At 38.9% G+C, this 72,089-nt stretch overlaps 1 protein-coding gene across 8 annotated transcripts; it reads right to left on the bottom strand.

Moving 5' to 3' along the window:
• Positions 1 to 17,258: 17,258 nt before the first annotated feature.
• On the bottom strand, positions 17,259 to 55,472 carry ANKRD10 (ankyrin repeat domain 10). 8 transcript variants are annotated; one of them, XM_074859261.1, is made up of 6 exons: positions 55,113 to 55,472; positions 49,090 to 49,242; positions 40,799 to 40,890; positions 25,574 to 25,809; positions 21,838 to 21,930; positions 17,259 to 18,946 (listed from the first exon to the last, which is right to left on the bottom strand). In XM_074859261.1, exons 1-6 carry the CDS (start codon positions 55,311 to 55,313, stop codon positions 18,462 to 18,464), a joined length of 1,260 nt encoding a protein of 419 aa, XP_074715362.1. In that variant the 5' UTR covers positions 55,314 to 55,472; the 3' UTR covers positions 17,259 to 18,461. The 8 variants fall into 8 exon arrangements, with proteins under 8 accessions (XP_074715362.1, XP_074715363.1, XP_074715364.1 ...); XM_074859262.1 differs by having other exon boundaries at positions 17,259 to 18,928; positions 55,113 to 55,469; XM_074859263.1 differs by lacking the exon at positions 55,113 to 55,472 and having other exon boundaries at positions 40,799 to 46,619; positions 47,788 to 49,231.
• Between the last annotated feature and the right edge of the window lie 16,617 nt (positions 55,473 to 72,089).

Below are 72,089 nucleotides of genomic sequence, written 5' to 3'. Positions count from 1 at the left end.
TGATAAAGAGTCCCTCACCATCTTTCCTGTGGGCCCTCTTTAAGTCCTGGAAGGCCGCTATAAGGTCTCCCCAGAGTCTTCTCTTCTCCAGGCTGAACAATCCCAACTCTCTCAGCCTGTCCTCATAAGGGAGGTGCTCCAGCCCCCTGATCATGCTCGTGGCCCTCCTCTGGACCCACTTGAGCAGGTCCATGTCCTTCTTGTACTGGGGGCCTCAGAGCTGGACACTGTACTCCAGGTGGGGTCTCATGAGAGCAGAGTAGAGGGGGAGAATCACCTCCCTTGACCTGCTGGCCACACTTTGATGCAACCCAGGATACGGTTGGCTTTCTGGGCTGCGAGTGCACATTGTCTGGTCCTGTTGAGCTTATCATCAACCAACACACCCAAGTCCTTCTCCTCAGGGCTGCTCTCAATCCACCCATCACCCAGCCTGTATCTGTGCATGGGATTGCCTCAAGCCATGTGCAGGACCTTGCACTTGGCCTTGTTGAACTTCATGAGGTTTGCACAGGCCCACCTCTTAAGTTTGTCAAGATCCCTCTGGATGTATTTTAAAGGACTCTAAAAGGAATCCCAAAAAGCTACACTTCCATGTTTTTAAACAGTAAAGAGCGCTACTAGAAGTTAAGTAAATAAATAAATTCCTTCAGAAAATGGAAGACATCTCCCAATGAGGGTGATCCAAAACAGGATAAGCTCTGACAGACTAAATGGAAAACCACAGCATGTCAGGCCTAAAAAACTTTCCTCTTTCGGGAAAAAAAAAATACAAAGGCACTTAGGGGAGTTCAAACCCTTTCTTTGCCTATGGATTTGTCTCAGATTAATGTGCCAGTAGAAGAAAATCTAGACTAAAGTTATAGCTGGGACTCTGGCAGGGAAAGTGGAGGATTTCAGAGATGGAGGTGCCAGATCCCTGCAGCATGTCACCTGCTTGTGAGGTGAGACCTCCTTGGGCAGGGATGGAGTAGGCTGATGTGGTGCCTCCTTTTAAAATAACCAGTCAGGAGATCACAGAGGTGAGTTGACTTTCTGGAAGACTGATTGTCAGGCTACTGAGAGACAGAAGCAGGAGACACATGGATGAACAGGACATGCAGGAAAGAATCAATGTGGATTTTGTAGGGGGAGTAATCCTGTTTCATCAGGTGTATTTAATCAAGCCAATTCTTTCAAAGCTTATTGATAAGGCCCTTTATTCAAGATCTTTGAAGAAATGAGGATAGAGGGAAGTTTTAAGAGCAGCTTCAGATTAAGGAGTAAAATAGGGATAAATAAGCAGCTGGAAAGAGAATATGGGTGAAGTCTGAGAGAAATGTATGTTGTGAGCTACATTATTCAAAATACTTATAAGTGATGTAGGAAGAAAAGCATCCATCGTGAGGTGAGAGGGTTTGTTGGTCATACAAAATTATCAAGAGTTATCCAAACTAAAATCAGCTGCAGAGAGTTGCTGAAGGATTTCATGGTACCGATTAACTAGAAATAAAGTCAGAGATGAAAGTTGGCATTATTACATTCGTGGTAATTCATGCAGGGAAAACAATCTTAGCTACATACACATATGTAAAGATGGGCTCTCCGTTTCCTCTAACCACATAAGAAAGATCTGGTATTGCTTTGAGAACATCAGTTCAGTGTTAAGTAGTAAAGAGACTCTTGGTAATTACTAGGGAAAGAAGGGAGCACAAAATGGGGTGCATCATTACACTATAAATTTATGGTGCATCCTCTTTTCATATACTGTCATCTCATCTCAAAATGTTATAGTCAAAATGAAAAAGAGGTACAGAGAATAACTAAAATTTGATGCATAGATCCGCTTCATAAAAAGTACTGAACAGGGTATGATTCCTCTACTTGGAAAACAGGTGATTGAGGAGAAATATGATACAGCTCTATAAAATTGTGTGCTGCATAAGTAAATTTATTCACTCACAGAACCAAGGGTCACCAGATGAAACAGTCAGAGCCAGCAAACAAAAAGGAGTACTTTTTCACATGGTGTGTATTGAATTTGTGGAGCTCGCTGGCAAAAGATGTTATAGAAGTCAAAATTATAAACAGCTTAAAAAATAATTAAATAAACTAATGGAGGGGAGGCAATCAAGGGCTATGGAAAACTACACACTTTGGCTGGGGCAGCAAGCTGGGCAGGAGCCAGCAGCAAGCCCTGGCAGCAGAGACAGCCAGCAGCATCGGGGGCTGCATCGGCAGGAGCAAAACGAGGAGGTTGGGGCAGGGGTTGTCCCCTCTGCCCAGCACTCGTTGTTAGACCACATCGGGATACTGTCACCAGTTTGGTGCCTCCCAATGCAGAAAGACGCTGATAACCTGGAGTGACACTCAGGGCTGGAGGGTGTCCCCATGAGCACAGGCTGGGGCATCGGGGCTTGTCCAGCCTGGGGCAGAGGCGGCTTCAGGGGCAGCTCACAGCCACCCCAGTGCCTACGGGGAGGGGATGGAGAGAGGACAGCTGGGCCCTTCTCAGCCCTGTGTGGCAGGACAACGAGGTACGGCAGGCGTGAGCTGAAACGAGAGGGGTTGAGGCCGGGTACTGAAACCTCTCCCGGTGAGGACAGACAGGCCAGGGGGCAGGCAGAGGGACAGGCTGCCCAGGGACGTTGGGCAGGCTCCATCTTTGGGGGTTTCAAGACCGGGTGGGCAAATACCTGAGCAACTTGTGTCTAACCTCACAGCTGGCCCCGCTTGGAGCAGGGGTGCACAAGGAACCTCCTGAGGTCCCTTCCAACCTGAATTTTCCAGTGATCCCATCCCCTGATCCTTTGATCCTAATTCCTTTAAGTAGAAATTGTCAGAGGTCAGAAAGCTGTAGTGGGGGAAATAGGGTATTGGATAAGACTGTCCTTGAGTCAGAATCAGTGCATCTGTTTATTTTTTTCTGTGTTATTACAAAGAAATAAATGTAGACAGTAAAAAAAAAAAGTAAGTTTAATGAAAAATGGAATTCTAGAGCACATTTCCATGAGAAGAATCCCTGAAGCCTGAGAGTGACCTGAACCTTATGAAAAAATGAAACTGTAACTGCATTTTACTCATGGCTACCTTACAGAGCTATTGCAAGGAAGAGAAAAAAGTTTTAAGACATCCACTCCATCTTGTGCATCCTCAGCTGGTTCCTTTCGCAAGTTCCTATTACATGGCCAATCAGTCACACCTGCCCTGTGGCTGCAGAGGTGTCAATGAAAGTCTTCAGTGCCCTGCATGGTCCTGAATGAACTTGGTGATGTGTGAGGCAGAAAAAAAACAAGCTCAGACCTGTACTCCTAGGCTGGTTGTAGGGTTTGCAGCTGAGAAGACATAGCACAGATGTTTTCTAGAGTGACCCAAGCTACTGGATCTGTAGCACAGCAAGCACAGATCTGGCAAGGCCATTTTTCACCTGTTTTCAGCCTGGAACCATGTTCTGGTACTGAGTGAAATCCCAAAAGAGGCCACAAGTGGCAACTACAGTGGAAGAGCTGTTGGTCATTTTGAAGTCCCATGGTGACACTTCATAAAGGTCCATGGGGCTAGCTGCAGCACACCTTCTGGTGCAGGGCAGTCGCTATTTGGACTGTATGTTGGGAAGGGTGTGAGAGACATTCCCAACTACAGAGAAGTCTTTATGGTGCTCAGCAACACCCTTCTTTTTATCTTTTTCTGGTGTAAGGACAAACCAGCTCCTCCATCAGGTACTAGCCAGATGCTGGCGAACAGTGTTGTTTTGCTCATGCAATAGGGCTTTCTGAGTTAGTTCTGTTTTCATGAGCCATTTCAGGATGATGCATATTCAGTTTTACCCCCAGGCAGATTTTAGGCACACAACTGGGCTTTCACATGCAGAGAAGAAAACCTTTTTGACATTGCACCTGAAATTTAGACCTAGCACTGCCATCGGTTATATCTTAGTCAATGCCTTGTTCCACTTTGTGTAAGAGATGAGGAACAAGCTTAAAGCATCTTATTTTTCTATCCCTACATGGCAATGCCTGGATCCCTAGGGCAAAACATTACACTTTCAAGTTAATTGATATAGATATTTCCAAAGTTTGGTACTACAAATCAAGCAAGAAATTCATTTCAGAGTGCAGGAGCCCCATACTTTCTCTCCCTCTCAAGTCAATTCCAAATGCTCCGCTCTACAAGTTTCTCTTCTTTTCAATTACAGTTCTCCCATGGTAGTAAATAAATTTGTTTCAAGCACACACGTTTCTCTTCTTTTCAATTACAGTACCCTCTCAAGTAATTTAATTTCTTTCAAGTCTTCAATTCACATCCAACTTTCTCTCCAACAAATGTATACATCAGGTAGCAGAAATACATTCACAGGTTCTACCTTTATATTGAGGTTTTAGAAGGTGGGTTTTGTCTCCATTACCTCTGCATTGATTAAAGCCTCTTTACAGGTTCAGCAATAGTTACACAGACCAAGTAACACGTGTGAAAGCTGCACAAGTGGGCTTTCATTCGGGCCATCTCCTTTGGTTCCACCAGCTGCCCTAATCCAGTCACAGGAGCAAGAGGAGCACCAACTGTCTGGGCCTCAGCCTTATTTAGCTAGAAATGTGTTTATTTTAATTTGCAGCAATAGCTGACATGATAGTGAAACCCTATGAAGGCTCCATCATTAGCTGTTGCAGGCTGATACTTTTCTCCCTCTTGTTTTCACAGAGTATTAGAAGATGTGCAGAAGAACAGGGCTTCAGATACACATGAGGGATGGATGGAGGGCTGGAGGAACTGGAGGTCAAGGACTGCCTTGGGGTCGAGACTGGGACTATCTGTAGAGCCTCTTGTTGCTCTAGGACCCACCAGAGGTGTATCATGAAAGACTGGAGGGCAAACAATCTGCCAGTATTCACTCCTGCAAATAAACACAGGACTGAGGTGACCATTTGGATACTTTCCACATGTGCAATACTAAATATTCAAAGAGTGAAACGTGGGGAAAAATGCACATAAATTCATTACAATAGGGGCTGACCTAACCTGCTCACATAACAATAAAGGCTTCAGACTGTGAGGCAATGCGTGGTCCTCACTTAGCATAGCAAAGAGATACGTGGTTGAACTCTCGCAGATGTGTATATACAGCCAGTTGAGCTGGCTGAACAAGCAAAAATATTTCTCTGATGCTTTACTACAGCCACCTGTCAGAAGATGGGTAGAGCAGTCAGTAGCCCACAAGATCCCCAAGGAGCTTTCTTCTGTCTTTGCTCTTTTAATCACAGCAGCAATAAAAGAGGATTCAGCCTTTCATGCAAGTTGTGTAAGGGTTATGAAAGTGAGAGAGACATCCTCAGCCAGCTGTCCTGAGCTGGTATGAGCCGATCTCTACAGCTTGCACCTGGGGACTGAGGCGCTGCGCTGTGTTTGCTATTCCTGCCCAGCCCCAAGCCCCTGGCAGATCACCAAGTGTGCAGGGTCTCTCCTCCCTCATGGCACTAGGCAGATCGACTTCAGCGCCTGGGATGGAGAGCCCTTACCGATTCCTGACGGCCGTGGGAAATAGGTGTTCACACTTGCTCTCGTTTTGGGCATTAAAATGGAAAGCATATTTCTATCTTCAGTTTCCTCAGTTAATTGCAGTTCATTTCTCTTTGGATTTGGCTTTTATGTGCACCCCAACTGACACCCATTGTTTTTATTTATTGAGACAGTATTTGATGAGATTCTGCATATTTCTTTTTTTTCCTCCCTGTTTCACTATAGTTGCAGTTCATTCAGTAGCTCCCTAACTCAGTAGTTCTGTTCTGGGACCTGTGCTCGGTCTGTCGCTTTGCCAGTGCAATACTATTTCTTTCCTTACAAAGACTTGTTTTCCTAACATCCAAATTGTGCAGAGAGACCCATATGTTCCCATAGTCCATGCGCTCTAAAGCATAGCAGAGTACTATTTAGAAAAAGCAGTGTGTAGTCCCCTGTGCCAGCCCAAACGCACTCCTTGGCATGATGCCATTCCCATTTACAGTACAAAGTAGTCTCAGGGAGAAGGTTCTCAAGAGGGCACTAGAGCTGATGTGCACAGCGGAAATGTAGGTGCAACCAGAGACCACTCAACCAGTACGCTCCGCATGCAGCATTCTGCAAGACAAAAACTTCCCACATTTTAAATACTACACAAGGACATGCTGAGTTCCCCTTCCCATGATCTGTGATGATTAAAATCCTTCAAAGATTCCTAAGTACACTGAAACCCACCTCTAGCTATTTGGAGCAGGCAAGGCATTGTGTGGGAGTGCACAGACCTTTCTGCTCAGTGTTTGCTGGGGCCTCATTAAATGCCTTCCCCACTTTGCTTTTGTCCTTTCCCATTTTTCTTCTGTGCCAAACATCCATTCCTGCATCCCAGTTCACTCCCCTCACCATCTGAGGAGGCACTGTACCAGCACACTTCCAGTGTACCAGCACAGCTCTCTGAAAGCCTCAGTACTGGAAATTAATGGAGTGACTGGAACTCACTTCTGACCTGCTACAAAAAAACCCACCTACTCTCCCCTGACAGCCCCTGGCTCTGCTGAGCAGGGGAACTGTTCCTTGTTAGCAGCCCAAGGCAGGGCTGGGGAACATGTTTGCCACAGACAACTGTGAAGAAGCAGCTGTGCTGCATCTTGCTAGGAAGAGCCACATGGCCCAGCTCGCCTTTGGGCTCGGACACTGAGAAGGGACAGAGGGACAAAGTAGCTGCTGAAAGGGTTCTTTCAATGTCTTAGATGGTTACCCTCTACTTCAGTCCTATTTGATCCAGATAATCCTTTCTGGGTGGAAATTGGATGTGGATTCTGCTTCTTGTTCCAGAGTCTTCCTGCAGAGTTTAGACTCCCACATAGAAGTGAACATTGTCCTGGTTTCAGCTGGTATAGAGCTAATTTTTCTTCTTAGTGGCTAGAAATAGTGCTGTGTTTTGGATTTGGTATGAGAAGAATGTTGATAATACTGATGTTTTTAGCTGTTGCTAAGAAATCAAGGACTTTTCAACTTCCCACCTCCTGCCTGTGTACAGGTGCACAAGAAGCTGGGAGGGACCACAGCCAGAGCACTGGACCCAAACTGGCCAATGGAATATTCAATATCATACAATGTCATGCTCAGTAGATAGATGGGGGTGTGCCAGGAAGGCGGGGCCTCTTTTTCTTTCGGCATTGAGGCTTCAGGATGTTTTCTCCTCTGGGATTGTTAGCTGGGATTGGGCTGGGCATCGATCAGTGGGTGGTGAACAATAACGTTGTGCATTACTTGTTTGTATTTTCTATTATTACTATTATTATTATAATAATTATAACTTTAATTTTACTATATTTCAATTATTAAATTGTTTTTATCTCAACCTATGAGTCTCCTTACCTTCACCCCTCCAATTCTTTCCCCCATTTCCTGGGGCCAGTGGAGGGTGAGCAAGCAGCTGCATGGTGTTTGACTGCTGGCTGGGTTTAAACCACGACAACGTCCAGCACTTGCTGGGACTTAGGCCTCCTTCCCATCAGCTGGGCTCCTGTGAGCCCTGCACTTCCATAGCTGCAAAATTTGTGGTTTATTTCCTAAGTATAATTTTTCCTTGTTTTATTTTGGGGTGTTGTTCTCATTTCTTTCTTCCAACAGGTTTGGAATAATCAGGTTTGATTTTTATCTGTCTTTGGCAGTGCCTCTTCACCTTCAGTTTTAGGGTATTGCGCATGGTCTGCACACCCTCATGGAGTGGCAGAATAGAGTCCGGAGGAGGGTGAGAGCAGCAGAGCTGGCTGCAGACAAGAAATAGTGTAACAATGGATGGGGAACCTTACACATTTGTCTTGACTGAGAAGCCAGAAGGGAGTCTGAAAATGAGACCTGAGATAAGGTAAATAAAGGAGATTTTTCAGCCTGACATACTACAGGAGCAGGATGTGGAGGAAGGCTGTTCTTAAATGTATAATAAATCAACTTTTCTTGCAAATAATCACAATGGGACACAAGCCACAACATTCATATTAATTGATATTTTCAAATATGTTTCTATGGAGAGCTTGTAGAAGAGGAGGAGAAAAGACTACATCTCAGTGCTATTGCCACCAGATGTTGGAGCTTCTGCAGTGTGCTGTGGCTTTTGGTCCCATCATACCATGGAGTATGTAAATCCCGGTTTATATTCTTAATTTATGAACGTTGTTGTTGCTGTTGTCATTATTACTATCATTCCTGGGAGCCCTACCACTAGACTAGAATTTCACTGTGCTAGATACCATCTAAACACACAATTAAAAAAATTGGTCTTTGTCTCAAAGTATATGTAAACTGGATCTAGGAGAAGAGAAGCCTGGTGGATACAGGCAGGCAGTCCAAGAAATCAGAGAGTCAGTACTGGTCCACATGGTAGGTTTTAGGATCAACTCATCAGTGGCCCAAAAGATAGGGAAAGGTGGGGGGTTTTAGGTTCTAAAGGCAGGTTTTCGAGGGAACATCTGAAGGAGCACAATGAAGTAGCTTAGTGTACATGAAAGGGGAGTTTCCCCAAGCATGGCAGCTTGCACAGAAAAAGCATGAAGATGTTTGCTTAAAAATTCAGTGAGAGGGTGAAGGAGCTGGCAGGATGGTCCTTGCAAGAGTCAGGAAGTTCAGACTGCTCTGAGTGATAGGTGGTAGGGGCTGGTAATAAATGAAAGGCCTTAAAAGTGATAGGAAATTTCATGTGTTGGACATGTAAGTGAAGGAGCCCAAGGAGGAGATAGACAAAGGGGTGATACAATCAAACCAATAGGGTGGGAAATGGTCTTTCAGCAGCAACTCATATGGAGCTCAGCTAGGTTACATTTCATTTACCACCATCACAGATACCAAAGTTGGTGAAAAATAACTGAATAATAAGGAGATGAGAGAAACATTTTAGTCATGTGGGTTGGTAGGAGAGAGCAGAGGTGTTTCCACAGGAGGGTCAGCAGGACTAATGTGCAGTGTGGATGGGAGAGGCTGAGGGGAAAGGAGACCTGAAGAAGCCAGGCAGGCTGCGTGGGGATGACCAAGAGGCATGCAGAACACATAAACTTTCAATTCACAAATTTTGCTGGGCTGACCTGTGGGCCCACCCATGAGGAGGGGCCAGGCAGCTCTCACCCTTATGGGAGGATGCCCTCAGTGTTGTACCAATGGTGTCAAAGAAGATGCTGCAATGCTGGAAGGCAATGTCTGATGGACATTCGGGCAGCAGCAAGTATCCAACTGTGTAACACACTGAGTATCCTCCTCACACTGCTAGCAGCAGGCACGTAGGGTAGGACGTGTACACAAATGAAGAGGTGGGAATGCAGGAGAGCACCTAAGTGAAGCCCAACCTGTCCTGATGCCCCTTGAGCCAGTGCATGGCACCCCCAGTACAAAGGCCAGGCCATGTGGTGAGGGCCCCAACATCCCGTTACCTTTTCCAGGTAATTTGCCTGGGCCCAGAGGGCACTGAGGACCTTCCTGTCCTGATCTCCTGATCTCCTCACAAAATTTGGACTTACTGTATATACAGTATTTTGTGTATCTTTCAGGCACTTCAGTGGTGCACCAGACATGGTGGCAGCTCACTTGGTGGTTTGGAGACCTTCTGATACCCATCAGTCCCCCATGGACCTCTGCTCCTGGCTATCGGGAACCAACATTTGCAGTTCCTCAAGCCAACGTTGTGCTTAGATTGGGCAAATTTATTTGCTGCTTAAGCAAAAGGGAAACCCAACATCTTTAACAGGTAAAATGGACACTGTGTGTCGCTTGCACCAGGTGTGGACTTTGGCCTTTTGAAAGCGAATGTCTGTGAAATATGTAACTCTGCTGTTGTATCTTGACAGGTTGTATCTTGCTGGTCACAGCAGACTTTGGTCTTTGCATTTTCCTTTTCCTTTTTTTTTTTTTTTCTCCTTGCTACTCCTTCTACTGTTCCCAGAAGTAATATACCTGAAGATACAGGTTTGAGAACATGTGCATAAACTGGTGTCAAGCATTGTCCTGGAATGCTATTAAATTAAATACCATTTCTGGGAGCATTTATCTTTGTTCAAAAATAGTTTTGCTTTATGCATATTTCAGCCTTTGCAATTTTAAGTGGTTTTCCTGTCAGAACCAGGGTGATGGTATAATATATCTGAATTTATCCAGTGCCTCGATAAATTGCTCAAATTCAGTATAAATTTTGAGTCCAGCATCTGAATTTACACAGCTTGGGAGCACATCTATACTGAAATCCTTCAACACTTTGCATAGTAAGGTCTCTACAGGACAGCTATAGGATGGCTCACTTTATTCATAATAATTTAAAACCTCACTAACAATAAAATTGTTGGTGCCATCCGTGGCAAAGAGGTTACTACTTTGTTCTCGGTCTGAGTATTTTCATCACCTCATTTTGCTGCTTGGCCTGTGTTCCTCTTCTGGTTCCTGAAATCTCTGGCTTTCTCATCACTGGATCTCATCTCATCTCATCTCATCACTGGATTTTTGGATGTATCTTTCTATACGGGAAAAGCTCTGGTGAGTCCTTGAGAATCTCCATCTCAAAGAGCCACCCGTACTGAGGATGCCACCTTTCTGCTCCTTTTGCCTTATAGTGTGGCTTGTTTGTTGGTTGTTTTCTGAACTTCTTTCAGGATGAGGCAATCGTGTTTGTGTTTGCTCTCTTTAGTCTCACACTACCCAGGTGTCCTTTGCAAGAGGTCACCTGTGCATATCTCAGTTTTTTCACTCTGTAAATTGAGTCCAAGGGCTGATCTTATTCTCCTGTCTTTGGGTTCAGCAGGATTATTCCCTCAGTTGTTCTGCCTTTTATTATCGAGGTCATGGCAGGCTTAACCTCAGGCAGAGTACCAAAGACCTAATAAATAGGGCTCATTATTTTGGGCTTGGTGCCACACTAACCTGGTTTACAGAGCTTCCAGCTGGCACACATCTGGCTGGGGGATGTGAAACGCTGATCTGAGCAGCATCTCAACACCGTGAGGAATATGAGGCCGTTGCAGCCAATGTGCCCACTGAGACTGCATCGTTCCCAGCAAGCAAGGCATGGCAGCAGGGACTGGGAGGGGCTGCTGGTCCCAGGGTGGAGAGGGGTCTGCTGGGGACAATGGTCATTCTGCCACTGCCCCTTTCCTTGCATCCGATATTGAACAGTGCAGGATGTGACCTCTAGTTGGGAATTAGTCTTTCAGAGAAAACCTAATCCTGCACAGTGGCTTCCAGGAGTGTTTCTTAGCTCCTTGGTCTTGACATATATCATGGTAGTGTTCTGACTGCAGACCACAGTGCTGGACCAGAGCCACAATGTGCTCCAGCAAGACCCTGGCTAAGAGACCAGGAAACCAGGACTGCTGGTTGAAACAGAGAGCATGTGTTGAGCATGAAATGAAAAGACTGAATTCTACTTAAAGCAATGCTGTAGTAGCCATTTTGTAGATGCAGGTATACAGAATTACGTGCAGTAGTTGAAGCAATGTAAGAAACTCAAGTAGGGCATGCTGCACACCTAAACATTCACGGAGGTAGCCTGTCCTGCCCAGAAGCTGTGGCAATCTCTAGTAGACCCATCTGACATATTGTTTTGGCAGATCACCATTATTAGGTTGCCTTAGCTCACATCCCAAAGGCTGCTTTTAAGCCAGGGTAACAAGATTTGTCTTGGTCCTAAGCTTGTAAGTTCTGAAAATATTTAGCAGATAAAGCCCTCTATCAATCATTACATGAACTCCTCTAGCCTGCTCCTCCTACAGACTGCATGGCAAGTCCAGCGTACCAACTGTGCCCTGTTGATAGGCAGAAATTGCCCATGTTAGGAAAAGGTGGCTTTGCTGACCCCCTGAAAGTGTTAAGGTGGGTGCTGCCACTGTAGATCACATCCTTGTTGCTTTTCAGATTGGCATGGGTGATGGTGATGCTTTAGCTCTGGTACAGTGGTTGGAGTATTTCTGCCTCTTCTAAAAGTGCCATTTACCAGAGCCTGCAGGACAGCTGCCCTTATCAATGGACACAGCACTGCTCACGTACACAACAAAAGAACAGCTACGCATTAGAAAAAGCAACAATCCCCTCTGCTCATGTGACAATTATTTCTTTACACAGGTGTCGTGCTTGGTTACTGTCAGAAATGCCAACCTGTATCTGCAGGATGATGCTCCAAGATGAAGACTGAAAAACTATCTGGCAAATGGTGACAGTTTCTAGTATGACAATGTCCAACCCATCAGCTAATGGAAGACACACCCGTGATTTATCCATACTAGAATTTCAGCTGAAAATGCAGACTTGAAGCATTAATTACAAATATGGTCAAATAAATAAATCTCTAGACATTTTATCAGCTATGCTATATATTAAAAAATTCTAAGGGTTTTATACTTCCTAGAATTTACAGGATTTTCTGGTTGGACATCTTACTGTTGGGAGAGTTGCTTGATCCCAGGACCTACCATTTAAGTGCTTCTCTGCATCACGCATATACTTTTTCCTTGGTTCTTCTTACATTGTGTACCTACCTAATTCTTACTATTTGTCTTCTTGGTACTGATTTTTATAAAATATGCTGTGTTATACACCATGTCAAATATAAAACAGAATAAACTGCGATTCCAAGCTATGTGCCCAATGTTATTGAGACTGATCCAACTCACAACACCTTTTAGAAACAGTGAGAATAAAACAAAAGCAAACAAACCCCAACTTCTCCGCCAGACAAAACCTGGCAAAAACCACAGACAATATTAACTTGTGGTTATCACAGGAAAGCACACGTGTCTTTGGTGAGATCGAGCTGCTAGCTAGCACCAACAAACAATGCTTGACCTTTCGGTAACATCAAGAGCAGAGCTCTATTAATACATGGTATTTCCTCTGTAGTAAGATTACATCCTGCCTTTGCAGGAAGAGAAACTCAGACTGACTTATTTTAGTTCTTTAACTTACAATTCTAGCCCAGCAAGAAGAAATGCGATTAATACTATGCAGCTTGGTATCGTGTTCAGCTTTAGGTATTCAGTTATTTTCCTTGTGGAACACTGCTCAGATTAATAACTGAGGCAGGGGACTTGTCCTCGGTGTCCAATGCATGCCTCCCCTGCTTGCACTTCAGCCAATTGAGGCTAATTCCTACTGATTTGGAAAAGGTTGTCAAGTCCTGTATGTGCAGCTGAGTCACACAGAAGCAAAGAGAAGTTACTCATTAAAACTTGTGCTTTTTGGAGGGACAGAGGATGCCTAACTTTTATTCTCATACCACAGGTAACATTCATTATGCTTTTTGGGGAGGAGGCCGATTCTGAGTGTGGCTAAGCTTTTAATTTGGATACATACTCCAAGCATATGGTACTGTTATGAACTATTGTAGTGTATTTTTTTAAAAAGATATTACAGCCAGATATGCTTTTAAAATAAACCATCTGCTTCAAACTAGAGTTCTTTTGATCCTTGTCTGTGAACAGCCAGTCACCACTTTGAGACAGGAAACTCTGGGAACGGAAGGAGAGGTGTGAAATAGCTGGGAGTCATTAAGCAGTGTAGCAGAAATGTAGTTACCAGCTGCCAGGAATAGTAAACCCTGCTTACACAAGACTCTTTTTTATTTTTCCTTGGTTTGTCTGGGTCTCAAAGATTTCCTGCCCTGTGGATCTGCGTCCCCCAGGCCAGTGACAGCAGCAAAGTGGGATGCTCCCAGGCTGCCATCTTCCCCACGACTCTCCTGCTGCAGCAGGCTTGCTGCAGCTCTCAGCACTGCCCAGCGTGGCAAGCTTCCCCTGCCCTTCCTCTCTTTTTATCCCTGTAGGAAATTTGCAACACTGCTCCAGCCCTGGCTCACCTGTGCTCGTACCAAGGCATCCAGAACTTCCTCCCTGGAGCATCAAGAAATTCATTAGCTCTAGCTTTACATGAAGCCATACTTCAGAGACAGAGGCAAAGAACAAGAAAATTCACGTATTAGAATGCCAGAGAAGGTGATTTTTTTTTGTCACAAAGACCCCTAGAAAGCACAATTAAGGAGAATTTCATCAGGGTAGTAACGACCCTGAAGAAAGTGTCTCAGGACTTGAAGGTGCCAGTGGGAAGGTGCAGCTTGTGTCACATCTAGTGGCACCGAGGGAGGAGTGGTCCAGCTGCCTTCCTCTCTGCTGCTAATGCCCCACACGCCTAGCCAATCAAGGGGTGTACAGGATGTGCTGCACTGGCTATGCCAGCATGGGTCGTCAAGGTGGGCAGTACTGTGCTGGTGAAAGAGTGCTTTTGTTTGGGTTTTTTTGTTGTGCTTCCCCCCCTCCTCAAAGTGTGCAGTCTTTCACTGACTGGAAGAAACTGGTTGGACACAAAATAAGTGGAGTTGTGTGCAAACTCATACTTCAGAACATGTGCATTACTGGTAAAAGGTTGTACCATGGGTTGGCTCTAGCATATGGGGCAGCAAGGATTTCTTTTTTATCCCAGGTTTGTTTTGTGCTCAGGACTTTGATGCTTTGTGAGGCAGCTCTTTTGGCTGCATTACATTTGTAATTGGAATGGCAAAAGCTCCTTAGTGATTTATAACCTGGCTATAAATATTAAGCTGGAGTTCAATTTCAGACTGCAGAAGGATGATAGTTAAAGAAGTTTTATTAAAATAGACTTACAGAGAGCCTTTTGCAAGATTACGGAATGTGAGTCTGAACAAGGATCAGGATTTGATCACAGTCAGGTGCAAGACCAATGTTCAGAAAAGTTCACTGGGTCTGAAAGCATTTGCAAGGGGTCTTGAAGCCGAGCAGCATCTCATCTTAATCTAACACCTCAAATGATAGCCTTCTTTCACAACTGTTAGAAGTTAAGACTAATATTTCATCTGGAATCAGGGGATCAATTGTTAAAAATATTAAAGAAGTATGTATAAAGTTGTGTAACATTTCCCTTTTCCCTCTTCCAACATTGCCAAACTTCAACTACTTGGTCAGAAATACTTCATATCAAAACACTGTCTGAATCTGTACTTATTTGTATTTCTGCCAAAACTTTGCAGATGGTTTTGAAAAACAAAATAGGAAGGAACCTACATTTGGGGGAATTTGGGCTAAGATATCTACATAAGCCAGCAAGAAATCTACTGAAATTTCACACAAAATTGAGTCTCAACCAAAGACATAACCAGGAGGAAGATGAGAATAACTGGCTAGTGCATTCCATATGAAATTCATGATGGTGCTATTGAGTTAAATCTAGGCAGATGGAAATCAAACATTAGTTTCGGAGAACCATTCCCAGAACCAAGATAACGGTAAGACAAAGTATCACCTAAAGTAACATTCAGCTGATAAAAGCCTAGAAAATTCTAGACTTGGACAAAAGGCCAGAGCAGGAACAGTCCTACAATACTACTGCCCTTGCTAAACAAAGAACCTGTGAGAATTTAACTCCAGGCAATTAAAATCCAGCAATCTTTTCAGGAATTGCAGAGCACAGCATAATTAAAATGGCTCAGCACTGCTGCCTGTTAGCAGATTTGTCACTCAGGCCTGAAGAGGGCTTGTGAGCCTTACCAGGCTTCTTAAACCACATCAGCTGGTCTAACACAGCAAAACCAGGAAAGTCCTTTGTATTTTAACAGCAAGATATTTAAAAACAAGGCCTCTGTGTAGTTACATATGAAGACATGGCTATACCTGGTAGAACTCATTCCACACTTGACAATGTAAGTTCTTCACCTACTAACTCAGCACCTTCCCTACCAGAGGTGCAGTTGGATCTGTTAATTACTTTTATAGTTTTATTGCTCACATGTATCTGAAATTACAAGACAAACTGAAAAATGGGAAATTCCAAATAAACATAAGAAAACTTTTTTCCCTGTGAGAGTGCTATGGGATCATACCAGCACCATACACTTGGGTGTGTATCCACCAACTCAACCATGCTGTGATTCTGTGACTCTGTTTCATGTTCTATAGAAGATTTATGGAATAATTTAAAAACAAGACTTTAGATGGCTTTTGTTGTAAGTACATGTGTTGTCTCAAAAAGCACCTGCAGAAAGGCAGTCTCAGAATTCTAATAAAATAATTATTTGATGCTTTAACTTCTATCTGTTGCAACATTAGCTGTAAAGGAAACTACCCAGCAAACCCACACGGCCTGTCTACATCATATGGCCTTCACTGGTCTTCTACCTATAATTAGAATTTAATAATTAGCTTTCATGGGGCCTGACAACCGATACAACCTTGAAATCTGTCTCTCTGTTAGCGTGTGGCTGAACACACACACGTGGAAGTGCTTTTTAAAATAAAGCAGTAAGTTCTCTCTTTGAATTTGAAACAGTGTCTTCCAAGGTAATTTTAGGTGAAAAGATGTGAAAAGCAAGTGAATGAAAATCAGAGGTACACAAATTTTAAAAACCTTATGAACACAGTATAAAGCTTGTCATGCTAAAATTATGCACCTAAAATTTTACCACTGGAACAGACACATGCAAATGTAGGCATTACCTGAAGAAAATCCTCTAGGAATCCATTTATAGCCACATATGTAAGATGGCAGTGCTGATTATGAGTTGCTTTGATTTATTTGAAGAAGCACAAGAAACTGTATGCAGCCAGCTCGGCAAAATACTAAAGATCCTCAAGCCAAATGCTACAACAAATCAAAGTTAATATCTCATGTTAGTATGACGGCAATAGCACACGTGCCTCTGGGCACTGCATCAGCAAATTAAATCGTCTAAGAACAGGGCCCGGCTGCAGCTGTTCAAGCACAAGCAAGTGGTTACATGCATGCCAGGAACAGCTTGTCTCAGGTGAGATTCAGCTTTCATTGGTGGCCTTGTTTGTCTCCAGAAGGCACAGAAGACTTTTGCCAGTCTGGCCAACTATTTGCAAAAGGACGGGTCAATTTTCCTATCAGTGCTACTCTCAGTTTGAATACACTGTGAGAATCTTATATGTAGATAGTGAACCACGCAGAGTGTAAAGTCTATTTAAAACACTGACTTCTGTATAGTCCACCGCATTTTGTTTAAAAATGTTCGAAGGAGACTATAATTTTCATGAAAATCAGCCAGCCAGTATTTTAACCCATTTCTGGAGTTCAAGGCCGATACAACCTTCATACACATAATATTCAGTACGTGCTTCTGTAACTCAATCAAGCACAACTTACTGCGCTGTTCCCATTTGCTTCCATATACTGACAAAATCAAGAAATTCACAGTTGCACTGAGAAAGATTATGGAGACGTGCGATTTCAAAACTATTAAAGACTTGCACAAATTGCCCATAAAATAATAATGTCTAAACAAAATATTCAGATACAATGTAATATGTTTGTTTATTTTCTTCAAATCCAATTTGTAAAGGTCCCTTTTTAAACAAAACAAGAACCAAAAAATCAACACAATTCATAAGGTTTATCCCATTTACCATATTCCTCCCCACTCTTCACTTATCGTAACACAAAGCAGCAACTTATATTATTAGTGCTCATATAGTGCACTTATATGAATTTTGATTTGTGTATTAAGCTTTAAATACAATGTATTTTCCGTGAGCATAGCCCAAAGAGTACACAACATTACATTTTCAAAGCATATGTTAAAAAAAAAGGACAATAAATGTATATTCAAGACAGTCAAACTCAAATATTTTGACTTGGCAAATTCTATAACAAGTAACAGCAATTTTAAACCGTGTACAAAGCAGAACAGTGCCAACATGCCTCCGGTCTGTGAGCTATGGTAAAATATCAAGCGTACATATAAAGGAGAGAAGCCAAAGAAAACCGCCACAAATTCAGAGCTAACCTGAGGCACACCCAACTGCGACTGAACAAAGGCAGCCCACTTCCCACTCTATAATGCAAAGAGCCCAACAACAATGAAAAGCACTTCTACGCTACAGAAAGTGAAACAGTAACTTCTTCCAATTTTGTCTCTGCATTTTTAAACAACTTGTTCAAAAAATTTAAAGATGAACATCTAATTATACCAAAGAAATGTACAAACTAGAAAGTCAGAGAAGCTCCAGAAGATTGCCACTTTCAACCTTGCATAGTGATAGCTGGCATTGATATTGCTACCATAGCTTCAGCAGAAGATATGGAAAAGAAAAATCTTTACTTCTAAGTGATGCACATACGTTAACATTTTCTTCACAGAATTCAGTTAAACATGGTTTTAATAAAAGGGAAAACAGCTCTAAAAAGGGAAAGATAGTGTTCACAAGCTTAGAAATAAAAAAATACAAAACCAGAACATTCCATAATAAAAAAATGAAAATAATAAACATTCCATCATAACAGCACCTATTTTATCACTAAATAAGCCCCATACATGCAACAAACTACAACTATTGTATAAGGCTGTCAAATTAAAGGTTTACTTTTCATATAAACAAAGTGTAAAAATAGCAATAAGTTGCAATCTTCAAATTTAATGCTATGTGAGGATTTTGTCCCCCAGTTTCATTTGGTAGCAATTTCAATATGCGTTTGATATAAAGATCATTCATCTAGGAACCATGATACAAATACATTGTGCCTAGGACAGTATTGTCATATCTCTGTTCAACCTTGACAGAGTTGGAATGCTCAACAACACTACTAAGTTCGGGGATGCTTTCAGCAGTATCCCCAAAACCATGATAGTGTCCATAGTGCAAAGTATCCCCCGGGTCTTCCACCCACGAGGGCCGGTTAGAAACACAGCTACTTGGGCTTCCGTTCAGATGCAGAGATCCACACATATCGGTGGAATTATTCATGGCTTTTTCGGGTTCCTCGGCGCTGTTAGTGGTATGAATTCGATGCCTACTGGGAGAAGTTATTCCAGGAATTATTCCGTTAGGTGTTAATGTTAAACACTCCTCATGCCTGGTATCCATCCCACTGAGCTGTTGTGCGGCGGTGAAATCCAAATGTCCATTGATGGCACATCCATTTGTCAGTGCATTCAATATGGAGCTACTGCTATTCATATCTGCATTAAGAAATACACCTGTCATCAACAATTAAGAGTAAATCGAAATACATCAAAATGTCTCCACTATACTTCACTTATTTAAAAAATGCTTCCATACACAGCTTTGAAAATAAATCTACCCCTTCTTTATTTATAACAATATAGGTAGTTCAAAGTAATGAGAGCTGACTAGTAAGCTTGTAGCTTGGATTCTTACGTTGAAAATGCAACTATCTATCTACATTCAATGTGTAAATATGCCTATATTAATCTTTGCAAAGACAATGTGAACTTCTCCAAATTTTTTTCATTTAACTGTACGAAGTAAGTGTGGCAGACAACATTCTGGGCAGTGTTTTGAAAGGTGGAATAAAAGGCATCTTTCCACCTTAACCGTAATGCCCTCTTGGGACGAAAGATTATGTACATAAAAGAACTGAGTATCTGTGAGAGGGCGAAGGTTTTTTTTTATTTTTCAGCTGTAATTTATCTGTTGCTTTTTTGTTTTTCTTTTTAGTAAGAACTCTCACGGTACAGTAGACACCGAAATAGGTCAAATAAAGAAATGTTATGTTGGGATGCTAATATAAAATGTTTCAAAGTTCCTTTATTCAGAAAGTACTTCAATTTATCAGCTTGCTAGATAACATACTAGGCAGGTTTGTATTTAATGATATGTTTATAATAACATCTGTACAATCCACATGCAAAATGCCATACAATAGCAACAGCAGAGTGCACAGAAGACTAAAAAAATTAGTAGTAGGAAACAAAATTCTAAAAATGTGCATGCAAAAACCACTGACAACTGTTTTAAAGCAATTTCTTCTTTGAATTTAGTAATTAGTACAATAGTTTTTATTTCCATAAACAGATTTCATCAGTATGTCTGAAATGTATGTTTTTGCAGTGGTACTCAAAGTACTAGCACAAAAAATGGGTAATATATTCTGCCTTAAAAATGCCTACCAATAAAGGACATCTAAAATGTACATCTATATTGGTAAAGATGAGCAAGGCAAATGCAGAAACTACAGACCTATATGGTGACATTTAAAGGTTTTACATTCTGTTATTATCCTTGGATACATGCACATATGTTTACGTATACATGAATGCATAAACCTACGTGCAAAACAGGATTGCATTTACTGTGTATTACCAATTCGAAGTCAGTAAGTCTGTTGGTAACCTCCCACATTTGTAAAACATGGGGTTCCTGTTGAAGTGACGCATAATGAGTACCACTGTTTGACAAGGAAGTATCTGAAGTTTTGGTTCTCTATTAGTCTTTCGCATGAATATTACTTGAAATACGGTTGACGATACTGATACTTCACATACAGCAATACATAATGCCAAGAAACGTGTTCGATTTGTTACTCACTGGATGTACTAACTGGAGTTTCCTGTTTAGTCCCTACATGAGTTAAAATAATCACATCAGCTGAGCTCACTACCCACAAATTGTTATTGAAAGCGGAAAAAAAAAAACCCAAACCCATCAAGACATCAAAGCTAATATCCGAGTGATGAAAACGCAGAGAAGGAATTTCATATAGTGTTTATTAACTGAAAAGTGCAAAATTTTAACTGTTTAAAAATAAATCCTTATAGGCTGACTTTGCCAAATCAAATTTAATAGAAATGGCACTACTATTAGTTAATATGCAAAAGTAGGTAATGAATAGTTCTAGTGATAATTATAGAATGTTTTTATTTGTTAAAAATTAGCACCTATAGTAATAGAGTATATTTATGAAAGACAATAATTTTTTCCTAAATAAGAACACTTGGTAATTATCACTGGAAAATATCAGTCTACTTTTAAAGTACTGATTATATATTTATTTATTCCTAATATATTAAAATATCTATTAATTATCATTCCCTTTGGTGAATCTGATCTGTGGTATAACCCATAAACATATTTATCACAGAAGAAATGAAAGTAAGAAATTAATTTCTGAATGTAATAATGCACTATCATAGTAATTCCATGCCTGTACCTACGAACTGCATGGAAAAATCCGACCCAAGATTGAAACTCTATACACATCTTGGGGTTACCAAAAGCATCTTGATTAAGCAGCACTTAAAAAACTTGAGCATTAATATTCACTAATACTAGTAACATTTTGAGTGTTTCGTGAAGATCGGTACAAAACACAAAAAACTGTTTTCCAACGTACGTTAGCTCCAAATACTAGTTTAAGTTCTGTGATGTCCAGTCTTTCATTTACATAAAGAAAACCCCATAGCAGTATCCGGCACTTAGACCACTGTGTCTGAACAAATTCTGAACACATGGTATATGTCTGGACTATTCTTTATAGTATTTGTTGAACTATTTTGAATATAGTTTAATTGTAACGTACGTTAATTTTCAAAGCTATATAAGCACTACAATATGTTTCTCTATCAGCTCTTATTAGCAATTAAATCTATTCAATGGAAATGAAATGAATAATTTAAATTATTTCTGAATTTCCTTTAACCTGAAATTATAGCAACTAAAAGCAAGGCACAGCGTAATACAAGCCTCAGGTTAAAAGTGAAACAGCCATTATGGATTTCTGTTTATCTGAAATAATAATAAACTACTAATAAATCTATTCTTTCACCATTACAATATATTGCATGAAACAGCTGATTTTAGATACCTACTAAACCCCCAATATAATGGGTGTTACAGCAATACAATAGTTTTCAAGACTCCAGACAACAATGTGCAAAAATAAAGGACTAAGTTTTATACTTAAATTAAAAGTAAAATGCATATTGATTCTTGCAACGACAAGGAGTTTGCATTGCAGAAACAGTGTATATTTCAATTTCTTTTGGTCCAACAGAAGTACTCTCCTGTTGTTTGGTGTCTTCAACCATTTGAATGTTGTTGTAGTTAACAGGAAACTGTCCACTCCCACCTGATACAACAGCAAACTCTCTATCAACGTGCATATTGTCAGCATCGTCCTCAACTCCATTCATCATTGGTATTAAGCCATCAAAGCTGTAAGCTGATAAAAAAAGAGTCACGTTTAGTCACCGGTGCACACTTGAAAACTCAGCCAACAAACAGATGAGTACTTTGATTATCAAAACAAAAGCTTTATACAACGAAATGTAGATTTTTCACATCTGAAAGCTTCTGACATGTTTGAGATTCCAAATGCAGAATAAGCAAATGCTAAGTACTTGCACATTCATTTTAATCCCTCAAAATGAAGAATTACCAGTGTATCTATCAGACTTTGCACCTACATACCAAACTACTATTAGTCTGATGTACTAACAGATTGAATAAAGAGCAATTTAAGTTAGTCATATTTAGGCTTTACAGCTAGTGTGCCCAACAGAGAAAAAAGCAGTCTCTACCCCACATTTGTCTACTGTCAGTCTGGACTGTTCCCTCTTTCACTCCCAAGGGCCAGTTCCCAGCAACCCACCCCCTATTCATACCACACTGCTCGAGGGATCTGTTTAAGAGCTGAACAAACGGATCTGTCTTCTGAGAAAAGGTGGCAAGTGGTTAGACTGCTGTGGGAAATGCTTTCGTAAGCAAGACGGGCTTGACTTCACTACCTCTTATACCTGCCACCCAAAGTGCTGCTCCAGTACTATCCCAGCAGACCCCGCACTGCTCTCACACAGCATTAACACACCTTCCTATATACACTGCACACACCTTTAATATTATAAAGGATTACTTTAGTAGACTAGCTCTCATTACCTTGGGCCCAACCAAAATTTTTGTAAACTACTTGTTTTTAAAGAACTTTAAGCAATAGCTATAGTGTTTCAGGGCCAGAGATCACACAGGGCTTAAAGGAGAGCAGGGTCCTTGTATCAGTGGGTTTCAAACTACCCTAAACCAGGAAGGGAAAGGCATTTTTTCCAGTTACCTAGAGGAATATGTAAGTGCACTTTCATGCTGGCCAATTCGAGGGTACACCTGGCAACACCCTCCATTCCCACCTCACAATGATCACCTAAGAGCAGCCGTCCTGAGGCTTGTGATACTGATATAGTCACCCACCAGTTGTGTACAGCAAGACAATACCGTGTGTAGCCTGTACAGCACTGTGCAAAAGCCAACATGCCAAGCACCGTGAACCAGAAGGGCTAGGATTAGGGCTGCTGCAAACAAACCTGTGTGTCCAGTTAACCTGGTGTGCACCATCATCATTATATTTGACCCTGTGCACCACCCTCTATCAAGCAGCCTGGGAAACAGGGTGAAACTTCTGGAATTGATTTCAGAAAAATGGACATAAAGCTCAGCTCATGTTTCTAAGTCAAAAACTATTTGGTTTCTATTCTGAAAGTGGCCGCTGATTTACTTTTGTTAAGTTCAGCTTCAGCCTTTGGAAGATATTTTTGCATTGCATTTGAGAGGGTAATTAGTTTGTATCACAGTGTATGACATATCAGTGTTGCCTAATTTTGAGGCTGAAGGTTTTTTTAATACTATGCACCCCATAGCAGATACATGTGTGTGCATACAAACAAAATTAACTGTAAGTAACGCCCACCCACTGCCCTGTTTAGCTATTCCAGGACAAAGGGCGAAGCACAGCTTAAGTATTTCTCTTCTTTCACCTCTACTGCTTACAGGTTCTTATAAGGGGCATATACTGTGCCTGATCACAAGAAGTAGGTTTTTTTAAAAGCAGTGATTGTTCTAATTTGGGGTATGGCCATCAAAACCTGACTCATCCCTGCAAATACAGGTTGTCCAGTCTCTGACATCTAGAATATGCTGTACAAACAGTCTTTAAAGGACAACAGACCAGTGTGGTTTTGGTAAGGGCAAAATTACCACAAAATTTGGCTTGTTTTGTAAAAAGGCTAGCTAAGCACAAAGATGTACTGGAGACTTCTCATTACTCAGTTCTGTTGCTTACAAAGTACCTCAAGAACAGTGATTCATTCTCACTCCAACAGACTTCTTATATTGATGATAGATATTACTGATGCTGATGTCTTTGAGGGCAGACATGTCAGATTAGAAACTTCAACTTCTGCAGTTGGGATGCATCTCTTAATTATTCTAAAAATCTTCAAGCAAATGTAGCGAAGCTTTTGGCTTTGTTTGCAAAGGTCTTAAATCATACTGGTAAAAATTTCAAAATTACCTACTCTGATTGCTTCTCCGACATCTCTGTAACTGCTTAGATCTAACTTACCCACTAGACCAACTGTTTATGCTGAAACGTAATGCAGATACTGCTATTCCATGACAACATATAGAAAATAGCTAGCCCAGTGCCACCCCCACAGATTGTGAGGAAATGCTACCTATTGACCTGATGGAACCATTTCCTGAAACTAAAAGAGATTGCTGGTTAAGAACGTTCAGAAGGAGTAACTCACAAAAGATATGTATCTTTCACTTCAAGCAGGGCCTTCTGGTAACAACATGAATGCACTGAAGACATCTTTCCGTAGCATTTATGGGCATCTGTATACTGCCTAAGTTTTCTCATTCTATGTAGCTATACTTAAGGATGTTATTCCTGAAAAGCAGTCTTACATTTAATTGCATAGGCACTCTTCTCCATCATGAAATTATTTATAGTTTAGACCAACTACCTGAAGTAACATATCCCATTTATGACTGGCTATGGAGTAAACTCTTAAGGCCTCTGATCCTGGTATAGTTGAAATGGTGGCTGGATAGCAAGTACTAAAGGAAATACTAGAGTGCCAATATTAATGTAATTTATCTTGTCCGTGTCATATTTAGAAACCTTGTTTTGGTCTCATGGTTTGGTCTCTTGCTATCTGGAATTAAGCACTGCTTGACCCCATTTTATCTGGCTCACTGAAAGACACATCTGTTAGAATATAAACTTTAACTGAAGAAAGTCTTCAATGAAGACCTACAGAGTCCTTTGCCTGATGTTAGACACCAGAAAAAGAAACAAGGTTTGAGTGCAGAATGCTGCATTCTTTTTAATAACAATTTAATGGGATGACCAACAGAAAGGAAGAAGATATGCTCTACTGTGTTATTCAAGATTTCTTCATAGAGCCACCAAAAAGTATCTTTGAGGTTGTAATATCGCATCATTGCTGGCAGAGGAAGAAGCAGTAGCCTCAATGCACACGGTGAATAGGAGTTCTTAAGGTCATTCTTGACTTACATCCTCCTGTAAGCTATCAGTTCTCCTTGGAACATGATCCTGGAAACTTAACATAATCCCTCTTGATTTGAGAAACCTTTTTGAGAAACCATCCTATCTAACAAACAGTTTTTGAATTGTGGATTAATCCTGAAGTTGAAAATTACCATCTGAAGATCCAGGCATCTTTGTGAATTAATGCAACATATTTGGCTCTCCTGAAGGAAAGGAAATTTGAGGATGGAGTAGAAGCTAATTTCGGCTCCTACTCCTCCACATATTATTCTTGGCATCATGTAAGTTTAGCATTCTCTGCAAATAGAAATTTCTGAACACACCAAGATGATGACAGGGAGAACTGGGATCTTGTGGCATGGAATAATTGTATTCATCTGCTTCTTGTATTGAATGTAATTTAGGTATGTACGTGAGTTTGTCAATAATAGTCAACATCCACTCTGAAAGGCTTTTAAAATGTTTATTTTCCTCTCTCAGCAACAGTATCACCCCATCCCTTTTACCTCTGGGGTCTCACCTTCCGTTCTAGCCTTCTTTACTCCAGCAGACTCCGTATCTTCAAAGGATCTCTTTCGACTTGTCCCACCACTGAACGGATTGGGACCTGCATTCTGATGAACCCCATTTAAGGTGCCATTGCTATAGAAACGATTCAGGTGACAGTTCTGGAGGTTCAAGAGAAACTGGGCACATTCTTGGAAGCCCTGGGTATGTGCAAGGTCTGCTGCTGTCAGGCCACTGGCATTTCTCAAGCTGTACAATACAAAGAAACTGAATTACACTCATTCATCACGCTAGCTTGCTGCTGCTGCTGCCCTTACTGACTATCTATCTGTTGGTGATGAGAGAAAACATACACTTAGCAAATTTCCATTAAGAAATTAGTTATCAATCAGTTTTATAACTAACTTAACTTTTTGCACATATATCTGGCTTCTAAGCAAAATTTGGGAGACAATACACTTTTAAATAAAATCAATATACTATGTGCCTTAAAAAAAACCCATCTTCCTATTTAAACTTCTCAAAATGCTTTATTCTAAAATAGTCTGAAGTATCTGATCTTTACATAAACTTCAGACTAATTTAAGCCTTGAATTTTACCACCTTCTGCAGTTTATTCTGCATTCTATCGCTTTAACTTGAGCAAAAGATCAAATACTCAAAACAAACTTAACATGACTTGGCAATTGTCCATGGCATTCTGGTTTCTAAGGTAACAACATCATCACTATTCTTCCTAACAATAAAATATATACATATATAGGAAAAGATAGATAGATAAAGATGATATACTTAGTTATGCTTTGCTTATACTTTTTTTTTCTGGTTTGTTTCTCATTTCAAAGTGTGTGACATCATAAGTGCTGGGACTTGCTTTGTTATTTGAACCAAGACTTTTCCATGCATGAGAGAATGGCACTGGATTTTGAATATTCTGATGCATCAATGAGATTATACATGAAATCAAGTAGGACATGTAGAAATGTAATTTGAATGAGTGCTTATCACATGCATTTACACAAACATACAGCATGTCTGTGCTTAGAAATATAGCCTAACTTCGTAAGGAAGTGCATAAAAGTGGAGACAAGAGGGCCAGAAATGACAAAACTAGATTGTGAAGCAAAAGATGCCAATAAATCTTTTTTAAGTTTTTTCTGCCTTTCCAGACAGATCTAACTAATCCGAAAATTGAATTTTTGTTTCTTGGCTTCAGTAGTTTAGACAAGTCCATTACTTAAAAATCCAGAAACAGACCAGCCAACAGAATAAGAATTCAGAAGATTAACTGACCCGACCCTGTTGAAACTCAGACAAAGTAGAAAACAACTCACTCCTGGATCATGCAAAGAAAACAAAGAACAAAGCCCAGATTTGCTTCCTACATCACTACAACTTATTTGCTGTAAAAATAAGACTAAAAAGTCTTTAGAAACTGGCTTATAAATAGCAAGACTAATTCCATAAATGGATGCTGCTGGATTACATAAAATTTGAAAGATTAAGTCAAAATACTACAGAATCAGAAAAACCATTAGGCTAGATCAAGGTAATTTCATTCCATATTACCATATTCTAAGTCACCATTTACTTGGACTACTAGTGAAAATCCAGAGAACAGCAGCCAACTGTAGAAGACCAAAAAGCCTAGTTAGTCAAAAGAAATGAAACCTCAAGGTAGAGGTATTAATTTTGAATACCTAAAAGATAGCTGCAAAGAGAATAATCCGTTCTGTGCGTCCAGGGCAGGCAGTATATGAATGGGATTAACGTGAACAAAGAATGTTTGAAGTTAGGCATTAGGAGAAAGATTCAGAGTATAAAGGTTGCTGAATCTCCAGAGGGTTCTCTTCTACCCCTTGTTTTAAGAGCAGACTTTGATTTCAGAAATTCTGCAAAGTACAGTCAATTCTTTCCCATGCTGAACTAGATGGCCTGTTGAGGCCCCTGCTAACCAACATTCGATGCTCTTTTAATAGTTCTAATTTACCTGTGTAGCATACAGATGTAACACAAAGCAACTACAACTTAAGAAACAGAAATTTCCAGATATCCATTCTGGTCAAAAAGAATAGTTCAGTTCTCTGAAATTACTTTTAAGTTTGCGAGCTCCAAAAGGACAGTAAAGAAAATCTAAACAAGAGCAAATTAAAGTTATGCAAAGATAAAAATGACCAATATGATGTTGACTGACCACCTAATTCATTAAAACTTCAAAAGCCAAGTAATTCTATTACTTAGCAAATGTTATTGAACAGTAACTGCTTTGAAGAATGGACTGTAAGACAGACTACAGTTAAGTCACCACTTCCCAAAGGAATGTCGATATAAGTTGCCAGAGGCATCTGAAGATGTACAGACTAAGATGCAAGTCTGTAAGGTTACATGACCAAACTCTGAGAAAGAAAAGTTAAGTTTCCCAGAAACAAATGAACTTTAAGTTACTGTTTGTCCGATTTTAAAATGTAATGACCTTCGATATTTTTAGATCTGTCCCCATCTACTCCTGAACAGCTTACTCTTAACAGGTAGACAAAGATGTACTTGTACAGGAGTATTTTGGAAACACTGCATAGGTTTTCCAAGGTACTCAAGCACACTGGATATAACAGTCTCACTTCAGAGAGTTTAGAAATGTCTCTCTTAAAAATCTGCATCTGAATTTAGCCTATCAATTTCAAGAATTTCCTGTGTTCAGAAGTTAGTAATGAAAAAAAGAGAGAGAAAAAAAAAGTCAAAGGAGATTACAGGATCTAGATGACTCCAGAAACTGGTTAGCCAACTGCTATGAAAGAGAACACAACTTAAATTCTCTCTGCGCTCTCTCAGTGGGAACACTAATTTGAGTACCTTTTCTATATACAGTTGTCAATTTCCATTATTTTAATTGAAGTTTGATTATTCTGGGACTTTCAAATCCCATCAAATTTCAGTTGAACTGTCTTGCATTCCAATATTAACGGGAAGGAAAAAAGGAGAAGTTGACAAAATTGGCAGAACCTCTTAAGTCTCACTTTCTCAAGAACAGGCTAGAAAGATAAAAAAAGACTTCTTCAGCTGATTTTTCTAGCCTTCTCTAGGAAGAAGAATCTATCAGTGGTAACACAAAAGGCAGCAAGAACTAGCTGTGCTATACTAGTTCATCCTAACAAAATGCAAGTAATCCAAGAAAAAATGGCTAACTCAATTTGTCACATGCACAAAGTAGTAAAGAAAATGATCTTAACAGGTATCACAGAGTTCTACCAGACTGGAACAGTTTTATGTTATTTCCACAACATGTAGAAATACTATCACTGTGAGGATTACAAGTGCATAACAGAAAAATAGTCTTATACAGTCCTCCTAGAAATCCTGGAGTACTTGAATGAATCAAAAAACTAGGACATCTACTAGAACATTCTTTAAAAGTGCTAATCTGGACTTGGGAGTGGAATCACCCTGTTACAGCAGTAGTTACAAGGACCTGGGAACATATCTATTACTAAATCTGCCGTGTATGGTCTACCTCAAATGCTGCCAAATGTCTGAAAATGAAGCAGCTACCTCAGCTTAGCCCATGAGCTAAGAATATAAAAGTCACTATTTGAAACAGACTCCATTATAGGAATTAAAATAGAAATGGTTCACTGTCCCAACTACACGAGACTAAGGAGTTCAATCTCTTATGTGTAATCCTTATGTCAGTCCTTGGTTATGAACTGCAATTATATGTAAACTGACTATCAAGTGAAGAGAAGGAGTAGTAGTAACTGAAGATTCATTTGCCTGTTAAGTAGACTATAATATGACATGAACTGCATGGTTAAAAAATAAATAAATCAACAAGCAGGAAACTCAAAGAGGTAATCACTATATTTAAGCAAATTTTTATCTACTTCAGTTATTAGACATGTCCCTTGAAAGGTATTTCTCTTCATTTCTCACAGCTGCCTACATAAAGAAAAAGGATTTGACTAAGTAAAGGATATAACAACTAAAAACAACTTCAAGACCCAAGCTGTGAAAGAAAAATCAGTGAAAATAAAAAATATGTAAACCATTGGACAACATGGATGTAAATACCTCAAAATTTCACCTCTTGAAAAAAAAAATCTTCTTTTCCACCCATCCTCTGTATTTTGTAAGTTAAAAATCCCTTCAGTACTAGTTTTGATCTTTTACCCTAAACACCTTGAATAGAGGAAGCTGCAAAGCTCAGAACACACTGTTTGATATTAAATCTTCAGTCAAGCTGACCTTTCGTTACTGCTAATCACACAGCAAATATGACAGCTCTATTTCTGTAACTGCATTATTCAGAATTTAGAAACAAGGAAATTTCCTGCAGGTTTTTTAGGTGGTTTGTTTTTTGTTTTGTTGGGGTGTTTTTGTGGGTTTTTTGGTTTGGGGCTTTTTTAGGGTGTTTAATTCTTTCTTTCCCCAACAAAGACGCCAAACTTAAGGACAAGCTTATGTTTCTTTTCAGGGTTTTTCTCTAAGCTAGGCTACTTAGCTGAAACAAAACTAGGCAAATAAGCTACATAGACTGGTATTTTTCAAAGATGATCTTATGAAGGAAGAAGCTACAAGTAAGGAAGGTGTGAAAGGATGGAAGAAAGTCTTAAAGAAATCAGGCTAAGCCTTGAAAAGTTACATGGGTTTTATGATTAGTCAGTCTTTTAATAAATAGTATTTATTGACTTGGTGCAGTATTTTCTAAAGGTTGGCCTAGTTACTGTCAAAACAGACAGCTGAGCTCCAAAAACTTAATTCTCTCTCTCTCTCTCCAGTAAAAAAAGAAAAAGTAAAAAACCAAAGACATCTCTGAAGGAGGTCAGTCCAGCTACAGGAACAGGTGGAAAAACTGAAGAAAGGACACTGAAAACATAATTCCCTTTTTGGCACCTACTCCAGACAGGAACATACATGAAGGCTTCAACTGACAAATGGGAGAAAAATTCCTTACTTTACACCCAGGACTGAATACAGTTTTGGTAAGTGGTCAGAAAGTCAATTCATTCTACGCTTAGAAAACATACCTTGCATCATTTCCAAAGCAATTCAGGTACGTGAAAAATTAATGAGTCCTGTTAAAATTCTTTCACTTGGCAGTATTTTTTTGCTTTATATTCATTATTTCCATCTAATTCTTATTATTAGAAATGAATTAGAATCACAAAGCACGATATTATTTACCCTCAACCTTCTTGTAGGCTAAAATCCAGGAGCTGGGAATGATAAAGACATACTGTTTTCCTCGAAGTACAGAAGGATAAGATCCTAATTCCCAAGGAAAAGAAGACAGACAAATATAATGGGAAAGATACATTTTCATCTTATAAAGTTATTCTAAATAGAAAAAAATCCATGAGAAAAGCTGAGGAAAGTCTGGATATGGATGACTAGAAGTAGGGGATCTTGAAGTTCCTTGACAGATTGTATTTAACACTTGAAATGTTCTGTAGTGACAGGTGTTTTATAAATAAACTCAAAACGTGCACTGTTATATTAGTTAAAGCTCTGACTTTAGTATATACATTTATTCACACACCTTCTACAGTGCTTAAAACAACACTCTCATAACACATTTTTCTTCTTCCATCAAGTGATGTCCACACGCAGTCTTCAAAACTGACTAATCTTGGCATGGAGAGGACTTTTTTGTTTTAAATCTGTTTTTCTCCCTTCGGTTGACATCATAACTCCCATTTTAAAGGCCCAGTTCATCTGAGAGTCCTGGTATCAAATTAAAACAGCTATAAAGAGGACACTGATGAAGCATGTTTAGATTTCCTTCTTCTGAAATGCTTTTAAAAATGCTGGCTGTGAGTGCAAGTAAATTGAGAGGTAAATATGTTATCTGACCAAACATGATCAGTGTACAGAAACATGAAGTTAACTTTCAGTTTAGCTTTCGTTTAGTAGGATGTTTTTATTATTTTTATTACAATTTGTTGTTTTGAGAAATTCACTAAAGGAAGGAAACAATTTGAGGCAAGCTCTCAAAAAATATGCAAGACTATTCCACTGTGATTAAGTTATAAAAAGTAAAAAAACAGAACAAATAAAACAAAACTTAGAATTGTTTAAATATAACTACCTTGGTGTAAGAAAGATTTACTTCAAGATAACTTACAAAATTTACTCTTAGAAGGATCTGTAGAAAGAAAAGATAAAGACTTGTGCTTCTCACATTGAATTATAAATTATACTGAATTTACTTAGAACTTCATTCTCAGTTGTTTCAATTGTTCATATTTTTTATACTTATTGGATGAAAAAAAGCAAGTAAATTTCTATGTGTCTTTAACATAGAAATACATTTGAAGTATACTACCTTCCACTTATAATGTCACATACCTTGAAAACCAAAACAAACGTCTGCTATAAAAAGTCAACAGTAAATATTTTTGAAAAAAACATTCATATATGTAAAAAAATTCCCTAAATCTTTAATTTTAAATAGTGATTACATCACCTACAGCTTACTGTGTTCTTGTTAATGCCATGCGACAATCTAAGAAAATAAACCACAGTTTTCGTATATCAATGTAATATCTGTTAAAAAATACTGATCTCAACTTATCTATTGTTAGTTTACAAATAAAAATGTAGATAATTGTAAATTAGGGTAAGCAAAGCATGCAAATCTATAGATTCTATATCTGAATTCCTAGATTAGCATTAAAACCAATCACCGCAACAAATACCTCAACAGTATGCCTTGTGTGCAGAAAGGAAGCGATACTGAACATTCAATGCCACAACTGTAAGGTTTTCGGAGAAGCACCTGTGGCAGTTTCAGCAGTTTCTATATGGAATGCTCCCCCTTTCTAGGATTACTTGAAAAAATCAAGTCAATTCGAATTACGTAGCTGTAAAACATTGACATGTGTAGTTTTTACAGTTTCAGAATCTTCTGTTTGATTTAAACGGGCAATGGTGCATAAACAGGAAACTTATATCATAAGGGATCACATATTTGCAGGCAACAATAAGATTAAAAGTTACATTAACATACATAAAGTGCTGTAGCACATTATTCAATATGTAAGCCATTATCATGTGACCACCTTAACAACAAGATACTAAGCCTTTTATGCCTTTAAAGCATTATTACTTTCATCCTGAAACCAATTTGTCAGTTCTTCACTGAAATTTATACAGAATGGATTAAAATTACCGGTCAACTCATGGCTTCAATTACTTTAAATTTAGTAGGCTGTATCTCAAAAGAATTAGTAACTATTCCTACACAAAAATTAGCAGATACAAGGATTAAAACAAAACATAAGAAGAGAGAGAAAAAAAGATCAGAACACTAAAACGCCCACAGTGAGAAAAAAACGTTTCCTATATAAACATCAGTATACTAGTCTAAAATTTCTAAAGCAAAATGGTTTTAAAATACTAAACTGTAAGTGTTTTAACCCTTTGGTGTCCAAATACAAAAGTTGTGAAATAGTTTAAAACTTTTTTTTCAGATACCAAGAGAAAAATATTCTTAAGTAAACAGACATGTGTCGCTGCTGGGGACAGCTATAAAAATTCATGCTAGATTTACATACTGGGCATCTACAAAAGCACAAGTTGGTGCCAAGTTTTTATTTCACAACAAAACATGTGGCAGCTGCAATTATTTTAGACTTAAAAACAATGGTAGAGTTTCTCAGAACATCCTCCAAAGTCATAAGAAGGTGAATATACTGGAAAGAAAGAAGCTCTTGTTTGTGAAGCCGTGTTTTTCACATAAAAATCAAGGTTCGCTATGAAGTATGCAGCTATAATCAGCTCCTAAATACTTCAACTCACGACTGAGCAAATGGTAGCAGAACAAAGAATTCATTAACCATGGTAGACAACATTAGAATTACTACAAGCATCACCATCAGGCAGTGATTTAGTGCTGTATCTGTATACCAATTCATATGCTTTAAGAAAGACCTCAAACAGTGGACTTGGATTTTCAGTATCTCTCATAAAATGATCCACATTTCCAAGTAAACCTTTGCCTGAACAATACAGGCCTATCTGACTTTGACTCGTATGAGCAATCAACAATATGTTTAAATTCATATCCAATTATGTAAGAAGTGATTCCTTAACACAACTCACAAAAGGAAGAGTATGAAAGGCTCTTATAACAACAGTCTGATTGAAATACAGCAAAACGGAAAAAAATCTTCCCTATTAAAATAAAAATAAATATTTCCTAGATCACTAGCAAAAATTAATTCCAAATAAGCATCTTTTTAGTACTGAAGCCACTGTAAATCCAAAGACAATGGAAGAGTTACTCAGCCAGCCAACTTTATGAAAATGACAACTATCATTGCTGCTGCTATCATGTTTCTAGAAATAGACCAGGAATTGCAGACTAAGCTGCTTACAATGAGTAAAGCATTATGGAAGACTATTAAGGAAAGGTTCAGTACAAACTCTGACTTGAAAAGATAAACAACCTCACAACACAGACTCTGCCAAGATGCCTCTAGCAGCAAATATTCTCATGTTATTTCTCCTCAACATGCACACTGAAAACCAATGACAGCCTAGAATTAGAAAAATTAAGAAAGCAAGCTTCTCTCAAGTATGCCAAACATGGAAAAGTTCATGAGATTCAGTACAAAAAGCATCGAGAGCAAGAGCTTAGGAATAAAACTAAAGGAGAGAGGTAAATCAATTTAAAAGTATTTTTGTGCAAAAAGGGGGAAAAAAACCAAGAATGAAAGGACTAAAGGTATTAGATGGATGCATTATTGTTCCATAACAGGCATGGAGAGGGAGACTATCAAACTACACAAAATTTTATTTTTTGTGACAAAAATAACTTGATGGTCTTACTCAAGCAGACAGAAGATCTTCTGGATTAAGAAACCGCGGAAGTGCATAACACCACTTTAAGTGAGCTTCATGAAAGAGTTTTCAACCTAGATTTTTCCTCCACATAAAAGAAAATTTATCTACATGTATGAGCAACATCAAGCAAAACAGGAAGAAGGAAACAGAAGCTGAAGCAGAGGAGTAACATTCTCCCTAAATTATAGCTGCCAAAGCTCTTCCAGGGTTTGTTAAGCTTCCTTGCAGTAAGATACATCTTGTAACCTGTAGCTCATGACACACATTAGAAAACTTTCCTGACCAACTTGAACATGTTCTGGGACATGCCACAACTACCTACTGCTTTTTGTCCAGGTTCAAAGGTACTAGTTGAACTACGATCAACTTTACTGAAAAGACACAAACTAGAAGAGCAAATGAAATTCAAATCAACGCAGCAGAAGCTAGAGCAAACGTGTCGCAAACAACAATTCTCTCATCACATATCCAGTCAAAAAGCATCAACAGATCAAGCACAGCATCCATACAGATCACCACCACCCTTGATGTCTAGACTAACCATCAGAACTAACAAGACTATTGTATTTCGGAATATACTGTACCCTTGTTTCTTCCACTGTATCTAATCTGTGCTCTGGCCAAGTTCCACTTCGTAACATTCTGGTTTCTCCACCTGACTTAACCGCACCCAGGTTTCTGGTGTCAGAAATAGCTTATCTTAGAGAATAAAAAAATATATCATCTGAAGGGAAACCACACAGTGAACATTAACACTGTATCATATGCAAAGGCAGATCACTCCCAACAAAAAATCCAGAAGTTCCTGTCAGAAATCTGAGCTATCCTCTTGTAACACTTTCATGTTCTTTATCCAACTCTTCTGGACTGAAAAAAAGCTGAGACCAATGCTATAAATCACAAAGGCTTGTCACTAATGAATAAGCTCCCCTATCAAACTTGACCCATATCCTGTGAACTTACTTTATGTTCCAGAAAGGTCATAAAATACCATTGCTTTAATGAAGGATTTAACTTTATTCATAAAAAGTACAACCTCGCACATTCTTACTCAATTTCTGAACTGATATTAGTAACTACTACTACTGTTGTTATTCCACCTCCACTAAGAATACTCCACTCTCAAACTGAACAGGAACTCCGTTGTAAAGAGTTTGCCTCAGCTTTCTGCAATTACTCAGACCAGCTGTAACTGTGAAAACCACCCTTTTCCATCCTGGTTTACTGTAAGACTGAGCCTCTCTCTTCTACTTTTTGATTTATCAGTTATCCATGCATATACGTTCTGCTTCAGTGTTTCCAAATCCTCCCTTGAAACTAAATCCAAATTACTGCCTTACTTCATTGTCACAACCTCCTACAAACCATGTTAAGTTCTTCTACAACAATGGCAATCAAGCATGACACCAAACACGGAAGAAATTACCAAGCTTTACTTGTAATTATTTTGCAGGAGAATTAAGAGTTTCACCACTGAAACGTACAAACCACTTTGACTTTGCCTTCCATAAGCATTTATGCAATGCAGGAAAGGAAGAACAAATTCCAACACCTGTAGCGTCCATACTGCAGCATGGTCAATACAAGATGATCAATACTGTGATGACCGTTAAAATGCTTGTTATATACAATTAAACAAGAACAGCCACATTTTTTCTGCAACTATACTGCACTAATAATGCAACAACACTAATTAATCAGCAGTTTAACTGCTATCTGGAGAGCAGGCAATCAGGTTTGCAAAAAGAATCGTGCATGAAGTGGTCTGAGTTTGTAAAGTACCAAAGAGATTATAAAATATTAATATACTAATTAACAGATAAGAACCTTGAAAAAGCACCTAAACCCTTATCGTAGACAAATCATCAGTAAGAACCTGAAGCATTATTCTCAAGATAAGGTTAATGACCCCAAGAAAGTAGGGTGCTGATTCTTCTACACTGAATCAACGTAGCAGTACAGCTTCTGAAGTGAAAAGATGATAGAGTAATGGCATTTCACAAGTACGTTAACACCAGAAATGGACTGCAGTTCAATATTAGAAGTTTGGTAGTTAAGTTAGCTAGGTAAGAAAAACAAGCAAACGTTAAAAACCTGCAAGTATACACTAAGATTTTAAGAAATCAGGAAGAAATGTAGAAATTAATCAAGGAGATCTCTGAGCCCTAAGACCTTTCAAAAGAACAAGTCATGTAAGTTTCACCTCCAGACTGAAGAGGAACTGAGGGTTTATGTCAAGAAGGAATGGCCGATTTCTGCATTGTCATCATGAAATCTACACATCACTCTTCTTCTGTCTCTTCACTAAAGGTGACAATTTCAGAAAGTCAAGAAGTCTCAGAAGTACAAATGAGAAGAACAAAAGCTGAGATACCACAGGAGCGATCATAATTAAAATGTGAAACAGACCTCACTTCAAACTGAAATGTATTACAAGAATTTCACAAAGGGCTAATCCAGCAGCACTAGAAAGTTCACACTGGACAGATTTCTCTTATGGAGGATGGAGAGCAGTTCTGAAGAAGAAAAAAAGAATTAATGATGCTTTTTTTTAAACAACACAACAGAGTTCATGACACATGAATTTGCAAAGAAGAATTAAAATTAAGCCATTATCAAAGAATGTGAATAAAGCTTTTGCTGAAAAACTGTAATACCAGAGATAGGACATTTCTGGCATTACAGGAGGAGTGAATTTATACATTCAAATGAATGCATGACAGCTTTAATGAGAAAGTGGCTGAAGTGTCTGCCTAACCTAGCTCAACATCATGATATGAATCTGTCATCTGGTAGAAACAGATGTACTGCTGTATTTATCCCAGCATGTCAGTTATTCTCCTCAGACCTGGAGACCAGAGAAACTAGAAAGAAACTAGAAAGGAAAGTATCTCTTTGGGGTCTTGTAGCATCCCACCATGGTATACAAACCAATTTTTCCCAGAACCTTAAGGGTTCTGGCAGGCAATTAAAAAGCCTTCCTGTCAACAAAACTCTGAAGCAAGCAAGTACTTGTGTTCAATTGGATGGGTGCACACCAAGCCACATCCCACAAGCTACACCTCTCTCTATCCCACGATAATAGTGTTTGAAACTTTTCTCCTAAATCAAATCACTAAGGAATACACAACTGTTCAAATGACAGTTGCAGAAGAATTTTTATTCAGAAATAAGTGGACACTATTTATTCAGAATATATTTTTATATATATTATAAATATATATATATATTCAGGAATAAGTGAACTGCATGAAATTGGACATGAAATTGAAAAAATAACTTCAAATCAGTATAATTAACAGCTGCTTCTGCTTATTATTTTTTGATTCAACAATGTCCTGTGTTTATAGCCGAATTTTACATTTTTATATATGCTGTGATACAATCTAGGTTAACTATGTTAATACCCAGCATTTAAAAAAGAGTGTAAAAGAGCAAAACAAAACATGGCACCAAGAAGGCTTCTCCTCCATAAAGAGCTGTAGACACTTGTTTGTCACCATGATAAATAATACACCATTAACCATACATAAATTGCATAATTATGCTTTTTAGTGAAAATCCAGCAGTTATTATGGATACTTTAAAAGGTACTATCCACATTAAAAAGTCAGTTACACAGCAAACCTTTTCACTCATATGAGGACATTGTGACCACCTGCTTCCCCCTCTTCAAGGGTCCATGAATACCATAGTTAGTGGAGCAACCATTTTTATGGCTGTAGGACATACTGTGCACAGAATATGCTTCAGCTAAAATGAGAAGGTAAATACCACAAAAAAAATCAAAATATTTTCACTAGGGTACAATTATTATTTTTTAATATTATTAAAAATTTACACAGGAATAGAGACCCAAATTCTCTCTCATCAATTAGGAAAACAATGCAACAACTTCACGAAATTTAGAGACTGCAACATACTGTATTTCTCTGTAAAAACAACACACTAACAAGCCCGAAATAAAAGTAAACTAGAACAATTCAAGTGAGGCAATTTTATTCAAACTGAAATTCTTACTTTTATCCTTACTGGACTATTGTCAATATTCTTTGGCTTCTAATATAACCAAAGGAGTGAATAAAGCAGAAATCTGGTAAACACTGATATCAAAGTTTACACTAGTCCAAGTTACTTCATTTTAACAGCAGTATTTCAATAATCACTCAATAAAAAATACATTTCTTGCAATATTACACTACTGATTACTAGCGTTCGTGTAATAATGGAATCTTAACATCCCTGTTCTACTTTCTATAAAAAACTAGGGATGGTGCAATACTTGATGTATACTATAAATATCAGGTATAAGCAGTATATTTGACTATTTGCAGTCACACAGGATATTCTCTGCATCTTCATGTAACTAGATATTGATACCATAACTGTATGAAGAAATAAAAAAGGATTAGAAGATCTAATCCCCATAAAAAGGCCATATTCACCATCAGTACAGATCAGCACTTTAGTTCTAGTTAGTGCTTAGTTCTGTATTTAATGAAATTCTTGCCTTGATCCTATATAGTCAATTATTATTTCAATTAACATATACAAATATATGGATAAAATCCCTCTCCTTTTCTTCTAATTGAAGCCATAAAATAAAGGAGTCAAAACTTTCAGAGCATCTACATTTTCAAGTTGTTACAAAAATCAGGAAATCAACATAACCATTAGAGATATGGGGCCAGTTTTCAAACCCAGATAACCCCAAATTAATCAATATCAAAAGCATATACATGAATTTGGCCTTATTCCTAGCCTGGAAACTAGATTCTATGAAAAAAAATCCTCATCCCAATCAGTCAATAGCTAGTTCTCTCAGGTGCTAGGGCCAAGTTCTGATCCTCTACATGATTAAGCACGGGTTGCTCCACCAGCCTATTGCATTTGCATCCCTGATTTTACCATTTCCTGGATAGGATCTGATATTTAATTACCTATAGAACTTGTGACACGTCTATCCTACTGAAACACAGATGGAATTCAAAGTTAGAAAACTGAGAATTCAAATTATTTCCTGTTCACTAAAAGTGCTATAAACCTACGCTACCTTCTGCTGCAAATAGCTTTGGTCAAAAGTAGATATCACTCTCCAAGTTTTACAGAAATGTTTTGCCTATGGCTTGCAAATATGATGTTTGAAAGACAAAATTTTAATTTGCAAGTTGAAGTTGCAGCCACATCTCCAACCTCAGTTACTCAGCTACTTGTTTTGAAAGTCCTGTGGATGTAACACATCCTCTTCTTTACATCAGACTCCTAACTTACTCGTTTCACATTGTTTACGCAGTTCCACAACTTCTCTTTTGATTGGACACTTCGTAAAAATCACAAGATCACATACTAATTGATGATGATAATTAAGGTTTGCTCGATTCCACAGTAAATTTAAATCCAAGTTTATCTTAAGATATCTGAAAGTGAGTGCAAAATGGGAATTTATAAATTTAAGACTGATTTCTGAACTTGTCAATAACTGAGACAGCTGCTTAAGTTATTTCAGTGTAATTTTTCTATGAAGCGATCTCCTCATATAAAACAATTTACTCATTACTATTAACTTAAAAGGCACTGTATTTCCTGATTACTCTATGATACCATTGAAAGAGTTAAATTTTATGGTAGATTTATCAGGGCAGCATTACAAAAACAGTAAGATGGAAACCAAAGGGTAAAACAAGAAATTTACTACATGATTCTTATTTCACTTACAACTTAAAAGTTTCATATTGCAGGTTAAAATACAGTAACTAGTTACAATTTAAGATAATAAGGCTATTTCTAATTAAAACAAATTTCTAAAGTATTTACATTATTATAAGCCATAGAGCTTATACTCAACATTTCTAGGTGAAAACTGCATCCATTTTGTCCATGCTGTAAGTTGCAAAAGTTTGTGAGATTTTCTGAATGTTTTTGCAGTACATAAACCTTTAAAGAAAAAAGTTAACAGGGCAAATACACAATAAACTAACAAACAGTATCAAACTAACTGCAAAGAGTGTGTGAGATGCTATTTTGCACATAATGTTGCTTTAGCATTGTTTTCTATATTTATTCACCAGTGCAAGGTGTAAATTTGTTGTAAAAAATAACTACACACTAGATAAAGTGTACAATGGGGGGGGTCATCTGACAGGAGTGTGATAAATATTTTAATATATCAGATATAAATGCAATACTGATGTAGCACACTGGTATCAAGTAAAATAAACTTTACTAGACATGCAAAACATCTTGGGCTTTGTTACAGTTGAACATGTCTAGCTGTTTTTTAATCAGGTGTCTGCTGTTTTGACTTTTCTTTCTGACATTAGTATCTATGTTTACTGGTCTAAGTTAGTTATCTAAACACACAACAATCAACAACAACAAAAAAAAAAACCTCACTTACTCTATTTGCGCACCATGAGCCACAAGGGCACTTATGGAATCCATACTACCAGACCGTGCTGCTTTATGAATAGGAGTTTCACCAACATAATCCTGTAAAGACAAACTACATTTTGTCAAGCATAATCTTTCTAAAAATGAAAATCTTATTTTTACGTTACTCACTTTAATTAAGAAAGCAGATATATAAAAGCAGCATTTATTAGCTAGCAAATGCATCAGGTAATTTATTATTATTTTACAGTTTGCAGTAGGCTGTCATGTACATTAGATATTTAGCAAGAAATAATGTTGAGGGCATCTAACTCACAAGATATGCCTTATCCGATAACTAGGCAATCAGCAGGGTCATATTCAGCAAAACTTGTCAAAAATTCCCACGACATATACCACCGTAACAAGTTACTCAAACACCTTTATTTACTAGCACTTTTGTTTCCGAATGCTGGACTGAGCAAGCCATCTTGAATTCAGAAGCAGTGTGGCCAAGTTTGTGGGACTATACTGCTTTCAGATCTTGCTGACACACGCAATACTGTACCGCACCACAAATACTCACCAGGTGAAGACTATGTGTGCATAACTTTAGCGTAATAGAAGTATGCCCAGAATTCACAGGACAAGCCAGATCTCTCCCAAGACATACACACTGACCCACGTCCTATACTCTTTTATTTTCTGACTATCCATTTATGTTCCATTATTTTTAACTAGCACACCCAATCATTTAATCTTTTCGTGTTATGCGCAAACATACTGGGAGTAGTGTATTGCTTTTCAGGCAACTCCTTTCTACAAACTATCTTCGGATAACTGGGAGAATCTACAGCAATTTTACAAATGCAGCTTGGCAAGCAGCAGGTAAACTCCATGCATCATGATCTACAGGCTGCAGATGAAAATCAGTACTTGCAATTAACCATCAGTATTAAGAATCACAGAAGAATCTAACGAAATAGGGTCTTCAAGTAGCAAGTAAATGTTCAGTTACTGGTCTGTTACATGATTTAATTATCAGTGTCCTCAACACTTCCAATGGATAGCAAGTTTTTTTTTTTTCCTTTCCTTCCCACCCTCTTTCCTTCTCCCCAAATTTTCAACATTTTACTTCTCTGCTCTACTGCTATTAAACATGTTCTAGCTGCATGTGCCTCATTTTTGCTTCCCCATTCCTTCTATTAAAATATCAATGCTAGCTGTTAAAGTAACACAGCACCTTTACTGACTCACCAGTCTTCATACATAACAGTGTTCACAGCTAAATCTACAGTACCAGTTATACTTTAGCTCTATTTGAAATGTGAATAAATTAAAAATATGATCATACTACCACCTTGGTGGATAAAGAAGTGTTCTACACTGTCTGCCAAGCTTCTGAGGAATTAAATCACATCTTTTTAGACCATGTAAATAGAATTTGAAAATGAATTTTGAATTATGTGTTATATACTCTGTGTCTTCTACTTGCCAATTTTATTTCATGGCAAAATATTTTTATCGTTAAGTTACAAATTCACTGAGCGTAAGCCAGTCCACCAGTACTTAAGACATATATTCAGCTAAACAGAGAACCACCTAGCAGCCCCAGCAGGGAACAATAGTGGTACCAGACAAAGTTTACCTTCTTATAAACTAAGGAAAATTGCTCAGGCTAACAGAGTCTGGAGACAGAAAAGAGCAGAAAACTCCTTGGAGTCCTTAGTGATTAGAAAAGCCATACAGCTCTTCTTCCTGTGGCTGTCTGTAGCTGATGAATAGAAGACTGCTTTCCAATGAAGTTTATATAATTTCTCCCATTTATAACGTTTCTCGAAGTTACAGGAAGACACAGGTGTTTAACAATTTTATTAACTGTCATACATGGAAATTAATTTGGCAGAAATTTATCCAGAAAGATTTTCTTCATAGTGTAATACATCTTCCCTTCACGGAAGCAGTCTTCGGTTCATCATTTTGTTATGGCTTCCCTTCTCCCCCACCTTTTGTTAAAGAGGTAAAAGTGTAGAAAAGAAGTGATTTGCCTCTCTTGTTCAGCATTAGTATTTACAGTCTCAACTCTAACTTAAAAGATAATCATTCAATATGAAGTTCAGTTTAGGGAAAGTTAGCTCAACTAGGCATGCGTATGACAAAGATGACAAAAATCTCTACTAGCCCCACCACTGCATTACAAGAATAAGCTAATCTTATAGCAGCTAACAATCCCGTCACAACAACCAGAAAAAGGTCAGTATCTCAATAGAGAATATATGTCTTGAGAAGGGCTTCTTTCAATCACTGGCCCAGAAAGCGTGTCTCTTCTCTAAAGCTAAGGAATTGAGAAAATACTTGGAGAACAACAGAATATGCGGATTTAGATTTTTATAGTGTTCGTTTAATTACAGCACCTAAATTTCAGTCATCACTAATGTTATCTTCTTTTGAAGTTCTCCTATGGGACCAAATCTACTTGCACTAAAATAGTTTCTGAAATAGTCTCCTAGCTCTATAAAGAAGAAATTCTCTCTGGGCTACGAGCTAGACTGAAAGGGAAAAAAAACCCGACTATCTCCCACTGAAAAATGGCTTTAAAGCTTACTTATTTTTCAACACATCCAAAATTGTGCATACAGAGGAAGATAAAGTACTCTATGAGCCTCAGAACAATTCTGGTTTGATTCACCAATTGTAATGGATGGCAACAAACAGAAAAAGCAAGACAGCAGAGGTTTGTCCAAGAAGCTTCTGAAAGCAGTTCAGGGTCTAGATTGCTAGCACATTTTCACATGTAAGACACCTCTTCCCTATCTCTTTCTTGGCTATATGGAGCAAACTAAGTTATTTTATTTTGAGGGGCCCTGCAAATTCCTAATTATACCTGATAATACCTCATAATCCTTCTACTTGTCCACAGTTCCCATATGTGCTTCAGTTTGATATAATCCCTTCTGTAATAATATTGCAGGAAGAGAAACATCAGTAACTTGTAGTGGCCTTTCATATCTAGATTAGAACTTTTCAGGGTTCTATTTATCCTTCTAATGCACCAACAGCCCAAACTTGTCTCACAATCCAGAAGTCACATTGTAAATAAATGAGCAGAAAGACCAATTCAGTTTTATTAATTTAGCATTCAAGATAACACAAGTTTATTTGCTTCTGTGGAGACTAAGTATTTTATGTAGAGCACTCCTGAAGAGATGATGAAAAAAGTCATGAGGCATGATAGGCACATTTATTTTTTGCAACTCACTGCCACTGTCAAACACCCTCCTCCTTTCCCTTGGAGGAACATGACTATGCTTTTGCAAAGACAAGAGCAGTTTTCTCTAGCTTGAGGTCATGACTAGACTACCTTTGACTTCTATTTTGTTTTACTAAGTATCTAGCTTCCTTCCTTATTATCTTTTTATGTGGCTGAAGAGTCTTTTGCTTTTTTGGCTTAAATCAGTAAATCTATCTCAGCTTGATTAATCAGCTTGCATTTCCTCACTACACTGCTTAACCTCAAAAGACATTTCCTCTACTGATTAAATATTTTTCTCAAACTCTGCTTATTTTCAGGCCTCTTCTAGATGTGATTATTATTTCAGTTCAGTCTAAAGCCATTTTTACTGTTTTCCCTCTTTCTGTCTCTTTGGGATCCAAATTTCTGTTGGCTTTAGGATCTTTCAGTTGAACTTAGAGCAAATTTCCCATTTCATTCTCCAAGTTCTAAGTCCCTGAGTAGGATTCAGTTAAATTTCACTCTGGTACCTTTACACCCCTTTTAAAAAAAAAGTTACTTACCTGTAAATATTTCTTTTAAAAACTAAAAGCCCTCATGCACATTTAGACCAAAAGCTTTCAGTTATGTGCACTGGTTTTGGCTGGGATAGAGTTAATTTTCTTCATAGTAGCTTTTGGATTTGTGACCAAAGTAGTGTTGATAATACACCAATGTTTTAGCTAGGCATGGGCTGGGGGTGCACAAGCAGCTTGGAGGTGACACAGTGGGGACCACTGACCCAAACTGACCAGAAAAATATCCCATACCATATGACATCATGCTCAGCAAAAGCTCAGGGGCGGGGGGAATGGAGTTTGCTAGAGCTGTCATTGCTTGGGGACTGGCTGGGCATCAGCAAGGTAGTGGTAAGCAACTGTGGGATTTTTTGGTTGTGGTTTATCATCCCTTGATTGTTTTTCTTTGTTTCTTCTTTTACCTATTAAACTGTCTTTACCTCAACCCATGAGTTTTTTCATGGGGGAATGAGCAAACGCCTGTGTGGTGCTTCGGTGCCTACCAAGGTTAAACCACAACACTCTGCAAGCACTTGTAAAATACTTCTAGTATAGTTATCTAAGACACAGAAGCACTATTTTACCTGACAAGAAGTATAAACTCCCTTAACTCAACCGACTGAGTTTCAAGTTCTATCAGCAGATCACATTTCCAAAAGCTGTTCAGATTTCCTAGACCCAGCACCCTATCCTTTCTGAAGCCAAGAACTAGAAGCTGGAAAATACGGAGTATTTTTTTTCCCCTCATTCTTTACTAAAAATGCTTGGAAATCATCATCATCATGGTTTCTCCTTCTGAATTTTGGGTATGAAAACTGATGGAATATTTTTATCTGGATTTCACCCAAATTGTTGTTTAAAATACAAACCTCTAACATACCAAAGAAATGAGTGTTTTCTTCCTCCCCACCAAGGATATCAGTATGTTTACAGTTCTTGCTAGCATGGGTAGTCTAGCCCTCCTAAATCTATCTGCCATCACTGCCACATGATGGCAACTGGCTGGATGAAAACTAAGTTAACATCACCTTAAGGATGCAGTATTCCTCATCCCTTCTCTTTAAGACAGGCCACACAAAACTGGTTTTTTTGGCCAGTCAACACAGGCAACATACAATAGAAATGTTTAATAGGCTGAGACTAGAGGGAAAGTATATTTAAATGAAGTAACAGGCTTTTCAATCAGAAAGTACTCATGATTATCTGATGTTAATATGTACAACAGCGCAGAATCAATCTGCATTGTGACCAGGATTAAAAAATCAGGAAAAAAAATATCTCAGATAAAGTAGCAGTATAATTGCTTTGCACTGTTTCAGTGAACCAGAGCAGGCAGGTAGCCAAATGCAATTCTTAAGCCATGTTATTAAGAACTATGAGCAGGCACTGCCCAGTGAAGAAAAAAAATAAATAGTAGGACTTTCTCCTGAGTCCACTGCTGGGTAGAAACACACAAACAATTGCTTGGCACTTCAGCTTTCTCCTGTGAATTTTTATGGTGATCCTGGGGGGGAAGAACTGCTCACTGATCATAGAGATAGATGGTTCTAGCCAGCACATACAAGTATATAAGAGGGCTGGGCATCACAGGATATACTCACAGAGCTTATCTGGGGAACAAGGTACAGTTGGGACAAGCAGTTTTCAGCATTTGTCCTTCACTGCTGCTGCCTGAGAAGTGTCCTGGGCAACTGTCACCAGCACTGATACGCATTTCCTAAACTTCAGGGCAGGCAGCATGGGCTACAATACAATACCTCGGGGCAAATATGAGAAAGCGTGCATGCAAATTCTACTGAGTACCGGAGGTTTACGTTAAGACTGAGACTTGAGTGGATTCCTTTTCAGAAGCTATCCTTTTCTTTTTCCAGAGATGATGGATTAGTCTGTAGCCAATGACCAGGAGTCAGTTTGGAAGGAAAGTTTTACTAGTTTAATTATCAAGTATTCCCAGATCTTTCTCAGCATGTGTTTTGTATCCAGTGTCCATGGAACACTTGTCCTCACACAAGCATTAGCCAGTGACTATGTCTGTCTGAAGTACAGCATCAGTCAGCGAGCTGGAAGGAATAAACAAAATACACATCAGGAAATAGTGCTCCAAAAGCTCAAAAGTGTGGGTGGAAGCCCTAGATGATCACCTGAAAGTGCTTGGAAGTTAAGTAAGGAACCAAGATCATTTATTAAGCAGTTCAAATCAAACAAGAATAGTAGAATTTGACTGCAATTCAATAAACAGCTGGAAGGAACTGGGGAGAGCAAAGCATGCACTATGCTTTACATAGCCATGTATGAAACATTTCAAGTATTTGTGGGATGAGTTTGCTGCAATAGGTATCACCAAGGTACACTGTCTAGCTTTTGGTACTCATGCATGTGAAACCAGTGTGACTGACCAGTTGCATCCTAACAAAGAACTTAAGATATTTTTTTGTTTCTACTACCATTTTAATTGACTAGTGCTATCTTCTTATTTTTTCATTCAACCAAATCTAAAACACCTCTTCTTGTATGTTCAATTCAATTAATGTTTTGTGAGAGCAAAAAAAAGTAGTTTTATTCAAGTGTAAGTTCAGCCTACCATTAACATCATAAAGGGCTTCCATTGTGTCAGCTCTCAGTATCATCTATATTAGTGACCTTTGCCTGTCAATACTTAGTATCCTATAGACTTCTAAGGGCAGATCTATCACCATTATCTGTTTGAAAACTTGAGAACCACAGTTCTCTTCCTCCTGTGAAGGACCACAGACCTGTTACTTGGACTTGCTCTGGTGACAGGCCATCAATTTATAAAGACTCCCGAGTCACTGGCTAGTCTTGGTGACTTCAAGCTGGAATGAGGTTCCTGCCTACTTTTAACTGCATATTATACCGCCTTCTGCTTTCCTTTACAGTCATGTTGCCCTCAGCCCATAGAGATATCTCTGCACTCTTCTCCTCTTCTTTTGGGGGCTAGCTGCTACTTTCTTCTTTGCTATAACCTCACTCACTAGATGTGATTTTTTTTTTTTTCCCCCATCACGTTCCAGGACAGCAAGCTTGTTCTTCAACTCCATTTCAACCTCACTGGTCAGTTCTTCTCTTTATCCTCATAGTTGGAAACTTTCATTCTTCTCATTCATTCATTTTCATTCATTCTTCTCTTCTCATTTAGCAGATATTTGTACATCTTTATTCTGTGCATGCCATGTTTCCTCTCTAATCACCGTTTCTTTACATTCTTACCTGGTCTCCAGATGCATTTATAGTTCTTGTATTTTCTCTTCTGAAGATTCTACCACTACGCAGCAATAACTTATTGCGTAAGTTACTTTTGTCAGGTATCAAGGAGAAGATGCGATCTATAGCCTCTGCATCCAGTCACCTTCATTGTTTCTACAATTCTCCTGGTGTCTCACAGCTGTTCTCAATGCACCAGCCTTCTTTTCTGAAAACTCAACACAAACTTCCCCATTTCTTATTTTTGCATAGCTTAAAAAAAAAGAACCACCAAATTCTAGAAATGCAAATGTTCAAGTTCTTCAGCAGACTTAGCTTAACTCTACTGCATATAAAACACAGTCTGGCCATTAAATATTTTAAGAAAAGTATGATGAATGATTTAACAGACCAGACATTTTATGGATGCTGTGCTATACTACAGCTTTTAATAAATGCATGTGCTGTAGTATTAATTACTCTCATAGAATATTATGATAATTTTGAGTACTGTTATAAAGGCACACATTAGGTATGCCCAGCATACGTAACAGATCCATTCAGTACTGCAAACATTTTCTCCAAAAGCATGACAGTTTTAAGCACTCAATTCTGTTACTGTACCAGAGTATAAGTTTTTTAAAGGAATTTTGGTATATTAATGCACTCTGCTACCAAATAAATAATCCACACAGTAAAAGTAATGGAAAACTATTAAAAAAATTTTTAAAAAAAATCACCCATTCATTCTTTGTTAGTAAAGTACATGTTTCTGATCTATCTGCAGGAAGTTACTAGAAAAGCTTTGGAAATAATCTAAAAAGGAAAACAGCAAGAAACCAGATGCACCTTAAAACAAACCATGGCAGACCTTACTAGTTAGGTGTATGACTAAACCATAGAAGTACCACAAAGGTCTCATGGTTCTGTAGGTAATGGTGAATTTTTCAATTCTTAGCATAATGAATAAGTAAAGGGTTCCTCACTAGTCTTTTTTCTTTGCCCTAAAGAGGCATTACAGTATCAGAGTATTTGCTAGTGCTGCTAATGCCAACACCAGAGCAGCATACCATTTTGTTCAAGAAGTAGCAAGATGTCAATTCCTAAAACAAATGTCCCCCAAACATTTAGTGGCTTAAAGGGCATTTATTAGTCCTATCTTTACTATAATGGGGACAGTCTATAACTGATAATTAAGTCATTTGACTTCAGCTGATGTTAAAAATAATGTATCTGTATGTGAATGTAAGGATCATACATGTAGTAAAAAGGGACCAAGACACTTCTTCCAAAACTATATGTAGACACAAAATACACACAAATCCATACCTGTTTGTTTATGTTGGCCCCCACTTGAATCAACCAATTCAGGCACTGTGGATGTCCTCCAAAAGCAGCAATGTGGGCTGGTGTTTGAGCAAAACGTGTTGTACTGGCATTTACAGAAGCTCCAGCTCTTACTAACTGCATTAGGCACTCCAGCTTTAAAGACATGAGGGAATAAAACCAAAAGTGTTACACAGATGTTCTATAACAATTAGCACACACTAAATGTAAAAATTCTAGAAAAGCTAAACTTACTAGTGAGACTACATGGATGCAAACCAAGAGAGAATATGAATGTTGGTATTTCCACCCTCGCCCTTGTACTCCTCCCTCCTCTGGCAGTAGGCCATACCTGAAAAGTACTTAATTATCACTCCCAAAACTGAATTCCAACATTTATTTTCAGGCTGAAGGAAAAGAGGAAATAAATACCTCAGATCTGACTACAAGAGCTATTTGGTTCACTTTTGTTAAGGAGACAAAAAGAAGAGTTCTGATCCAGCAAAGCTGCAAACCTGACGCTAAACAGACATTGTCAGATAACAGCACTCTTGTTTTGGCAAACATTAGGAGATACACAGATGTATTCTCAGGAGAGATTAGAGGAAGGTAAACCAGAAAAACACAAGAAAGATTTTACATTTCTTTAATGTTTTCCTATAGCAACACAGGCAGATCACTAATGAAAACTAATACTGTTAGTACTATGCTAGATCTATAAAAGGAATCAATTCTTTTCACCATTTTCCTGTTATTACAGCTGAAGAGCTGTTAAAAACAAAGTAGGTTGCGTGCTTGTGGCAATACCAAAAAAGAAAAGCTCCCTTCGTTGTAAAAAAAGTGCAGTATTTTGTCACACTATATTTTTTTCCCCACCATACTAACCAGAAGTGTCAGATATTCAGCTACTATTTTAAAATGTTCATAACATCACATTTGTAGAAGCTAGGCAAACCACAGCCACGATGACCTCAACTTTCAAAAATAGTCAGAAAAATGCTCCTTTCCTGTCACATGGTAACATTGTCTTTTTGTTGATAGGAAAATGCACTATGCTAAAATAAACAGTTTAGTCTGGCTTTCCATTTATTGTGGTTAGAAAACAAACACCACTGCAAACCCATGCAACAGCAAAATAAAAAACCACCACACTGACTCAGGGCACTGGTTCATATAACACAGAAAATGTATGGGTCAGTCTCTCACAGTCGAAGAAAATGTTAGCCATACCACAGCCATGCAATAGTCTGTTAAAAAGCATCAGAAAGTCAGCTGGCAGCTTGATTCAGATAGAAGCACAAACATCACAATTCCAATGTTCTTCTCTACTGCTGTATGTCAGTTTCTATCTTTTCTTAACCTGTAAATTCCTGAACTTGGATGAATTACAGTACACAAAAGTACCAACCACTGTAGTGAAGTGTTTTATACTAGTTTTGCAAACATATTGCAAACTTCAACAGTTTCCTCCCCCCACATAGTTCAAACACACACCTGTGAACCCTTTCCTTTAGGATATACAGAAGTGCTTTTTTTGGACTGCAATGGACTTGACACTAGACATGGATGTACCTGTTAACTCACTAATTACATGAAGTAAATGTGCAAGGCTAAAGGTGACTGAAATACTGCAGTATTAATGAATCTAGCTCCATAATCCTCAACACTACCAAAGATGAAGTACCTTTTCAAAAGTGAACAAGTACTTTTACTGCAAAAAACATTTACACTGAAAAATTGGTGTAAGAAAACTTATAATTCTAATGCTAGACTACCCAAATACATTTTGTATTTGCTAATCTTAGACTTTATTTGGTGATCACATGCTAGCATCCCTAATACTGCTGATAATCCTTAATAATGGTAATACTGTAATTATTAAGTGATGTGATGGAAAAAAACTCCAGCTACACCAAGAGGTTCCTCTACTACAACTGCAAACAGAAATAAAGTTCAGCCAGTTTTAAAAACAACCAACTTCACAGAATTAATTTGAAAACACTTTCAGACAAGCATTACAATTTCAGGAAAGAATAGTATTTCCTGCACAGAAACCGGCTGAAAGAGTTTCCATAATTAGACAGGCATTATAGCCCATCAACTGAAAGGCGAAAAACACTGGACTGGTTCACCAGCGACATCTTGCAGTGTTTATATCCACTTTATAAGATGGCTACACATCATGATTATCTATACAACTCCATGTTTAAATGTTGCTTTTTCTCGTGTGCCTTTTTTCCCCCCATTCTCTCTTACAGGGTTTTAACAATGAAGATAACATTTCACCCTATTAAAAGCTGAAGTATGGGGTCTTCTGCATCATGGCTGTCAGAAAAACCTGCTTCTTCCAACATTACGGAAGATTGAGGTAAACTACTACTGTGGATAGGAAAAGTCAACATAACAAAAAAACAATACCTCACTTGATAATTTATGCTTGAGATCAGGACACACAGGTCTGCTTTCATTAAATAATTTTTTAGAACATATTTTCCACTGTATTGTTAAATCTAAAGCAGAGGTTAAACTGATTTAATGAAGAAAGACAGGCCTCCACACAGGCCACAACACCAGCAAAATACCAAGGAAAAGAGAGGCATTTTTTATCGGTACTACTTTTGTTCCAAAAGAAACAGAATGTACTTACTACTATTTTGCTTCCTAAAATGTAAACATTCAAATGGCAAAACTAAAAGTAGGAGAAGAGTACAAGCAGATAGATATGGCCAGGGAAAATAGAAATACATGTGCAAGTTGTTAAAAAGAACAATTAAATTAAGGTTAGCATAAAACAAATTGAATTAACAGTGACTTCATTTTTTACACAAGCCCTTCATTTCCTAATTCTCTGGTAGCTTTAGATTGTTAACAATTTTACATTCTGACCCACCTTCTCAGAAATCTACAGAATGCCAGGGTAATTTAGAGCACTATATAATTAACTAATTGGAATACAGCAACTCTAATGGGAATTAATTTACATCTCAGGATACGAGCACTCCTCTGCCATCATGGAATGACCTGAAAATGCAAACTCCACCACAAATTCTCAACACAGCAAGTAAATTTGGATTTGCTACTATCTCTAAAAAGAGGTCCATGATGTCATTAAAACTCCAGATACTACAACCAGAAACACTGGTTGTAATACCTATTGCTTTCAATTGACTTTGCTGGCATTTTATTTATTACTTGCAAGCTGCAGAAGTATGTTTCAGAGCAAGCTATTAAAAATACTGTTTTCATTTTTAGTCTTAAGATACTCATACCAATAAAAATGGAGTTATTACATCAGTATTCCCAAAACAAGCTATCTTTCCTCTTCCACATACTCATTTCTAACAGAACTTGACAATCGCTGCTACTTCCTTACTGCAGCACATCTACAACTGCATGCAAGAATGCAGTCCTATACAGCTTTCTTCTAAAATTGTTTTTTACTGTCCTTTGACACAACAAGGGCTTTCTTCTATGTTTAAACTGTGCAACAGGCAAAGGGAAAGAAACATCTCTATACTGTTAAAAGTTCACAAACCCTAGACTGATGCTGCGTGAGCATGCACACCTGTGTGTACATCTATGAACCGGTTTAGATTTCACTGCTTACAATGAGTTGTTCCACAAGAACTTCTGGAAATGAGAAGAAATGACAAATCTAAATGAGTTTTGTTATGTCAACCTCATACAGAGCTGCAGTTTGAACTGATACATGTCTGGTTGACTATGCTGCTAAATGGCCCTAAATCAGAAGGACAGCCATGAAGTTCTGTCACTATTTAATTTCTTTCAGAAAAAAAAAAAGCAAGTGAAAAATCCAACAAATGTTACAAAAACAAAGAAGAGCAACTACTATCATTAGTAACTACTAATGAACATTTCAAAAACTAATGTTTTAAAACTCTAATACTTTGAGAAATAGAATAACTCTCCACTGGAAGTTTTGATGACTCTGAATTTGGAAAAAAATACATAAAAACATAAGACGTGCATATGCTGAGAACAGCTGTTGTTTCACTGCTGGAAACCTTCTATTAACTGGTGAAAGGTAAAAGTAACCATGCCACACAAACACAAACTCAGTCGAGTTTGGGATCCAAATACGTTACTGTAACTTTTTCAAGTGTGTTGCATTGTCTCTGGCTCAGACAAAGGAACACTACCTAACAAGACTATAAAACATGCAGGTAACTTCCATAAATTGAAATTGCCTAGACCTTGTCACAAAGCTTTTAGGAAAGTACAGATACGCAAAATTGTATAAAACCCATTTGTAGCCTATGTCATCTTTGCAAGTCTCATTTCACTTGCCAGATTTTTTCCCCCCTTATATGCAACAACAGCAAAAAACACGTATCAAATTTTGCTGATACCTAAGAATGAACATGGGAAATATAAACACAGTATCTTGCAGAATGACTTGTTCCCTTCCTTAGCTGTTTCTGCAAGAGTCTCTTCCAGAAAAACTGGAACATACACAAAAACTCACATAACCTAGGTTAGTAGAAAGCTGAAGATGCTTAAAGGAAAAGACAAAACAACACAGACTTCCAAGACAAAAGCAAGACTGCCACAAGCATGTACTGAAGAGATATTCGTAGGAGACTGAAAAAGAGGAGACTGTAATGCCAAATTAGTTTCTTCACATCTTCTATGAGCATACTTCATGATAAAATTTAAGGCACTCCATTTTTTTTTTGTGTAGGAGTGTAGAAGATTATTAGCTCCTTTCTGAACAGATAAAAGGCTGCTTTAGGTTTTGGTTTTGTGGGTTTGGGGTTTTTTGGTTTGTTTTTAAGACTGAAGGACTACTTAACTATGTTTCTAAAATGTCTCTCAAACAAGTACTGCAGATAAGATCACTGAACATACAGAAGCCATCTCTTAACGTACTTTTATAAACCATGACAACTGCCTAAGTACATTCATTTTCCTTCTCCAGCACACAATTAATAATCAAATAGAAATATATTGGAAATGGGAGGGAGAACAAGAAAAGTCTCTCAAAATCCAAATCCAGACAAGCCAATGAGGAAGAAAGGCAAACCCCAACCCTCTAGGCTGGAATTCTGCACAGCCTGGAACACTCACCGCATTAGAAACAGGAAAGGCCTACATAAAATCATTAAGATACCACTCGTCTTAGGACTTTAAGTGCTGCTACTCCTTATGTTTTGATCTTTTCTGCAGTGCAACGATGTCAACGCAGTTAATTCCATACTCGGATTAGCACGCGTATAAACCACAGTTTTTCCTACTGAAGGCAACAGAGGAGTGCTTTACAAGCACCGGCATCTTCTTCCCAAACTCCTAACGAGTCGGTAGTCATAACAGAGACACAACAAAACAGTCTCCAGGTGCGGAGCATAAGGACGATAAGGACCGTGAGTAGGCTCCGCAGACAAAGCATGCAGCGAGGCGGGAAGGAAGGGGGGGGGGGGGTGTGTGGGGGTGTTTTACAGGGGTGGCCGCCTCGGCAGGCCCTCTCGCCCCGGGTGGCCGGAGGGGTCAGCGATGGGAGGAGCCCCCTGCCCCTCCTCCTCCCCCTTGGCTCCCACCGCCCTGTGCCGGTGGCCCGGGCGCCGTTTGAAAGCCCGGCTCCCGCTTCTGGCAGCCAGGAAGGCGACGAAAAGAAGGGGCCGCTCCCGCCGCCGCCGCCGGGGAGGGGATGGCCGGTTCGGGGACGGCAGGTGCCGCCAGCCCCGCGGTCCGCCCCACCCCCGCCTCGCTGACCGCGGGGGCGGGAAAGACGCCAAGCGCCGCGGCGCTCCCCCCTCCCGCCCCATCCCCGGAGGAGCAAAGAGCGGCAGATTGGGGGGGGGGGGGGGGCACGACACACGACACGGACACGACGACGACGGGCACAGGGACAGGAAGGCGTCGCGGCGGGCGCCTCCCGGCAGAGCGCGCGCAAGGGGCAAAGATGGCGCCGCGTTGCGCGCGAGCGGGACTCGCGCCCTCCTTCCCCTTCACCCCGCCCGCTCTCGCCGCCGCCCTCGCTTCGCCGGCCGAGCCGGGCCGGGCCCCACCTTGCCGAAGTGCGCGGCCCAGTGGATGGGCGTCCAGCCGTAGAAGGAATCCTCGGCCGCCAAGTCGGAGCGGGGCGAGCTCTGGAGCAGCGCGCACAAGGCGGGCAGGTCCCCATCGCGGCAGGCGCGGTGCAGGGGGAAGCGCAGGGTCAGCAGCTCCTCGCTGGAGAAACCCGCCTCGGGGCCGGCTCCCAGCGACATGGCCGAGCGGGAGGGCGGGCGGGCGGGCAGGGGGAAAGCGGCGAGAGGGGTGGCGAGGGGAGGGGGAGTAGGAAGAAGGGGGGGGAGAAAAGAAGCGGGTGGGCAGGGGCGCGCTGCCCAGGCTGGAAGCGGCTGCGACTGCGGCTGCCGCTGGCTGCCCGAGCACAAAGGAAGCGGGGCGGGGCCGCGCGCGCCGCCCCGCCCCTCGCGGGCGGGGAAGGGGGAGCGGGGAGCGCCGGCGGAGCGGGCGCGAGGCAGGGCGGGCGCGAGGCAGGGCGGGCGCGAGGCAGGGCGCGGCGGGAAGCGCGCGCGCGCGCGCGCGCTGACCCGCCCGCCCGCCCTCGCGGCCGCGTTTTCCGTTGCCTGAAGCGGGAGTGCTCTCGCCGCTACCGTCACCGCCACCGCCTGAGGGGGCTGGTTTGGCAGCAGCCTCTGAGGCAGGGCGGGAGCGACCTCTCCGAGGTCGGCGCCTCTGGGCTGGCCGGGGAGAGCCAGCTGGCCAGACAGCCAGCGAGCGAGCCGGCGCGGCGGGAGGAGCGGGCCGTGTTGCCGCTTCTGTCTCCGCGCAGCTGAAGTCTGCCCGGGGAAGACTTCCAGGGGCGGTGGAGTCGGCCTGCCCGGAGGACGCGGTGCTGACTGTCGGCGCGCTGAGGTGATCTGAACGCTGTCCCACAGGGTGATGGAACTCCCCAGAGCGCCTGTGCAGCTAGCAGCAGTAGTTAAGGGAATGGTGTTTGTCTGTGTAAAAGCACCCATGGAAGCAGATTTGATGGAAACAAACCATACCTCATCAAACTCTCTTCCAGGCACCAAGTAATCTTGTTCACCTCAGCAGACCTGCCTCATCTCCAAGGGACTGTTGATGTGTGTGGCATGTTTCCTTGCTTGGGGCCCTGACCTCATATCTGAATATTCAGTTGCGGTGTTTCCATACACCATTCAAGTGCTTTCAAGCGAACTTCAGCACTCGGAGATCGCTATGGGTTTGTGCTGCATAATGGATGGCAAACCAAAGGATAACCTTGTTAGTGCCTGGTTTAAATAACGCCAATTTTTTAACTGCAAGGAGAAACCAGTCTGTGAGTAATGACTCCACAGAAACTTTAGGAAACCTTTGTTGGTTATCCCCAATTATTTTCTGTCAAAAGTATTTGTGAACTACTTTTCTGACAGTAGTAAAAATAAATTGATGGTAATGTGTTTGCATAAATCTTAAGTACGTTCATTTGCCCCCCAAAATGGAAGGATATTCCTTTTTCAGTATACACTATTAAGCAACGCAAGCCAGGAATTATGTTCAGAGGCAAAGAAGGTACAAAGTAATTTCTGTTAAAAGTACCAAGAAGCCTAGGCAATTTAAAGGCTTTTCTTTAACATCAGGTTAAATTGATCATTAAGGTGTATTGGGAGATACTTTTTCATTAATATAGGAGTTCTGATTTCTCAGACAGTACATTTGTTTTTCTCTCTTATGGAAGCAAAATACAGTAATTAGAAAAATAACTTATTTAATTAGATTGTGCATGAGAAATGTGTATTTTGTATTGCGGTGGGTAGAAACTAGTATCTGAAATAATTTACTTGGTTTAAATTGATCTTTAAATTACTGTTCTGATTGAACTAGTAGTTAAATTTATAAGGATGATAGGTTTTTGTTTTTTTAAAATAGCTTTTTTTTATTCTTTGGGGGGGGAAAACTCTGGACTCTTGGGCTAACGTATCAATGTTTTTCACCTTTTGCTGAAACTGCCCCTGATCATGGTTTTATATACTACTCACAGAAAATATGTATTGTGGTTCCATAGGTGTTCCTCACATTTATTTCGCTTCTTGGGATTTTGGCATGGCTGAAGCTGTATATCGACAATATCCAATCCTCAGAGATAAGATTCCAACACAAAGAAAAACACCTACCTGCAAGCAGAAAGAACAGCACCCTGGAATACATCGTAAAACGCCCTCTTGACATACACTTGCCACAGCAAATAGTGGTTTTGTGCATATGTAAAATCAGAAAAGGAATGAGAAATATAGCATATGAGGTAATTTTTCAGTCTTCAGTGAGGTGATTAGGGAATTCATTCACTGTGGAAAGGTGCTGATACGGAGGGGGTGCTTGGTTGGATTGTACTGCTCTCATGTAGAGAAGGTGCTTTCCAGAACACTGTTGCAACAGCAAACAGGAGATTTGGCTTAAGATTTTCCTTAACATATCATAGTGATCGCCTGAGGTAGAAACAGTAGATTTAGACCATAAAAATTACAGCAAAACCAAACACCTTTCTTGTGTTCTCAAAGTTTTGTTTTGGTCTGGACAGTCCAGTAAGAACATACGGCTCTCTGTACTTAGGACAAGCAGCACAAGTGTGGTGTCAAGATCCATTAGTATTTAACTATGAATTTATAAAAATTATTAACTTTACGTGTGCTTATATTTTTATAGCAGTATCAAGACAGAGAATATAAAGATTGAAAGCAAGCTTTCAGAAACTTTTATTTTGGCCTGATCTGTCTTCTTCATTGTGGCCTTACGTGAACTGTAAAGGCTTACTTCATTAGGTTTTTTATCTGCAAAATGGGAATGATAAAATTATGTCCTGAGTAGTGGTAAGAATCTCAACTAATCAAAGTGCTTTGAGGTAAAAATATAACACTTATATTAATATACAGATGAGGAATTTCAACACTAGGAGTTACTGCAGCTAATATTTGTATCCTCTAGATACTATTTTATCTTCACCAAAATAAAATAATACTTAGGTTTCTACAAGGCTGCTAAGTTATAGATCTCAGAATAATGTGTAAAGGAGGATGAATTACAAATAAGCCCTTTTATAGATGATGACACTGAAGCACGGGAAAGCTAAATGATTTGGCCAGGGGAGGGAGTACTTCCAGCTACAGTAACTTTCAGTTCAGTACCTTATCCTTTGGCTTACAAAAACGTTGATTTTACGTTGGATCTGGCCTTTGTTTTCACAAGCTCTAAGAGTTTATCGCCCTATATGCAATTCTGTTTCTGGGTCATGTGGATTTTTTTTCCCCATGTATAGCGAGGCAGATGCTAACACTTTACATCAGTATGCCTCATTTTGGGATTAAATAATGAAGGGCCCATATGATAGAACAGTTAAAAGAAAAAGCAAAACCCCACAACCAAACAACAAAAACCCAAACCCACAATTTGTTATAAACACGGCCATCACCAGAGAGCCTGGTATTAAACAATACAGTTTCTTAGGTTGAAAACAGGCAAGCTGTTTCTTACTGTGTTGTGTATAAGCACTGACATAGTTGCTCACATACTGTTTATAACTATCGTAAAAAGCAATGAATATTAAAAATGTGGGTTATGTTGAAGATGAACAAGAATTACATATGCCTGAGTTTGAGAAGATTCATATGCAAGATTTGCATGTGGTTTTTATCTCTTACTGAGATACAGAAACTGCCATACCAAATAAAGGCAGTGGTCTATCTCATTTCCTTATAGACACTATCTTTATTTACCTTCCAGCACTCCCTGCAAGATAGACAAGTGCTGTTATTCCTTTTAGAAAAGGGGGAGCAGATGCAGAGAAGGGAGGAGGCTTTAACAATGCCATGCAGGAACTCTGCATGTGGAACTGAACCGTGGTATCTTCAGTTTTGTGACTAGATTCCTTGTTATGAGGTCAACCTTTTTTATTTCCTTGCTACTGATCTACACCAAAAGTTCCAAAATAGACAAGCACACTGCTTCCCATAAGAGACTGATTCCTTAGTCTGTAGCTGGCATATGACTTGAGGAGTCACATCTGTGTCTATTTTTTAAATTGTGAATAATTATTCAGATAAATATAAAAATATGTATAATATTCTGCTTTTCCATTGACTTTCTTAATATATTTTGGAAATGGGCTTTATAGGTTAATTAATTTTAATAGAAATTAAGTTAAATTTTAATTTTTAAAGTTTTCTTTAACTGCTGTCATACGAGAAACTGGGGACATGGGAATTCTGGTTTTATCTTTTAACATTTCATTACAATTATAACTTATTCTTTTGTGCTTCTCTGTCATTCTTGTGGCTAGCCTCTATACAGAACAAAACAAGTTTCAAGGATATTTTTGACAATCTTTCTGTTCAGAAGATCAGATACATATAATATAAATGTGTTATGTGGTTTAACTTCTTTCCAGATGATAGATTTGGTTTCCCTCACAAATATAGCTGCTATCATGGTCTGTTTGCACATAGTCCAAGTCAGGAAATTGACAGTCATGGGTTAAACTGTAATTTACAACCTTTTATGAAAAAAAAAGCAGTAATAGATAACATCTCAGGTTCTTTGCATTTTCTAATTTGTATGAAGACAGATTTTAGCATTTAATATGTTTTATAAACTGTTATTCTTTAATGGAATGCAATAAATAATATGCTTACAGTATTGTTTACACAAAAAATATGTTCCTGATTTTTTATGACTCAGACAAGTTCACCTACTAAATTTAGTAGCCCACATTTTTGTATATTTGAAAAAAATAGTTGTTTGCAGGCCTATTTGCATTAATTTTGTCTGCAGTTCTATTCCTGCTCTTTTAAGGGAAGTGAGAGGCTTCATTTCTGGTTCTCTCAGATCAAGGAGGTAGACTTCATGTTTTGTTGGGGCGTTTAACAGAACTAAATTTCCCCTAAGAAAGAAACAGAAAAAGACACAGAGGAGTTTATAGGCAAAGCGGGGTGGAAGAAGAGATTGGTTTTATTTTAGCTAAGTTTGCTTTTATGTTCTCTTTTGGCTAAGGGCTGAGAAAGAAAATGGTTGGTAAATGAGGACTTCTTGAATATTCAATAGAGTCTAACAAGTATAAATTTAGAAAGTAAATGCATTATTTTAAATCCATGTTTTGTCAAAAAGAACTTGCTGGCTTACATAACTGTAATGTAGTCAGCTGCTTCTCTGTGCCATTCTGATACAAATAAATTACGTTTGCCCATTTTTCCTTTCAGACAGGTTGAATATGGAGAATTTTATAGTAACTTGTACAGAACAGAGTCAGGGTTGGGGTTTTTTTTGGTTTGGTTTTTTTTTTTTTTAATGTTGTAGAATTTCATCGAATATGTAATTCATTCAAATCTTTCCATTCTTGCTGTAGCAAGCTTGCATTGGTTAACGCTTCGGGCTTTATTTAGTTGCCCATGCATACGTGTCTAGTGCCATTTGAGATGCCCAAGAGTATTCTTCTTCCCTGTTGCCAGCTGCTGCTGCAGAAAGGTATCAGTTTACGCAGGTCCCCTGCCATGCCTGCACAGAGCTAACAGTTATCTTGGGAGTCCAAAGGCTTCTTAGGCTGCATTGGGCATCCATGTTCTGACAAATGAATCCCACGTAAATGTCATTTGCATTGATGTACCCAGTCACATAAGTAGTTCCTCACATTTTGTCTGGTCCTGAATCCCTGAAAACCTCCTGTCTTTGGAGGAGGTTATCACAGAATTGCTGGCTGCCTCCTGTATTAGGCCTGAATCTGGTTCCGGATCTGTGGGGCATTATCTGAAACTCTTAGTGAACTGTGATGAAAACAACATTTCTTTAGATGCTATGAATTTATTTTAGTAATGATGGGAACTTTCCATCATTTTTCTAGTGTAAATAGAGTCTGACTCATCATTTTCAGGGACTAGTTCAAAGATTAGGTTTACTTCCTGTTGTTGGTTAAACTAAACCACAACTGAGTGGTGTACCACTTGAAGTATGTTGTTCCTATCTGGATTTTTTCCTATCTTCACCTTTCTTCAGTGAAGACCAAATGTTCTGTTGCAATCACTCCTAAAACAGTAAAGGAAATAAACATTATTCTTTCAGATGGAAGTTATTGGCAGAAACAGCTGAAACATTTTGTAAAAATTAATTTAAAACTTAAAAGCATTGGTGCTCAAGTGCTAAAACTAAGTTTGCATAATATGTGAGGTCTCTGAAGGCACAAAGATCAGAAAATTAATAGCAGCAGTAGCTGCTAACATGGAAAAAAAAGCCATGAGTGGAAAAACAGTAAACTGAAAGTCCTTTATCCTCCTTTCCAGTCCTCAGTTCTCAGAGTTTTGTCTGGCAAGGAAAGCAGGGAATCTGTCTGACTTTCAAATAATTACTGATGTATTACTCCATTGCAGGCTAGTAGCAAAGAGCAGCTGCGCCCGGTAGCCAGAGCCAACTTCTCCCTTTCCCATCCCCCATTTCTGACTGCCTTCCCTGGAGAAAGCTATCTCACTATTAAATAAACTAGGGTTGGGTTGCAAGACAAACCAAGATTTCATTAGAAAAATATTTACTCATGCACAAAGAAGCCCTTAAAAAAAACTTCACTACTTAAGAAATGATGCGATTTTGTGGGTAATAAATAAAAACAGATTTGTTACACTACAGTTGTAAAGCTGCCATCTTTTATGAGCCTGGGAAGAGTGACCTTATTAATCATAAGGCTTTGTCAATTCTGCCTCCATGCAACTATTCTCCTCTTGATACATGTGAGTCATCTGGGCCATTCTTAACTGAGAGGTCTAGTGCCTAAAAAGTAAGGGAGTTAATTATAGTTGTTGGCTTTTTTACAAACTACCTGTCTTTTTCCCACATTCCTTACCAGTTTTAACTGAAAATTAACATTTCTTGAGAGGCAAAATACCAGCATTGTGGTAAAAAATAGTTCTGTAAGAAATCAATACCAAACCACTTCCATTTTCCATTTATATTGAGCCTGAACCATAGCAATAAAAAGGTCCTTCAATGTCCTCATCTTCAAATTGTGTTCTGATTGTAAAAAAAGAAAAAGAAAAAAAAAAGTAGGAGTTCTTGGCAGAGTTGCAGGACTGCCAAAAGTTCATGATATCTCCACTTAGCTTTACATTTAAGATGAATGTAAATCTGACTTCCTGACTACTTGCATTCAGTAAATAACTTTTATCAGAAAAAGCACACAAACGTGTGGAGGAGTCTTGCTCAAGTTCCTGTTTAAATATTTCACACAGTGACTCCTTGAATTCCTCATGCTATTTCATTAGAGGTGCTGTCTTCCTCCACTGTCATGCAGTGGTAAGTAGTTGCCGTGTTGTAGCCTGCTGTTCAGCGATGGGGTAAGCAACATGTTCATGTCATTTGTGTTGTGCTCTGAGGTATTTTCAGATTAAGGAATGCAAAGGGTACCACGAAAATGTCAGCGCTCTCACACCCAGAGGAAGGCTACCATGGGGCACTGCGTGGCTGCTGGTATGGAATCTATGCAATTGAGCGTAACAAACCTTCCGCACCAAATCAGACTTCCTTAAGTTAAGAACCACATCACCCATAATTACTCTGTCTACTATTTTGTTTTGCACTTGGATGAAAGCTTGAAGCGGTACATTTATGTAATATTTATTCAAATGTAGTTAAATGAAACAACAACCAAATCCGTAGCTTGATTGCATCTACATGGCTATGAAGTTAATGAATCACATAATAATTTTACAGTTCAGTAATCTGGAAATCTTTCCATGGAAAAATATTTAATAAAGGGGAAAATGCCATCTCCTCTTACAAAGAGAACAAACAAAAATCTTGAAAAAGGTGAAGAGTGTGAAATGTCTGTGTGTGAGCCTGGCAAGTGTTCTTGAAACCTGCACCCCGTTCAGTGAGATTAGATGCTTGTGTTATTATATTATTGTTTAGTCCTTATTCGTTTAAGAAAGAGCATGCTCCTCCCCAAACCATGATTTAATAAGGCAATTGTAGCACCATCTTTTTGTCAAAGAGGATGGTGCCTGGCATTTCAGTTGTTCATGAAAGGGAGTGAAAAGACTAAGCAGCCTACATTATCAGCATAGGTTTCTACGTTAGCTAGCATAACATGAAAGGAGCCATCTTGTGGTTGTCTCTTTTGCAAATGAAATGTTACTGTAGTACTGCCTTGAACAGCTGAAGTTAAAGATGTGTCTGTACTTCTGTGATATTTTTTCTTCTGTTTGTTTAGAAATGTTACCTTTTGAGTAAAAATTTAACCTTATACATGTTTTCACTCAGAGAATTTTTCAGTCTATCAGATTTCTGATTCTAATCTTCAGAATTAAAATACCACATCTACCTATGCATACAAGATTAAATTTGATATGTTCAGTCTGTGTCTCCTACTAGTCAATCCACCCCAGTATTTCCTAGTCTTCTGAGCTCTTGCTCAGAGCTCTAATCTGCACTCTAAATTTTGCTTTAAACTGCAATCAACAGCATATCCTCTGAAGTGTGAACCTTAGTAGAACTGCTTTCTAAATGAATGCTAAGTTATTTTAATTTTTTTTATGATCTTCATTAAAATGTGATCCCTGAGAACTCTGTGCATTCCAAGCACAAAACTGAAGCATCCCCATCCTTTGCTCCTGGACTTCAAACTTGACTTGGAGAGACAACATTTAGATGATACATCGGTCTGATTTCTTCACCTCTTTGCTGATATACAATGGCACTTACCAGTTTTAGAGTTTGATTAATCCACACAATCCAGAGTAGATGTCAGCAAATTTATTTTATATAGATTAGCTCACTGATGCTTGTGATTAAGTATATTTAAAAAACAACAACCTTACTTAAACCAAAAGTTATGTATAAATGCAAGTCACAGTCATAATTCGTGAAGTTTTATTTATTCGGTCATACTGAATAAGGTTATGTATGATTCAACTTGGATAGCCATCTATCTACTGCAGTTGTTAATAACTAAATGTAACGTCAGGGCCAAGGATCACCATCATGTGCTGAAAGTATAGGAAAATATTGCTAATTTGATTTGATTTCTATTTGTCTAGAATATTGATTGAAGACAAAAATGTATGAAACCTATAGTTTCTGGTAAATTCATTCACTTAGTACAACTAACAGATAAGTGAAGTCTTACTTTAGAATGTGCCAATTGAGGTTTATTGTATTCCCTGGAGTTGAGGAAAAGACTGTTCTAGGAAAATACAAAACTGTAATTGGGGTTTGAAGTGAGACTAATACTTATTCCTGCCGGAATGGAAGGTAGACTTGAAGAAAAGGAGAGAAGGATTAGTAATAGTTTTTACTACAGCTGGTTTGGGAAGGCAATGTAAAAAATTATTTTGGGAAAGTATTAGAGCCATTGGATTAAAATTAGACCTGATAGGATTTTCAATCAGAGAATACCAATTAACTGTAGAAAAATACAACTTTTGACTGAAAATGTGTATGTGGGTTCATTCAGAATATGCTTTCTTTGATTTAAAACAGGAAGTGTAACATTTTTGGATGAAAATCTGATTTTGTTAAAATTATTAAAATAGTTCAAAACATAAAATTAAAAATGAAATGTCTTTATTAAATAAGATGCTTAAGTTGCTTTTAATTTTTTAAGCTTTTACTGATATTTTTACTTTTTCTCTGCAGTTAAAGAGAAGACTTTTTAAAATCACATTTTTCTTGAGATGGAAAAATTGTTTCCAGTGTCACTCTAAATAAAACCAGAAAGTCAGGTGGCATCTCTCTATTTGAGAAATTTACTTCGTTGAATGAAACACCATGGTTGTAGAGAACATAAGCAGGAAAATCTAAGGTATCATACCATGTAAGGTTTTATGTAATCTTTCCATAAGATTGTTTGAACTGATGTAAGCAACAATAATTCTCAGGCATAACCATAGTTCTTTATTTTCTATTTTAATTACTGTTCTCTTATCTTGCATCTAGTAAAGGAAACGCAATCTCTGTAATGAAAGAAATAGGAGAGGATTCTTGCCTAGGAAATCAGTTAAAAGCAAGTGAATGAAAATATCTTCCCTCAGAAAGTAATGCTGGTATGACAGTGATGGTTATTCTGAGCACTGGAATAAGAGAGACAAAATATATGTGGGATTATTTTTTTACACAAATAATCTGCTGCTATATAGGAAATCAAGTCTTTAAATGTACAGGATTCTGAAAGATAATGGATTAAATATAACAATTAAAATAATAGCAGTTGCATAGTTAACCTGCCTTACTTACCTACCTGTTAGGATGCAAAAAGTCTCCTTTAAAAAATTGAACCTCCGTGTATCTCTGAAGACAACTACCCCAGTTATCAAGAACCACACCCTGTCCTCTGCCTCTACATATTTGAGTGGGACTTAAAACAAAAGCTTATTTTGTATATGTTTCTGCAAAAACATGGATTTACTTTGGTGAAACTGAAATCATACATCAATCCCAGACTGATGTAGTTGTGCAATTTGTTGATATTAAGAAGTGTAAAAGTCAAGAATTTTGGCAATTGTATATTCTGAGGAGAATAAATATGCATTCTAAGAAATGTGGAAGGAAATGAAGTTAAAAGGGGATCGAATATGAGAATGGACTGCTTGGAAAAGAGTACATTTTTAAAATATTACATTCCCTCTAATGTCTAAATTCTACAAAAACTGTTGAAAAGTATCAGTGTATCCTCACTTAACAGAACTGAACTGAGTTTATTAGAATTACCTGGATTCAGCTTCCAGAAATGTCTTGTTGCTAGGTGAATTTGCAGTCATAGATACATTTTTTTACCTAGGCCAGCACTTCCATATTAATAAACAAGAAGTAGGGTATAAATCACTGCCATCCACTGTTTATGGAGGCTTATAGCAGATCAGCCTTAAAGGTACCTTTGTACTTTGTACAGATTTTTTTTGCTCCTATTAAGTAGGATTACATTGAGTTTGCAATCAGAAACTGTTTTATTCAAAACAGTAAGGAAAGCATTTTAAAAGGGTATTGTGAAATAGTTAAATGGCAGAATCTGAAAGAGGATGTTGTAATGCCATCATCTGGAAATTCATCCAGACAAGAAACTGTTTGTACCCCTGCTTTTTTTTTCCACTTTGGCTTATTGAATGATTGTCTGATTTACTTGATTGAAACCTTTTGCTTCAATAGTAAACTGCTGATTTGCTAAAAATAAAATCCTTTTGGTACAGAGACACTCCTCGTACATCTGTGGTGGATGAAAGTATTGACACGGTAATGATTTAGTAAGAAATCTAGATTTATTAATAACTAACAGCAATTTATTATTATTACAAAATAATTCAGAAATGCTGAAAGAAAGGAAAGCGATGTATTCACATTCTAAAATGACAAGATTCACACTAACTTACTTAATGGTACCTTAATTTATGCATATATACATGCGCATACACAAAACATACAAACACACGCACAGAGACAAAAGTATTTGGATCCAGTAGAATGAACACAAAACGTACAAACACACACACAGAAACGAAAGTATCTGGATCCAGTAGAATGAAGTACGTACCCACACACCAATAAACAGAGAAAGAACGGGTGAAAGAGAAGCTAGCTCAAAGGAAAATTTCCCTCTTCTCGAGATTAGAGTAAATACTCACAATGCCTTGGCATTCCTCAACGGGCGATAATTGAGACTCGAGCGGGTGGACGTTGCCCTGGCCTTCCGTCAGCTCTGGCAGCAGACAACACCTTAAGGGTTTTGGTACCTGAGAGGCATCCCAGCTCAGGGGAGGTGCTGGTCACAGGCCCGCTGCGATCCAGGAGAGCTCAAAGGGTCTCCCTGGTGCTTGCCATGAATGTGCAACTCTGTTATTGTTCCCATTTGACCACATCCCAGGCACAGGTGTGCCAGGCCTTTAGGAGATGATGGGCCGTTTTAACCATTTCCGAGCAATCAGGAGGGGCAGGAGCCAGGCTCGTTATCAGTCCTTATCTCCACAGATTGGTGTATAGCTCGGGGGATGTGGGTGGAATCACACGTAGCACCAAGCAGCCCAACAAGGAGGGGTGGGGAGCGGTAAGAATTGCACCACCACAACATCTATGCAGGAATATGAGCTCTAGTTGTACACTGAAAAGGTTTCAGATGTCATATGCATGGTACTGAATATACAGTGTGAGAGTCTGGTATAACCAGTCATCTCCTGTGAGTTCATCTCCAGATGAGGGTTGTCTCTTTTTGTCTTTTACTTTGGTATTATAACAAGTGAATACTTGTTCCCTTATCTTTTTATAAAACTTTAAATTTAATCTTGAGAAGCATAGCATATTTTTTACTATGTCCAGTAGATGCTAGATGTCATTTAAACCAGCTAAACACTGCTAAAAGCCTGTTGAACACTCTTGGTTCTTGAGGACACCAGCTTGTCCTTCACCAGTGCCATCTCTTCTGCAATATACAAGTTCAGTTCGGGTCTAGTTGGAATGAGGTGAATTTTCACTAACCTCACCAAAATAAACAGAACAGCTTTAAACTAAACTACCAACTTTGTTAATTAGATTGGTAATTTTACTAGATAAATCTGTGCCAGTGATAATTAGTTGGCTGTACTGAGGAAATGATTACAGCCCAAACTTAGCTATGTAGTTTGTTTCTGTGAAGACCTTGCCTTATGTGTAACTTCGATATATTTTTCTCTATATGTTAGACACATTAGAATACTTCCTGAAATAATACAGTTCTGAGCAGAACATACCAAGAATAAATTCTGGCCTGAAAGCAAAAGCTTTAGGCAGTGCAAACCAGCATGTTAACCTGGAATATCTCCATGTAGTAGTTTTTATTCTAGCAGATGCTCTCATTCCAGCTGTAATAGCGACATTCTTGTATCAAATTCTAGTATCCTAACATGCACATACTCTTTTCATTGACCAGACTTTCTCTGACAGATACACAGACATTTTAGAGAGAAAAGAAGATATGTTTTATTTAGTTTTGGTGCTGCCATTCTGAAGAAGTTTGTGAAATTAGACCTAGCAAGCTTTATGGAGCATCTTACAAGGAAGCTTAAACCACAGCCATTATTTATATCAACATAAAGTAATTGTGTAACCCCAAAGGAATGGCAATGTGTTATTTTAAGCAATCAGACAGGACATGAGAGACTGTCTGATACCACATGTTGGCATGAAAGTTAATGCTGAAATCTTTAGCTATGCCAGTTTTTAAAATGACAGATAGTACCGTGCCTAAAATGTGTTATCTTTTTTGAAACACACATAATTTTCTCCCTGTGTGGGGAATAATTGTCTGCTTGTCACAGTAATGAAATGGATGATGAAACTTGCAAATCAGTCTTGACTTTCAAGGATTTGAGAAGCTGAGGAATATCCAGGTAGTTAGGATACCAGCCTGCATTATGGTAGATCAAGTTTGGTTCATCCGCTCTTACAGATTTCTCATGTTATCCTGGATAAGTCATACTGGTCCAGATCCACAAAGGCTTCTTGATCCTATTGATAGCAGCTGAAACCCACTTCAGTAGCAGTCACTTTCTTAAAAACTTCTGTGGGTCTGTGCCTAGGTCCATATTCATTGGGAAAATAAAGTCTAGGAGAACTGCTGGGACTCCGTCGTTCCCCAAGGTTTGTGAGGCTAAGTGTAATATATGTGATGTGCTTAGCTACTACAAAAGCCAGGGGCATAGAAATGCATAAACAAAAGCTTACAAGTTTCTCTGATACATCAACCATGAAAAATCTTTGATACTAAAGCTCTAATATATTCATATCATAAGGCATATTACCACTGCAAAAAACGAACAAACAAACAAACGTACAAGCTATAAATCTGTTGTATGTTTGGGAAATGCTTTGTTTTTTCCACAGTGAAATGCTAGGAAAATAAAGCCCTGTGTGTGGATAAGAGCCATTTGGCTCAAATAACCCCAAAATTTGGTGCTATAAGCAAATTGGTATTGAAGGAATTCCAAGCAGTTGTGATACATACAGTTATACGAAACAATAGTTCTTTGCTTTCCGCAAGTGTAACATTATGTGAAATTTTGGCAATATGAAGTAACATTTATTAACGTGTTTTCTTAGCTTAATGCAATTTATGATTTGTATTCAAGTTTCATAAATCATAACCTAAACAATTACTTGTTCACCTGTATGTCAGAATCAAGCAGGAATATTTTTCTTTTAAAAATCATATTTCTGATTCTTTTTTTTATGTGTGACCTTGAACTTGTGGACTCCTGTTCTCTCAGTAGGTGATAGCTATTTTCCAAAGGGAAAACAGCACTGTTGCATTTTCTCATCTTCTAAAAGTATTTCTGCTGCCTTTTGAAGGGAACGGTGTAGATGACTAATTACTAGCGCTCACCTCACTGGAGCTCAGATTAAGGCCCACCAGTTTCAGAGATACGTATGGCATAAGATGTATGTGATGCTCTTTCCCCCAGCATCACTACTGGCTAGTTCGGGCAGTCCAAATTCAGCATATTGTCTGTTTTGAATTCCAGTCTAAACAGATTTACACTGTGGCACTCTTCTGGTCTACATCCAGCTTGCTCTTGTCCAGCTGCCACTACCATGGATCAAGTGGATCCATATCTGCTCTCAGGGGAGGGCAAGGAGAAAATCTGCTATTTTAAACTGCTCACCCTGACTTGGGTTTCTCCTCCACTCCAAGCTACACTATATAGCAGCCAAGGCACGTATTCGGGTTTAAAAACATCCGAGGTTAGATGTTGTAGTGCTCCACCTGAATCAGTTTGCAGAACTAGCGTATAAGGTTTTTGATGGTACCAGACTGAGGAATCAAGTTCATCCCTGGTGTAACAACAGAAACAACAAAGACAGCATCAGGAATACAGTGTTGAGACTCACTGCCCTGCCAGTCTGTCTCAACCTTGTCCAAAGACTAAAATCTTGATGGTTCATTGTCAGTGTCTGTTCAACCTTCAGTTTTCACTAAAAATGCTAGGAAAGGAAAAAAAAAAAAGGATGCGTGCCACTGTTGATGTTTTTAAATATTCTAGACTACATGTGTTGAGGTGTGTGACCTCAGAAGTTAAAGTTATGCACATACCATGTGTTTTTGGAACCTTTTCTGGGAATCTGTGTGCTTTCCAAAATGTATGGGGCTTGGGATGAAAAGAGATTTATTTATACTTTTCAGTTTTGGGAAAAAGCTTAACTGAAACAGGAATATGAATTCAGAAATTCACTGGGGAATTGTAAGGATAATCAGGGATCAGGCGAATTTAGGAGCAGAGCTTCTGAAGGGAGATGTATCTAGCAGACAGTTTGGGAATGGGCACAGTGCTAAAGTTTCAAATGAATGGGATCTGTCCTGGAAATGAGAATCAGGAAGGAAAATGCTGATGTTTGAGCCTAACTTTATGTTTCTCACCTCTAGCCACCTGTTTGGACTGTTCTGACCAAACGCTAAAGAGCTCTGCCAGGGCAAGTCTTGGGTAATAAGTTCCATTATTCAAGTTTAGTTCAGCAGTCTAGATTTGGGACATACTGAGCTATTTCCTAGAAGTGTTAGGTCAGTTTTATTCAGGATTTCCATGGGTTTACTGCCAGGCAGTTTAACTGAGAGTAACTCAGTTTTCCCCTGTGTCTTATATTATGGTAAAGAACCCTTAACTGTCAAGAGTTTGTATGATGCTTTATGATTTTTTCTTGCAATACTGGTGTAATTCTTGCTCAATATATGTGTTATAGTGTTACCTAGACTTTACAGTTACTATTATACAGATGACCTACTGCTGGAAATGTAAATGTGAAACCCTATTGCTCAGAACTGCTTATTTGTAAGAGTAGTATGTCAAGAATAGGAACAGTGAGGGTGCTGACTCACAAGTGGTCACGCTCACCTAGTGATGGCTGTGACACTTCCTGCTCCCAGCTGTCCCTTCCATCCCATGACATGCAGTTTTCCACCCTCAGTGCAGAGATGGTTCAGCTGCTCATGTAGCAGCTGCTGAATTTCTATAATTTGCAGCCAAGGTAACCCCAAATAATTTTTGGCTTTCCTTAAAACATTGTTCTGCCAACTGTAGTACTTCAGCAGTGGTTCTCCAACTGAGATATGGCTGCAACAGAACCAAAAATCTCTGGGGAAAGGGAAACAGGACTTTTATTAGTGGTCCAAAAGAGTCAAGATGTTGGATGGGGAAAAAGTTATATTGTATTCTGTGCTGAGAAGCTCAGGCGCGTCTCCAGGCTCTTTGGTGTGAGTATGTGCCCTAGCCTTAATGCAGCTACAGATTCAGATGAAACACACATCCAGGACAAGTTACCTCTGATCATGAATCAGAACTCTTAGAGCAGGAGTCAGCTCTAGATTCAGAGCTAAGTTTAGATGTCTACAATGCAGATTTCTACACCTGAGGTATGTGCTTAATGTGCAAAAGATTCAGTGAATACAATCAATGGTGCTTTGAGACCAATTTTGTATCTTGTTGGATTATATCCTCTCCTTTCATTGACCGTTCCAGGAATAACGGTCAATGAATCATACTGATCTCTTTGTTTCTGTAAGTGCCTATGACTCCTTGGTGATCTCTGCCTCTTTTCTTCCTTTGTCGTTGCTTCTCTTTCCCATTTGTTGGTAACACTTCTCAAGTCTGTTTGGGATGTAGCTGTCAAAGACTTCATGTTCTCTTGCAGGGATCTCATGAATGTTAGTGGATTGAATAGTTTTTGCTCTGTGTTACGGACTCAGCTTCTAGATGTGCTGTTTTGGCTCAACACACTAAGGCTACGAGCGGAAGACAGGCAACCTGCATCATTTGGTGTCCCTCCTCCCACACACAAACAGCCAAGTGTCTCACTGAATCGAAAAGATTCTTTTAAGAGTACATAATGGCTTGCTCTTTTTTCTATCTTTCATCCACGTGAAAAGGCATTATCTTATTAATCATTCAGTTGTGCCTTTCCCTCCAGTGTTCTCTTTAAGAGCACAGCTGTTGTCTTGGGATAAGTTATAGTGAGTCCTTTGTGGTTCATTTTATCCCCTGGTGACTTCATCT

The sequence above is a fragment of the Strix uralensis genome, chromosome 2 (genome assembly GCF_047716275.1).
Source record: "Strix uralensis isolate ZFMK-TIS-50842 chromosome 2, bStrUra1, whole genome shotgun sequence".
Lineage (NCBI taxonomy): Eukaryota > Metazoa > Chordata > Aves > Strigiformes > Strigidae > Strix > Strix uralensis.
This window is presented reverse-complemented; position numbering and strand designations above follow the sequence as displayed.

What these genes read in the sequence shown, in the direction of transcription:
- ANKRD10 (XM_074859261.1), bottom strand. Translation starts at nt 55,313, where the DNA reads ATGTCGCTGGGAGCCGGCCCCGAGGCGGGTTTCTCCAGCGAGGAGCTG. An exon ending in GGGCCGCGCACTTCGGCAAG is followed by an intron (nt 49,243 to 55,112) that starts GTGGGGCCCGGC and finishes ATGTCTTTAAAG; the next exon opens with CTGGAGTGCCTAATGCAGTT. An exon ending in AGAGTTTGCTGTTGTATCAG is followed by an intron (nt 18,947 to 21,837) that starts GTGGGAGTGGAC and finishes TGTTGATGACAG; the next exon opens with GTGTATTTCTTAATGCAGAT.